This window comes from Miscanthus floridulus, chromosome 2 (genome assembly GCF_019320115.1).
Source record: "Miscanthus floridulus cultivar M001 chromosome 2, ASM1932011v1, whole genome shotgun sequence".
Taxonomy (NCBI): Eukaryota; Viridiplantae; Streptophyta; class Magnoliopsida; order Poales; family Poaceae; genus Miscanthus; species Miscanthus floridulus.
Window position 1 is genome coordinate 102,831,898 of NC_089581.1, and position 72,089 is coordinate 102,903,986.

General features: G+C 47.6%; 1 protein-coding gene across 5 annotated transcripts; it reads right to left on the reverse strand.

Moving 5' to 3' along the window:
• Nucleotides 1-16,828: 16,828 nt before the first annotated feature.
• Nucleotides 16,829-42,145, reverse strand: LOC136527414 (uncharacterized). Of its 5 annotated transcripts, none has more exons than XM_066520164.1 (20): nt 41,756-42,145; nt 41,493-41,667; nt 40,909-41,217; nt 40,728-40,817; nt 39,650-40,096; nt 39,357-39,464; nt 39,021-39,151; nt 38,803-38,935; nt 37,747-38,110; nt 37,083-37,591; nt 36,782-36,961; nt 36,541-36,699; nt 36,172-36,246; nt 34,463-34,607; nt 33,045-33,238; nt 32,283-32,495; nt 17,752-18,394; nt 17,568-17,669; nt 17,264-17,334; nt 16,829-17,139 (listed from the first exon to the last, which is right to left on the reverse strand). In XM_066520164.1, exons 1-17 carry the CDS (start codon nt 41,938-41,940, stop codon nt 17,774-17,776), a joined length of 4,038 nt encoding a protein of 1,345 aa, XP_066376261.1. In that variant the 5' UTR covers nt 41,941-42,145; the 3' UTR covers nt 16,829-17,139; nt 17,264-17,334; nt 17,568-17,669; nt 17,752-17,773. The 5 variants fall into 5 exon arrangements, with proteins under 5 accessions (XP_066376261.1, XP_066376252.1, XP_066376236.1 ...); XM_066520155.1 differs by having other exon boundaries at nt 17,417-17,669; XM_066520139.1 differs by lacking the exon at nt 17,264-17,334.
• Nucleotides 42,146-72,089: the final 29,944 nt, after the last annotated feature.

Below are 72,089 nucleotides of genomic sequence, written 5' to 3' on the forward strand. Positions count from 1 at the left end.
GTTGGTAGTTCCGAAGGATAGAGAGCTTAGAAATCAAATCATATGCGAAGCTCATTCCTCTAAACTATCTATTCATCCGGGTAGTAGTAAAATGTATCATGATTTAAAGCCTCGATTTTGGTGGACCAAAATGAAGAAAGAGATAGCCGCTTATGTGGCTAGGTGTGACACTTGTTGTCGGGTCAAGGCGGTACACATGAAAGCTGGATTACTTCAGCCACTCTCTATTCCAGGTTGGAAATGGGAAGAGATAAGTATGGATTTTATAGTTGGACTCCCTACCACTCAGAGGAATTTTAACTCAATTTGGGTAATTGTGGACCGACTGACCAAGTCGGCACACTTCATTCCGGTCCGCATAGACTTTCGTCCAACCGACTATGCGGAGTTGTACTTCAACCAGATAGTCCGACTTCATGGGATCCCTCGTACTATTGTCTCGGATAGAGGACCACAGTTCACTGCTCGCTTTTGGGAGCACTTACATGGATTATTAGGGACTAAGCTCGTAAGAAGTTCTGCCTATCATCCGCAAACCAATGGGCAAACTGAACGAGTGAATCAAATCTTAGAAGATATGTTGAGAGCTTGTGTCATCTCAGCTAAGGGCTCATGGGAAAAATGGTTACCCCTAGCTGAATTCTCGTACAATAATAGTTATCAAGAGAGCATAAAGATGGCACCGTTTGAAGCTTTGTATGGCCGGAAGTGTAGAACCCCGTTGAACTGGGTAGAAGCCGGTGAAAGGAGATATTATGGAATTGATTTTGTTCAAGAAGCCGAAGAACAAGTCCGTACTATCCAAACCCACATGGCCGCAGCTCAAGCTAGGCAGAAAAGTTATGCTGATCGACGTAGAAAACCTATTGAGTTCGAAGTTGGAGACTTCGTTTATCTGAAAGTCTCACCTATGAAGAGTGTCCAACGCTTTGGTGTGAAGCGAAAGCTTGCGCCGAGATATGTTGGTCCGTTTGAAATCATTGGACAAAGTGGTAAAGTGGCGTACAAAATTCAATTACCTCCTGAGATGAGTGCTATCTTCAATGTCTTTCATGTATCCCAATTGAAGAAATGTCTTCGCGTCCCTGAAGAGAGAGTTCCATTGGGGGATATCGAGTTAAAATCAGATTTGACCTTTGAAGAAAAGCCGGTTCGAGTGATTGACACTCGTGAGCGAGTGACTCGGAGTCGGGTAGTCAAGTTCTACAAGGTCATGTGGAGTAATCAGGGTAGTGAACGCGATGCAACGTGGGAAAGGGAAGACTATTTGAGGGATGGTTATAAGGAATTCTATCAACAATGGTACGCTTTTCAAATCTCGGGACGAGATTTTTATAAGGGGGGAGGGCTGTAACACCCCTGGTGTTTAGCTTCCACATTTGCACTGCATTTCATGAACATGAGCATCATGCATCCATTCGTGAACTTATATCACATGAAACATGATTTCGAAACATTGCAACATGTTGTATATTTCATGTGTGTTGTCTCTTTTATGAAATGTAAAGTGTGCAACACTTGAGTGCAACATGTGCCACTCACTTAGTGAAACAAGATTAGTTAATACTATGCAACAAGATCATGAAACATGTGAGACATGACTATGAAACATTTGCAACATTTCTTGTGTTTTCCATTGTTTCAATACATGTGATGCTTGACTCTTGTGTGACCAATGCATGGTGTGGCTAGAAATGCTTGTAAGTAACTTAGTTACACATAGAATGTCATTTGGGACATTATTCATGTTGATCACTTTGCCTAATTAGGTTCCCAAGTCATGGTTTGACCAAATTTGACCCCTGAACCCTTTTGTTTGACTGTTTAAAAAGTGTGGCTTAGGATGTTTGCATGTCTGAGCAACCTAAAGCAAAGATTGTAGCAAATTATATAAGGAACAAACTTTGTTTAGAAGCCAAGTCATGAAAATGTGCACAACATGTTCCAAATTGGGCCCACAAGCCAGAAATCAGGGCTGATTCTTCACTTAAGAAATTTTCTAAGTATTGATTGCAATTACTAGTTTGAAGGAGCTGACTTTGGCTCGATTTTACTCTGTATCCGTTGGGAATTAGTCCTTGGCACTTAAATAAAAATTGAAGATGGAAGTACGGGCTACAACTTTCATGTTCATTGTTTCCTCTAAAATGTCACGGTTTAGAAGTTAATCGGTGTCAAAGTTCGCCTGTCAGTCAGGACTGGATGAACTCTGAATCGCGTTTTCAGAAAACCTTCAGTGATCATGGCCGACCGGTTCAGAAAGGCGATGACGCGTGTGTGCCGCGCATCGCCGCTCGCCTGAGCACGCTGGCCACGCGCCGTGGACGCCCTGGCACGGCCAGCCGCGTCTTGAGCACCCCGCGCGCCTGCCCGACGCACTCAACCGCTCCAGTTCACCTTTCTTCGCCTCCACCGCGCGCTGCGCCAAGCAAGCAGCCGTCCGCCATTGCCAGCAGCACCTTCGCCTTCGCCTAGCTTCCACGCCGTTGCAAAAACGCGTTGCCCCGTTCACCTAGAGCTTCGCCGTGATTCCCTTTACCATCTCCACCTCACCGTCGAGTCGATCGTGCCTCGGTAAGGGCGTATTCGCCGTTTTCCCCCACCGCATGCCATGGCGGGACCTCGCCGGCGTTGTCGCTCCACGCGGACAACCGCCACCGTGACCCTCCTGTCCCCTCCTCTGCCTTACGCTAGATCCTAGGTGCACTGCTGATGCTCGTAGCGCCTTCCGTTCTGGACGTAGCGCCGTAGCCTTCGCCGGAGCCGGCCGTGCCGTGGCCGAGCGCCGCCGTGGCCATCGCCACCCCTACTAGCGGCAGTCAGTAGCTGCAATAGAAGGTTCCCCTAGGTCCGCTTAGGTGAGGCGAACATATTGGCACCCTTGCCTTCGCCGGAGAAGCCACCGGCGGCGAACTGCGCCACCGGCCGTTCCTTCTCCCCTGCCCTGTCTCGCTGACGCGCGGACCCCTCTTGTCAGCGCCGCGGCTGAGGCGGGAGCCCAGCGTGGGCCGCGCCGTTGTCTAGGCCGCGCCAGCGCGTGTTCTTGGGCCGCCGTTTCCTCGGGCCGGCCCAACATCAGTGAAATGGTTTCCTTATTTGTTTTGTTTAACTGTTTTTCACAGTTTGGTGTATAGATTCAAAAATATGTAACTCAAGTTTGGTAGATCCAAAGGATATGGTTCCAATTTTGTGAAGTTCCTAGTCATGTCTAGTATTTAACAAAAATATTATATGAGCACATGTTTTAGAAATTTTTGATGAATTAAATAGGACTTTGAAATGTGTTTTTGGATACATGCAAACTTGTTTGAATTTTATCTTGAGTTTCTGTGATCCAAAAATTGTGAAATTTTGTGGGTAAGCTAGTATTGCTTAGTAGAAGCTCTGGTTAAAATTTTGAGACATTGCATGTGTAGTTTTTGAGTTATAGATTTTCCTTTTATCATTGGTAGATACTTGTGTGAATTTTAGTAAATTATCTATGAATCCTATGGCCATGAAACTTGGTAGGTAGTATCTTGGTACCTTATAGATGCTAGGAAAAATATGAAATCTGTTGCTTGACACTTTTCACTAAGGTTTCCTAATTATGCCATTTTAAGCCATTCTGCCTTACCATTTTTGTGTAGGATGTTGTACTTACTAAAATGGTGTGAAATTTTTATGGCTAGTCTACTTAGGGTATGTAGGGTCTACTGTAATTTTTGTAGATTTAATGGTGTAGCTTTCATATATGTTTACTATTTCCTCTAATTAATTAAATAAATTAAGAAAGGTATTAAGAGAAATGTTTTGGTGATGAAACCCCTACTTTCTGGTGTTCTTGTGATATGTGTGATATATCAGTAAAGTTAGTTTTGTCCAATTAAGTGTTTATATCATAAGTTAATAATTAATTGTTTGCACCATGTCCCTCTGGACAGATCTGGGGACTTTAGAAAGCTCCCCATGATAATTTGGTTTTCTGTGATTGTGATGAATACAAAAGTTGTATATAATTTATGTGTCTAGCTCCTGTCAAAATTTGAGGGCATTTGGCCCAGTAGTTTAGAAACTACAGCTATTGAAAGTTAGGTTGCAGTTTTTGCTGATTCTCTGCCTTGTGAGGATAGACTTCTGTTGATTGATGAATTCGACCTAGTAAAGGTTTGAATCATGCTTTGAGGTCTGAAAATGTTTTGTAGACAATTTTATAAGCTTTCCAGATTGTCTTGTTGCATATCAATTGGATTTTTAAATCTCCAGTTATAGCTAGTTTACTGCACCGCTACATAGTATTCATTTTGCTGAAATACAATTGCTTGAGTGTATGTGGTTGCAATGTTCTCGTTGATTGTTTAGGGGCTTAGCCTAACTTGAGAATATGCTTAGGTGCAGGTGCTAGGTCATTAACTGAAGATGAGCAATTATACATTAGGTTGTATAAACTTGGTAAGTAAAGTGATTTGAATAGGGCTTAAGTTGGAATATGCAAACTACAGCGAACGTGTGCATTCCCCGAGCATCCCTGACATGCGTTCATGTGCATCCATGATATTTATCTTGCGCATTCATGCAATAGGTGTGCCGGAGGGAGTGACGTTGCTGGAGTTCGAGGGAGCCAACCAGGAGGAGGAACCCGAGGTGCAGGAAGCCGACGAAGCAGTCGCCGCGGAGGAACTTGCCCGAGTGCCCTGACCACCAGCCTTCCTCGTTCCTGAAAGGCAAGCCCCGGAGCATATTAAGCCTCCCATGTTTTTACAAATACATTGAGTATCTTTTATTGTTGATGATGCATTAAGTATAGGAATTGGTTGGCACCAATTGCTGCATTATATATCCTTCCTTGTCCAGATATCGCACTGGAATCCTAATTAAGTTCAGGAACGGGTTAAATGCTTAGCCATGCTTAGTGCGGTAGAAGTCAGGTGATTTCCTATCACCTGCGAGCTTTAGGATGAGGTGGATCACGGTTGGCTATATTTGCTATCGTGGAAAAGAACCATGTGAATAATGAATTAAGACCGGGCGGGGTCTTGTGTAGGTTTGAACATAGTGACTCCGTCTGAGTCGTTTAAGGACCGATACGCTGTACGTCCTCATGTCATGTTGAACGCAGCCTAACACTTAGCTGGCCGGATAAGTCGTTCCGACCGCGAAGCCTAGTAGCTCGACTCAGGCCGGGGACGCGAGCGGTGGCGACATTCTGGAGGTAGTAAGGATGTGCGGAGAGCCATTGGCATAAGTCCAAGGCGGGTTAAAGTCCCGAACGACCTTGGCAGAGTGGTTCTCTGAGAATGTCGATCTGTTCGGACTCGCGACTCCTGAATCGTACCAAAGGTGACTTGTTTGCGACCCTGACGGGGGAAGCAGGGTTTGTGTTTAGGAATACCCCTCCAGCTGGATAGGAATCGATTCGAATCGCCGTCTCTCCCGGATAGTGAGAACTTGACTGAGCAGCGGCAACGTAGATTCAATTAATTTAACGATATGGTTAAATGGATGATGATAAGGTTGCCACAATGAATACCTGATATGGTTATTAATGTTTGCACCCTAATAAAATGATTGCTTAGTACAGGTGCTAATATAGATGACAGGTTAATGGCTAAAAAGTCACTGCTAGTTCAGGTTAAGAGTTGATCATTATTACTTATGCTTTTCTGCAAAGAGAAAATGTCAGCCAGCTCCACTACATTAAGCTATGCATAATCCTTGGTGTCATTTGTTTGGTTTTCGACGGGTAAGTCTAGCTGAGTACATTCCCGTACTCAGGGTTTATTCCCTCTTGTTGCAGATGACCTCCTATATCAGGGATTCTGCAAGTACTTGTCTCCACCCGGCGGGTGATGAGGACTAGATCATGGGCATGATCTCCTCTCTCTTATCTGAATGCTTTTGCGGTCTGTGATCAACCAACCAGTATGTGTATTTGAACTCGGTGTGTGAGTTAAACTATTTGCTTCCGCATGTTTTACAAGACTTGTTTTGTAATAACAATGACTCTGTGATGATGTAATCTATTTGCGAACATCTGCGAAATGTTGTAACGTACGATATGTTATGTTGGATTACTGTGATCTTGGTTGTATGCAAGTTGGTTTGAAATCCTTCGAGATTTCGGTTGACTACCGGGTTTATATGGGCTCAAGTTCGAGAATTTGATCGTTTCCGGCGATTGTTTTTGTACTTGTGCTCTTATAAATTGGTCGGTTCTGTGACACTACGGATAACAGAAAGCATGAAGTGATAGAGTAGAGCCAAGCGGACACAAGGTGATTCTCTTGGTCTCCAGCAGAGCATACTAGTGACTGCTAACGGTGATGCGAAAGAAAATTTTAGAACAAAATCACTTTATCCCAAAATTAGGGGCATGTGTTGACACCAAATTTTGGTTTGTCGCGTGGGACCCCATGATTCAAGACTTACCAAAGAAAACCATGGTAGATACAGGATTCATTGGGCAGAACGCAGATTAAGGTCGATCAGATTTCAATGACATCATCATCTCAAGGAAGCTCTAGCAATGAGAAAAGGCATTGACCAAGGACAGGAAGGCACATCGGATTTCATAGAAGGGAAAGTTTAGAGTCCAAGTTATCTTAGTTTAGGATATTTCATTTTCTTTTCCAAGTTTTGTGATCGGCCTTGTTCGACCAGGACTCATAGTCAAGCCTCGGGTATAAATATTGAACCCCAGCTATTGTAATAGACATCTCCATGGTCAATCAAAAACATGTACCTTTACTTTTCGGCTTACACCACCCCTTAGGAGTAGGAGTAGAGTAGATTTCGGCAAGTTCTTCCGCAAGCAAGGTTGCCATCGGTTTAGTTCGACCTCCGGTTTGTCTATGAGTATCCATCATGACTTATACTTTGTTTGTAAGGCTACATCGGTTAGGTCCGACCTCTCGCAAGCTTGGTATAAGTTAGTTATCATCAGTTAATTTTAAGGTTACATTGGTCTAGCTCGTATCTGTTACAATTACTGATACAAGTTACCCTTGATTCTTATCAAAATTTGTATGGTTGCATCAGTCTGTGACAAATTTTGATATAGATTAGTTATTGGTTAAATCTATTAAGATTGGTAGGGTTTCCTTGCTGTTTTAATAGATTTGCTAGTTATCGATCTTGTTATAATTAGTACCCTTACTATTTGTAACAATATCACCCTTTGTTCGATTAAGATTGAAACAAATCGGCTTTGTATCTCTCTAAATCATCGTCCAGTTGCTTTACCTTGTTTATACCTTACTGTGATGATGGTTTCTGATGGGGACGTGATTCCCGATCTTCCATCAGGTTGAAGATAATTATTGTTTTAGGCAGAGCACGACACACCGATTTGGCTTCAGATCAAAAGACCTGAACCCTGTAATCTTAGCACCACAACTCCTCTAGTTATAATCAACCATGTCACCAATCCAGTGGACCTCGCCAAGAAGGCTAATCCCAGTCTGCGAAATGAAGAACACAAGCAAGAACTCAAAAGTACATAGCTCAAAGTATGGGACAAACTGTAGATGTATGATTAAGTTCTCAAAGTGGGGTCTCACAAACCGATGAACGGCGACTGTTATTGGACAGAATGATCTAAGCAAAACCCAAAACCTAATGACGGTGGCAGCGTATGATTATAAAGGTCTTAGGGTCATCGCCTACCCTGGATGCGCCCCCTAACGGGCTCAAAGATGATACATGGCCCATTGGACCAAATATGATAATGTAGCACCCTGACAGATTCTGGATGCTAACTTGTTTCACTGATTCCCATTGATTCTGAATGGATTTTGATGTGAGACTACTTCCATTGGTTTCCTTATGAAATTATTTTTCCATCCATATGTGGATCATCAAAAACAGAGTTCAGACGCGTCCTAGGTGACCAGTTTATGACAGACTGGTCCTGGAGGAAAAGGTAGACTCGAATTCATGTTGGACCAGGCCTTCGGCTTGTGTTGGACGTCCTTGTTGGTCATATTTACCTCCATCTCTTCCTCCAAGTTCCTCATGACCCTCTCCAATGTTCCTAAGAAATATAACATCATTAGGTAGTAGTCTATTCTCAAAAGTATGAAAAGGATCGCTTAAGAACGAGCTTACCTCTAAATTTAGTTGGCGCATTTGAGCTCGGGTCATTGGACCTTGCATATTGTTTGGAGGATAAGAGGGTGCATCCGAAGGGGTGATGTCCTTGTCAGTTTCAGTTAGCTTAGCTGTTTTGATCTGATCTTGATCAAAGATAGCATGTGGTCAAGGTGTGTTTAACCCTAGGTAAGCTTGCTAGTTGACGAAATCTGGTCTAGAACTACTATTATGGCTGCCATCGATCCGGTTGACCCCCACTATTAGCACTATAGGTTGGAAATCATTAGGTAGTAAGTCTTGCTTATGGTCAAACATAGTCTCTAGCTGCATGCTATGTCCGCATCGGCTATTTAGTCGATCGCTTGTGCTTTCGCGATCGTAACATGTTTTCATGATTCTATTAGGCACGTATAGATTTGAATTCTTTGAAGATTTAATCTATTGTTTTATCATGGATGCATCGGTCTGGCTCAAACAACACTGTTAGAGATAATATGTTAGATTTGATAGGTGTATGGATTTATCCACGCTTAATAGTTGAGTGTTTGCATGTTGCGAGTCTTCGTTCACTAGAATCAGTTGTTTTAGCCGATAGTCTGCCCATTAAGAATATATATATTGGCTATTCCTATGCTTTTACTTGTTTTTATCTTGGTTAAAAGCTAATATGTTTCTCAATTAATATGAATGCTCTAACGCCTATCTTTTTACATCTTTAGCATGTTTTCATGATCATCGGCTATGTTAAATCTATGCAACTAAGTAAATAATAATTGTTGATATGCTCATTTGTGCTTATCATGCATCATGAACATGTTGGATATCGACTCTTTAGTCGATAGCCTTATTTCATCGGAAATACCGGCATGTTCCACCTTGTCTCCTTGTCAATTATAGGGTCAAATTCACTGGCACGCCCTAGGTCACGACCATCCGATCCGGTGTCCTCCTAAGTCCAAAAAGAGCTCGGGGTCTGCTCACTTGGTTTCCCTTGGCTTGGTTGCGTGTCGGCGGTGGGGATCGACCCATCACTTTTTTGCTGTTGACAAGAGGATGCTTGCTAGTGAGGTGCGCCACTTCACCTACTTCGAGCACATTCAGCAGCAGACAGGAGTGTGACCACTGTGTCGAAATAGAATTTTGTCCCATGCTGAGGACACACATAGCAAGCCAGAAGGATCCGCTCGATGGAGCAGATTCGCCTAGCTTCAGCGCAGGGGTGGTCGATCCTACGCAATCCTCCTAAGGCATGCTAGTCAATTTGACCCTACAATTGACAATGAGAGAAAGTTCATCGGTAATTAAGGGTGGAACTTGCCAATGTTGCTAGACAGTTCTGAATGTATGGCTATGAGAGCCGATATGAGAGGAAATCGGCTAAATAGCCGATTCCAGTATATTCATGAGAATAAGTCAGTTAGAGCTCATGAGGTCGTGTGAAGACAATCGATTATCATTCAGGATAAACATCATTTAAATGAATATTAATCAATGGCAATAAGATATCAATGATGATCGGTCCATACTGAGCCAATGATTACGAGTAACCGAACTCCTTCTTATAAAGAAACAATTCAACATCACTTAATCGTTTAATAAAGATAAATCTAATAAACATGTTAGATCTCATCTATCCCCATGACCAGTGGGGCATGAGATAGAATCATGCAGGTCGTAGAAACAATAATAGACTCGACGACCCTAACTCATTACTAATATCAGTGGGGCATGAGGCAGAATCATGCAGGCCGTAATACAATACAAGATCATGGGGCTAACACATCTTTCAACTTATCCCTACTTCAACGATCTCGTGATGTGAACTGTTCATGAAAGCATTCGATATCGGCTAAATAGCCGATTCAGGCATAGCGCACAGTTAAGGTCATGCCTTCTTAGGAACGGGTCTATCAACCAATGATCCCCACACCACGGTGCCAACAGTGGGGTGAGAGGTAGAATCCCACAGGCCATGATGACGGGTCATGAAATGGTTCTCGCTAACCAATAGATCTACTCAAGATCGAACATGCCTTAACCGCACACTATGCATAATTAAGATTGACGCAAAACAGCCGATAAAAACATAACTCATCGCTTAAGATGTAGATTAGATCAGTTCTAGATTAGCAAACGATGAGTTAAACAAGATATAAGGCCGATCCAGATCAATCTCAATCGGGCAGAGTGATATTGCTATAATTAGATAAACAATGAAAGCAATAAGCAATATCGATAACTTAATGAATCTATCAAAGACTGCCACTCTAAGATAGAGCCGATGACTTGACCTTGATCTAATTCAAGCAGTGGGGTGTGAGGCAGAATCACACAGGCCATACTTGAATTAGACAAGAGTCGATAACTAGCTTATACCAGAGTCGCAGTGGGGGTCGACCGGATCGATGCAGCCATACGAACAGGGGTATAAACCATGACGGAACTTACAACAAGCAGTGGAGGTCGACCGGATCGATGCAGCCGTACTTGCCAAAGAACTCGCCGAGATCTACTCTACTCCTACTCCTAAGGGGTGGCCGGAGCCAAAAAAAAAGTAATTGACTTGTATTTGATTGATTGGTTGCTTTCTACAATAGCCAGGGTTTGGTATTTATACCCGGAGCCTAAAACGAACCCTACTCGAGTACGACTTAATACAATCTTTGGCATAATGAAAACATTCCTAATTTAAGATAACTTGGACTCTAATCTTTCCCTTTTTGTAGACTCCAACACGTTTTTGTCCTGGCGTCGAGCATAGCCTCCATCGTTATCTGCTGGCGTTATCCGAAGAAAGCCGATTCCTAGATTTTGCATCTGAATCAGCTGTTTTTGATCCACCCACAACTAATCCCTTGATGATACGATCCTGGGAGCTTCTAGGTCCCAGTGACTCCTTCCAAATTTTGGTGTAAACACACTGCCACCTCCAGTTCAGATAGCAGCTCCTGCACCAGTTCAGTAGGTTTCTCTGGCCCTAGCTATATAGTATAGCATACCTCAGGGTCAGAGCATTCCTTAGGTGTCTTCGATCCACCCCACGACACTTGACTTCTCCTCTCCAGCAGTACAGGGTGTGGCTCTGAGGGTTACCAGTGTGTCGCAGTCTCTCCCGCTTACAGCTACTCAAACACAGTCGGTGATCATGGCGACTACAATAGCTCAGACTTCACTGACAGTCTCTGCCACACATAGCCAGGTCACAAGAGAGTCCTTTGAGGCAGTGTCATCTACTTTAGCTCATGTGCTCCCTACAGCTCCACCTCAGACCGGCACTGGTGACACTATCCCTTCTTTAGTGGCCCCATCTAACCCACAGCAGCAGCAGCTAGTTCTAGCGAGTCAGCCTCCTCCGCTTGTTACTTCAGAGGCTCTAGTGACAATGCCAGTGATAGTTGCAGCTATAGCGCCCATCGATCAGCCTGAGAGACAGAGTTCTGGTTTAGACTTTGACTACAACCAGTTTGAGATTACACCACGTACATCGGCACCTAGCACTACTGCTCCAACCCCGCCTTAGGACCCTTAGGTTTTGGTGCTTGACGCCAAAGGGGGAGAGGGTGAGAGTATGTGAGATAGACAGAGAGTTTGTAAGAGGGATTTGATATCTTTATGTGCTACTCCCATATTTTGTTGCATGCATGTTTACATTTCTGTTATGCATTGTATTATATGTGTGCTTGCATGTGTGATGACATTGTGAGACATGTCAGACTTCTCGTTATATTTATATATATATCATGTCTCATTTGTGTTGCTCGTTTATTATGCTTCTGCCATACTCTGATGTTAAACGAGCATTACTCTCCTATAATTGTGCTTATTTTATATACTTTGAGTACATGTTGTAGACTTGGTATGCATGAACTTGTTCTAACTCCTTTGCTCTTATTGTCACAAGTTCATGCAAACCAAGTGGTTGAAAACCTCAAATCTCTCATATACACATACTCGAGGTTGTGTTGTCATCAATCACCAAAAAGGGGGAGATTGAAAGCATATAGGCCCCTAGTTGGGTTTCGGTGATTAATGACTTCACAAGATTACTGTGACTAACATGTGTTTTGCAGAGGCAATCAAAGTTAGGTCATGGTAATGGTGATTGATTGGGCAATTATGGTTTTCATGCTCCTATTGATGGGAATCGTTTTGGTTTTTAAAGGATGGACGACAAGGTTAAGGACGAACTAGCTCTAAGTGTCGGTTGGCGTTGATAGACACTTACATTAGTTTTAGGACTTTGTTTTCCTATAAAGGGGGCATGGATGGGTAACTTGACCTAGGTGAGTCTAGTGAGAAGAATGTGGTGCACATTTGTTACATCTAGCGCTAGGTAGCTCAGATGAAGCCCAAGATCATCGAGAGTTGGAACACATTGCGAATCGGCGTTTGGAATGGAGGGCAATGCAACTTGAGGCACCAGACATGGCGGTGTACACCGCCCCTAGGGTGCGGTGCCACTGCCCTAGGGGGCAGTGCCACCACCCTATTTTTCTAGAGGCTGTCCATCTCGGTTTGTACCAAGGGTGGCACCAAACAGGGCACCGCCCTAGGGGTGGCGGTGCCACCGTCCCTTTTTATCCAGAGAAGGGGAAATCTGGTGTTGGTCAGTGCCCCTGCGGTGGCGGTGCCAGCCTAGTAACGGCTAGTTGTAAACTAGCCGTTGGGGTGGCACCGGACAGGGGGTGGCGGTGTGCCACGTTGGTGTCCGGTGACCCCGAAAATGCTAAGTTGGAGGGTAATGGCTAGTTCCATCCCTTGGGGCTATTTATACCCCTCCATCTCATGCATTTAGGCTCTCTTGCCCATTTATTCAGCTGAGGAAACCATTTGGAGTGCAAGGGAGAGCAAGAGCCTAGTGGGATGAATGAGATTTGCTAATCTAAGATTAAGAACATCATTAGTTCATAAAGAGTAGCAAGTGTGCATCCACTCTTCTGATTAGGCTTGGTTAGGTCAAGTGAGAGTTTGATGCTTGTTACTCTTGGTGATCGTCATCACCTAGATGGCTCGGTGGTGATTGGAAGCTTGGTGATCATCCAGCGAAGCATGTGGATAACTCAAGTCATGGTGTGAGCGGTTGTGGGCGATTCACCTCGTTGGAGTGACAAAGAATCAGCCCGAAGAGAGCACTTGATCCTTGTGCGGATCAAGGGGGAGCTACACCCTTGCACGGGTGCTCCAACGAGGACTAGTGGGGAGTGGCGACTCTCTGATACCTCAGAAAAACATCATCGCGTTCCTCTCCCTCTATTTACTTTGAGCACTTACATTTGAGCAATTCAATTATTGTCTTTACATTCTTAGAATTGCCAAGCTAGAGTAGGATTGGAACCTAGGAGTGCAAAACTTTTATGCGGTAGAACAATAGAGAACACTTTTAGGCACTAGGGGTGAAATAGGATAAGTGTAGGGCTTAATTATTTTAAGAATTTTTAGATTAGCCCTAATTCACTCCCCCCCTCTTGGGCATCTTGATCCTTTCATGGCGGCGACAGGTACGGCCGGTGTGCGCCTCCCACCATCGCGGGCAAGTTCCGACAGCAGCTCCGCGCGGTATGGCCACGACCGGCACCCCCTCCTGTCTAGGCGCGGACGATTGCCGGTGCACGCCTCCCACCGTTGCGGGCGATCGGCTCCACGAAGTGTGCCGGCGACCGACACCCCTCTTCGTCAAGGTGCGGGCACTTGCCGGTGCGCACCTCCCACTATTGCAGGCGAGACCGACAACAGCTCTATGCGGTGTGGCAGCGACCGGCACCCCTCCGTCCAGGCGCGGACGATTGCCAGTGCGCGCCTCCCACCGTTGTGGGTGATCAGCTCCGTGAAGTGTGACGGCGACCGGCACCCCTCTTCGTCATGGTGCGGGCGCCTACCGGTGCGTGCCTCCCACTGTTGCAGGCGAGGCCAACAATAGCTCTATGCGGTGTGGCAGCAGGCCGACACCCCCTCCGTCCAAGCGCGGACGATTGTCGGTGCGCACCTCCCCCCGCCACGGGCGAGTCCGACAATGGACTCTGTGTGGTGTGGCGGCGACAGACATCCCCCCTCCATCCAGGCGACAATTTGCCAGTGCACACCTCCCACCATTGCGGGCGAGTTTGGGAACGACTCCGCAAGGTGTGGCGGCGACCAGCACCCCCTCCGTCCAGGCAAGGAAGCTTGCCGATGCACGCCTCCCACTGTCGTGGGCGAGTCCGACAACGGCTCTCTGCGCGTTGTGGCGGCGGCCGGCACCCCACCCTCCTCCATCCAAGCATGGACAATTGCCGGTGTGCGCCTCCCTCCATTTTGTGCGGGTCAACGGGAGCACTGACAAAGGTTTCTGGGTGAAAGCTCAGCTCATATCCGTCTGGGCCAGTGATGAGGATCTCCTTCTTGAAGGCGTCATTGAAGAACCTTTTGCTGCCGTCTCCTGGTTCGACCTGCTCAACACCTTGGCATAAGGATCTAGCGAAAGCCTTGCCAAGCCCCTGTAGAGTCTTCTCTTTCTGCTTGGTGGACGATGATTACGTTGTGGTGTCATTTACCTCTCTAGAGGTATCGTTGAAGAGTTCATGTGCCTTGGTGTTGTTCTCTCTTCTCTCTTTTGGTGTATCTATGGTTGTGCCACCGTTTGTACAAAATGTCTTTTGTAAAACTAAAACTATATAACGGACCATTTTAGGCTAATATATGAAATCAGGTGGGGAACGCCTCCCTGACCTTTAAAAAAATACTCTGGGTTCCAGGTGCAGGGTTGAGATCGATGCTGGAGCTACGGTGCAAGTAGTGACAGCGGCATGGGCATCCGATTCAGATAAGAAGAGGTCTGTGCGGACGTGGGTGGAGCAGCTGTTTGCCAGGGGCCTTGAGGAGCTGAAGGTCAGGTGTAAGAATCTGAGCAGCTGTACTGAGATTGGTTGCCTCATTGCCTCTGAGGATGAAAGGCCGGTGAATGAAGACTGTTTTGGATGCTGAAATGGAAGCGAGGGCTGAAATGGAAGCTTAATGTGTAGAATTAGCCAGTGATTGGGGCATGAAATGAAGAGAGGAGGGCCGAAATGGAAGCTCAATGATGCATATATTTTGCTTATATATGATCTGATATCTCTTTCATTAACTTGTATCATGTCATGTTTGCAAAATATTACATTTCGATATTTAAACAAAATATGTGATGTCATTTGTACAAAATATATCCACAATAAGTTAGGACATAAAAATCCTATTGATTATTGAGTCATTCATGCCAAGGAGATTTATGTCTTTTCAACCTTCACTTACCACCATTAAGTCTCCTTCATGGAATAGGGCAAGTGGAAGCTTCGTATTAAAAAAAAACAAAGGCAAATTAGCAAAGTTATAAAAAACCGAGACAAACATGCCATTAGAGTTGAAAACGAGGGCAATAATGCAATTGGCCCAATAGAAATTATCAATATGGGAAAGTTGGCCTATCTAGGTGTTGAATAACAACAAAATTTATCAATACGAGAAAGTTTGACGGGAGTGTTAGCGCCTAGACGTCTGGACGGACGCCCCACATCCGGACGCCCGCGCCTGCACTCCGCTTTGCGCGCCCCCTCTGCTTTCCCCGCCCGGACGCCTGTGCCCGCTCGGCAACATTCAGATGCAACACTTGCAACATACGTTCAAAAATAGCTGAAACACTTGCAACGTTCGTCTAAAACACGTACAAAAACACCTAAAACCACTTGAAAATCATTGCGAACATATGCAACATCCAGATAAAACATTTGCAACATATATGTGTAAAACATATGCAACATCCATATAACACTTGCAACATACGTCGAAAAAACAGATGAAACATTTAGAACAGCCTTTTGCAAGATATGTGTACAACTATTATAACATATGCAACATCTGGATCTACTTTTGCAACATCCATATGAAACACTTACAATATACCTCTAAAACATTTGAAACGCTTGAATCAGACGCTTGCAACATGTGATTTCATTGTTTTAGCGCAATATCTCCTTGCTATTTAGGAGAATGGAGGCTCATCTTCATGTGAAGTCCACCGGTGTAGAGCTCGCCGGTGACGCGGAGATCGCCGCTCCGGTGGAGAAGGCCGTGGCGGGTCTCCACACTGTGAGGGTGGAGCGCAAGTGTGCGTGGGGTGAGCTCCACTGCAAGCTATGCGTGGAAAGTTCCATCCTGACCGTCGCGAGCTGCACGTAGGCGACCTCCACCCCGGTTGCGTGCGAGCTAGGCAGGCGGAGCACGAGATGTGCGTGGCCGGCCTCCACCCTGGGCGACTGCCACGAGCTGCGCAGGTGGAGCAAGAGCTATGCGTGAGCCAAGACGCCACGGTGAGTTTTTTAATGGACGAGTGGATAGGTAGGAGGGGTTACTTGGGCCTGTGACGGAGCGTCCTGGTGGACGGACTCCGTGTTCCTAGCATTACCATTTGAACAACAAAAGCGGTAACTTCCACCCAGATAGAGTTAGGCGGTGATGGGGGCCCGATACATGCCTTTTGGTCTATTACGCCATTAAGCAAGTTTGAGAGCAAGGTACGCACGCGCGGTAAGCAAGAGTTCACGAGCACCAACGATTCCTTGGATCAGACTGGATGTGTTTGTTTCCTGTGTTTTTGCAAAGATCGATCCTTTCCTTTGGAACGGGAAGCTGCTTCCACAGTTCCAAACGGTGTGTGACATCATCAAAACAGAGGAATGGGGTTCTTTGAAATTCCTATGAGAATGCTCTATTCCAAACAGGTGCTTAGACGTCATTGACTGGTAAATTAGACAGATAGAAGCACTTATAAAGGAACTATCAATGAGGTCGTGATGAGTACACCTTCACTTTTTCTTCACATGACTAAACGTCTAAACCCCTTAAAAGATACATGATTGCTAGATGTAATTACAGAACTATCCCTATCAGAAAACCATCCGAATCATTGCCTGGTGTCGTAATTGTACGATGACACCTCCAATGCACTACTGCTCCTTGCTCAGAAAATTGCAGAGAACAATGTCCTTGGCTGAGCCTGTTGGGTTTCTGGTACAAACAGATAGCATCCTTCATCGTCATCATCAGGCCTGATGTTTGCTGGAAAGATTTCGAGGGTACTCGTTAGACAAGATTCACCAAAATATATGGTACAATGGCAGTGTACAGATATCTATTCGGTTAACAATGGGTATGCATAATGATGAAAGCACACTACTGCTACCTTAATATACTTATGATCAAAGTGGTTAAAGACTTGTCATGATCATTCTTCAGACATGACCAACCTTGACACTATTCAGACATGGGGAAATTACAAAAGAGTTAGCTACATGGTCATAAATATTGATGCTTAACTGGAAACCACAAGGCATACCAGCGGTAGTGAAGTACAAAAATCTCAACAACATAACATGTATCACAATAATTAGCTTTGGACGTTATTTGTTTCTCCTGTTTATGTATATATATTTCTTCCATTTCGATCATCTGATTTCGTTGTACAGAGAATTTCTGAAGGAGTTTACCATTCTCTGTAGCAGGTGATATTATGTTCAATGTGTGACACAGGCTGCTAGCGTGACAAAAAAAACCTCAGCAAGGTTACAGATAGACAAAGGATCAGGAACCTGAAAAAGAAATTAGAATTCTTAAGTAATGAAATGTGAAAGAGAAAACCTGTCAGTATAGTTGGAAAGCTGTGGACTCTACCTGATTTTCAAGTCACACAAGATCACACATCCTGCATCCTTCTGAACACCTCATGAACAGATGAGGGATCTACATCATACCTAACACCCTCACCTCCATACTGTACAAAGAGGTATTCTCTCGAAGACATTGGAGGGGGCAAAACATCTGATACCAGCGCTAGATCTTGGTTGGGCAGTAAAGGTTCCCTTTGGTTTAGTGAATAGTACACATCCGCCAGGAGAAGCCAGACAAGGTCAGCATCCATACAGGCAAGGCCTGCCAATGCCCTTATAGCAGCTTCCTGCAAACCTGTCAAACTACTGTAGGCAATGCCTACCACAAGGCCACATACCTTCTTTAGTACACTTTCTAGTGCAACAGCACTTCTCTTGTTAGAAGATATTGCAGCGATCATGTCCAGGACTGCAATCTGAATCTTTTGGCTGGAGATCTCAGCCATAGGTTCCTCTGAGGTAAGCGAGGTATCCCTATATGGTAAAATGATTGCTTTTTCATTCATCTTTGACATTCGTCGGAATGGAGATAAAGCCAGCAACCTCCAAACAATGAATCCATCCTTATGAAACCGGCGTACATAAAAATCGCCGCCAGATACGTTAATTGCTCTACTCAATACTTCGGTGCACTTCCTAACAACCGGCTGCAAAACAACAGTATGGTAAGTGAATAACTTACACCTCAGGAAGGTAGCATACAATCAGGTTAAAGTTAGAGCAAAAGCAGATACCCCATAAATTAAATGTAACATGAAAACTAAAGTCGAGGAGCCAAGAAAATATAAACGCATATAAATTTACTGTGTATTGACTATACTCCCTCCGCTTTTATTTAGATGTTATATCTGTTTTTTTTGAAAGAAAAAAAAGTCGCAATTGCATGTCGTATTTTGGTCTAGGCGCTTCATTAGGAGAGTCATAGTTAAGAGACCAACAATGTTTTCAAGTCGTCTGATTAATCGCGATTACTCGTCCTAATCGGTCCCTAGTGTTCGATTAGGAGGTCCGACTCGATTAGCTCGACCAGAAAGCTGGTCGTCCAATTAGTCGACGACTAACGTCCGACTAGGCCATGGACGACCAGTGTGGTTGCTCTGTTTTTTTGGGCTTGTTCAACCGGGCCTATATGTGGCCTATTGGGCTTCCAATTTGGCCAATTAGGGTTAGAATATGCACCCCAAAACACCGGAGGCACGCAGGGCGGCCGCAATTTTTCTCCGGCGCCTCCACTATCCCACGCGCGCGATTCCCTCTCTCTCGTGAGCTATTCCCCTCCCTCGCACGCTATTCTCCTCTCTGGTGAGCTGTGAAGCCAACGGCGCCCTCTGCCAGGTCAAGTGGCCGCGGTCTTCGTGATGAGCTGCTCCGACGACGGTATGTGCCTTTCCCCTCTCCATCTTTTTCCCTCCTCCCCCATCCCTCACTCTGCAGTCTCTCTGGCTCTCAGCTAGACTGCTAGGTTGCTTGTTGTGTTGTACTGCTGTCCCTCTGCTATTCTCTGGTTCCAAAGGAAAGAGAAGCAATCCACTCTGCTAGACTAATCGGCCTGGTCGACGAGTAATCGCGATTAGTCGCCTGGTCGGTCCCATGGCGACTAGGTTCGACTAGACGACTTGAAAACATTGGAGACCAATGTTTTCTGATCGTCCGATTAATCATCCTTATCGGTACCTAGCACTCGATTAGGCCCTCCGATTCGATCAGAGCGATCAGAAACCTTATCGTCCGATTAATCACAATAAATCGTTCTTATTGGTGTCTTAACCGATCAGCACGCAAATGGGCTGCTTCAGCAGTTCAGCTTACTGGGCCATATTTGTTTGGGCTAGGCCCATTAGGGTTTCTCTTTTATACCTCTCCCCCACTCTCTCTCACCTCCTCAGTCCTCACTCCCACTCTCCAGCCCTCGGCAGCTGAGCTGCATCTCTTCCCCTCCATCCTCCCTTCCGGTTTCAAACCAAGCTGCCCGTCCGTGCATCTTCCCTGCTGCGTGCTGCTTCCTCCTCCCTCCTGCAGTCCTGCTGCCTACTCCCTCCTGCTGCAGGGTCGACAATTCTCTTCCCCACTGCTGCAGATCCAAGGGAGCACGGAGATATAGTCTTGATGCTTGATGTCTACTATATAAGTATAGAGTATATGGCAATGTTTTCCTAAACGGTAAACGGTAGACAGTCGGCGAGGTCTCGTGTAACGTTTAGACCGTGTACACGGCGTGTACACGGTTTTACACGGATTACTCGTTTTTACTTTATTTGTAAAAATAACTATAATAACCTGTATATATATTCCTATAACATAGATAATATTTGTATATTCAAATAATTTTATTATGAAAGTATATTCCACAACTAATCTAATGGTACTTATTACACATCATAAACATTTGTAATATTTTGAAAATAACATAGATAAATTATTTTCAAAATATTACCCAGTGTTCGCCTACACGGCCGTGTAGACCGATTACACGGCCGTTTTTTACCGTTTACACGGCGATCCCGTGTAACCTACCGTTTATGGCCTAAACTGCACGTTCGGCTACCGAGTAGCGATTACACGCCGAGTAATCGGTCTACACGGCCGTGTAGGCGAACACTGGTATATGGTATATATACCATACATATATGATATATAGTCCTGCTATATGCTGGACGATTAGACCGATAAGAGGTTGATTAATCGTCCTTATCGTCGATTCATCGTCCTTATCGGTACCTAGTTCCTTCCGCGGATTAATTAAATCTGCATGCAGGGAGGTAGAGGGACACAAGTACTGAGTATGATGCAGCATTAATCGCACGGAGCAGAAAAACGAGAAGGATTAACTCAGCGTTAATCTCCTCCTTGGTCTGTGCATGTTATGGACGGCAACGATTACCTATGGAGGAAGCAGAGCAGTGGCTAAGGAGTAGCATGCGCGACGCACGAGACGCGCGGGATGTGCGTGGTCACCGCGCCCACGGCGGCGCCGTTCCTAGTCTTTAGGATCTTTGGTTAGTCAGTTTGTTACTCAGTTTGTTAGCTCAGTTTGTTAGACGTAGTATCAGGTTGTTAGGCTTCAGGCTATAAAGCCTACACGTTGGTTAATGAGAAAGCTAGCTGGAGCTTGATTACAATCTCTCCCGCTCCCCCTGTTCGTGGGCGACGCCGAGCTCGGCGTCGCTGCCTCACCGCCGCACTTCCTCCGGATCACCAGCCTCACTCTCTAATCTCCTACTCGATACGCCGAGCCCCAGCCCGCCACAACATCTGGTATTGGATATGCCAGGACCCGAGCCTACTTCCGTTTCCGCCACCGCAATCATCGCCCCCTCCACCCTCGTTCCGGCCTCCGCCCTCGACGCCCTTACAAACGCCGTCTACGACCTCCAGCGCCAGATGGACGACCTGGCTACTCGGCTGACCGCGGTGGAGACTTGGCCATCACTGCCGGCTGCTCCCCAACCATGCCTTCCGGACGCCCTTTCGGGCTCCGGTGGCATTCCTCCGGTACCACCGACTGCCCCAGTGTTTGTCACCATGGCGGGCAGCAGTCCGGCACCACTTGCGCCCTCTCCGTCGCCGATTCCGTCGTTCGCCTCAACCAGTCCGGTGCCGCAACTGCAGTACCACGCCAACCCGATGCCCTTCGCTGCCGGTGTTCCAGGGGTCCTCAAGCTCACCTTCTCGATGTTTGACGGCGCCAATGACCCCTTGGGCCGGCTGCACCAATGCGACCATTTTTTCCGCGCACAGTGGACCAGGGACCGCGACAAGATCTAGTTGGCCTCCTTCCATCTGACAGGGGTCGCCCAGCATTGGTACTACGAGTTGGAACGCGATGCGGGAGATGTGGGCACGTTTACCTGGGATCACGTTGTGCCATCAGCGCTTTGGGCCATTACCCAGTGACAATCAATTGGACGATTTGGTGCGTCGGCCATGTCGTGCCCCACTCGATGTGTTCCAGGAGGCCTTTCCGGTTCGCCTGGCGCCTTCTGGCCGGCCCTCACCACCACAGCACCCGCTCCTCACCGGCCAGCTCCCGGATCCCATCCAGGTCGACGTCGAGCTGCTCGACCCGCATGATCTTCAGCACGCAAGGAGCTTGGCGCGCGGCCCTGAGCGCGACGATCCGGCTGTGCTGTCGCCACCGGCACAGGATCTTCACAACACTCGGGCCGTCATCTGTCCTCCAACAACCGTCACGCCTACCGGCTCGGCACAGCCACCCATGGCGATCGCGTCGGCATCGTGACCACCACCTCGCCATTCCGCTGTCTGTCCCTGGCGGAGCTCGCGGAACGCCGCTGCCAGGGCCTCTGCTATAGCCACGACGAGCAGTATGCCCCTGACCACAAGTGCCAACACCTCTTCTACCTCGAGGTCACTGCACCCGATGACGCCAAGACGCCTGACACAGGGGAGATCAAGCTGGCCGTGGCCACCCCGGTGCTCTCCCTCCATGCCATGGCCGGGATTCGCACGGAGGAGACTATGTATCTACAATTCTCCATCGCCAACCAACAGTTTGTCACGCTGCTGGACTCCGGCTCGTCGCACAACTTCATCCATCCCATTGTCGCTCGGCAGGTCGGCCTCGCGTTCCACTCCAATGTAGGCGGTCATGTCACCATGGCCAATGGCAGCCGAGTCGACTGCCGGGGCCTCGGGCGCGACGTCGCCATCCGCCTCGGGGCGGAGCCGTTCTCCATCGACTGTTACTCCATCCCGCTCGATAGCTACGACATGGTCCTCGGCGCCACTTTCCTCCGCACGCTGGGGCCGATTCTATGGGACTTCGCCGACTCATGCCTAGCCTTCTGGCGGGAGCGCCGCCGCATCCTATGGCGGGGCTTGGGCTCGCCGCACCCCAGCATTCCAGCATCTGCCCGTCTCAACAAAGTGCGCAACGCCGCACCAGCACGACTTGATCGCCCCACCACGGTCGCGGGTGCGCGGTCTCGCAGCGCAGCAGATGGCTCGCACCGTAGCGCGCCTTTGACGCCCTCCTTCAACCTCTTCGAGGACCTCCGTCGTGGCAGTCAGGACATCGCCAACCTCCAGACCCTCCGCGACCTGCTCGTCACTGCTAGTGGTGCGCCGCCGCGCATCATGGATGGCCTCATCCTCCGTGATGCCCTTGTGTTGGTCCACGCCTCTTCAGCAACGTTGGCCATGATCCGGCAGCTCGCCCACGCGACTGGTCGCGACGGCCCACTGCAGAGCCTCTGCTCGGATTTCTTCGCCGACAACGACAAGCTGCTCATCCGTGCGTTCATCCGCTCCTGTGCTCTGAGCGAGCGGAACCAGACAAAGGCCTTCCACAGCGGCGGCCTCCTTCAGTTGATCCAGAATCCGCCTCGGCAAGCGCATTTCATCGCTCTCGGTCAACCATCCACGACGAGCACGGACGCCGAGACCTTCAGTTTCCCAAACTCCATTGTCAGCGCTCGTGACCTCAACACCATCATCAGGCTCCCCGACTCCGACTCTGGTGCAGCGGTCAAGCTCTGGAGGCCGGCCTTCAGGGGACGGCGCTTCATCGCCTACGCCCTTGAATTTAAGTCGCGTTTTGTTTTCAAGGTGAAATTCAGGGCCGACCACCTCAACACAGTGGCGGCTGGTTTGTTCCGCCACGGCAGCCACGAGGTGTTAGCGGTCGCTCTCTCCAGAACCCCCTTTCCACGGTCCGCCAAGCTACGCCAAGAGCTGGAGGGCACCGCCTACATCTGCACCATTTGCAACGCCCTCAACACCGACCGTCGGGGTGCCCCATGGCTCGTCAGCGTTGGCTTCAACCTCTATGGCGGCCGTGTCTTTGTGTCGCACTCGTCGACCCTGTTTTCCCAGGTCTGCAAACTGGCGCACATGGCAGAACACAGGGTCATCCACTAGCAGCAGCTCCATGTCGATTGCTACACCGACCATGGTCGAGACGAACCCCTCGTCGTGATGTGCGCTCGTCTTCTCCATGCCCAGGCCTACGTCTCGCACCACTACGACACGCGTCTCCGTGAGCTCTAGTTCTCTCAGGGTGCCTGGGTATGGCCTCTCCTGTTCCATCGCTCCGTCCAATATTAGGTGGCAGGCTCCCATGGCCAGCTGGGGCCAGGGTTTGCAAGGTAGGACCACACCTTGGCACGCATGGACGCAGTGGCCTCCTACCTCCGGGTCCTTGCAGGTGCCCCCATCAACGATCCCGTCCAACTGGGCCCTCAGCGGCCGTTCCAAGCACCTTCGCCGTTCCAAGTGCCGACATGTGGGGGTATAACCCCCGATACCCACAAAGACCTCAATGACCAGCGTGCAAGACGACGACGCGTGAAGAACGGCGTAAGTCAGCGTGCCTCGCAAGACTACGTGAAGATCCTTGGAGATTTAGGAAATCTGCTCGGATATGCTAGATTACCGTGATATCTGTAACTTCTATCTTGTAAACCGATCAGGATAGAAACAACCGATCTGTAACCCTACCCTCGGGCTATATAAGGCGGATAGGGACCCCCCACATTTTCATCGGATCATACGCAATACAACCCACAAAGATACAGGACGTAGGATATTACGTCAAGCCGACGGCCCGAACCTGTCTAATCGTTCTCTTACGTTCTGTGTCACCATCTGGTTCCCTCACGCGCACCTCCACCGATTCATCTACTATCATGGGCATACACCTCAGTAGCCCACCGACCAGATTTCGTCGACAGTGGCGCGTCAGGTAGGGGGTGTGCGTGCTGAATTCATGGCCAACCAAATGGTTACCTTTCCAAGCTCCATGGCCCTTCCCGAGCCGAGCCAGATCTTCACGATCGGATCCATGACTTGGGTCATTGGCCCTGACGACAACAGGAGGATCATGGAGGCGGCGCAGGATCACCCTGCACTGACTGCGCCGACAGCTGCAACGACATCTCCGACCCCGGCGCCCCACCGCTGCGTTAGATCTATCAGCAGTGACGATCTGATCGCATCCATCGATCGGGTGGCAGAATGTCAGCTCCTCATGGATTCGGTCCACCAATCCAGAGCGGGCAACGATTTTCCTGCACTCCAAGATCACCAAGCCGCTGCGACCGAGCGACCTGCTCGGCCACACCGTTTGTGGCGACCAGATTCCAATCTAGTGATCATGGCTACTCCAGAGGGGCGCACGGCGCGGCGCCGACCATTTCCCGCTACCGGCCTGTGCTTGGCCGACTACGAGGCCCTGACAAAGAACCCGCCAAGGCCCTATCCTTTTGGGCTGGAGGGTGTGGGATCTGCGTACCAGCACGCCATCCACCAAATCTTCATCGACCACGTTGAGCGCGACCACGCCACCAATCTCTACATGATCGACCCAACTGACTCCGGTCAGCCTGCGCCCGTGGTCAACATGGTGGCTATTCGCCAGCTTTCGGGTGATTCCGATCTTCCAACCGAGTCTCTCCACAACATTCTGGACGAGACCCCCGACGATTATTCCGAGGGCTCAACCCAGACCGTGCCGAGCTGCCCTGCTTTCCCTCCGAGGTTCGGGGGCATGATTTTCCACGTCAGCCACGACAGCGTCACCAAAGATGGCGAAACCGCTGATGAGCGCGAAGCTCGTCTGGCGAAGAACGTCGATCGCCAACATCGCCGAGAAGCAGAAGTAGCCCAAGCGGCCAACGAGGATGGTCGCGGCCCGCCCCGCCATCAACGTAATCTAGAAGAAGCGTTCAACATGGTGGGCGACCAGCCAGTCTACCAGACCCCGAGCGCCAGTCTAGCCGTCGCTTTCAACGAGCTCAACAAACTCCGTCACACTCCAGAGGTCGAGAAGGTCCGAGCACATATCATAGCTGCGCAAGTCCAAGTCAACGAGTTCCGAAACGACACCCCATCTTACTCCACCGCGTCAGCTCATAGTTGCCGCTCTCGCCGTGACGGAGAAGGCCAGCAACACGGTGCCAATGGCCCCCGACCTCTGGCCGGAGGTCCTTACCTCTATAAGGGATCCAGAGGCAACTATGAAGCTCGTTCACGCCACGACGACCGCCCGCCTCGCGACCAGGGAGGTCGGGGTGGCAACCGTAATCAGGAGGTCAATCAACCCCTCACACGACTTTCGCGACCACATCAATGCTGGCGTACATGTCCGCGGCCGCATCGAAAACAGCAGGTCCGCACGCTATGAAGCAAAGATGGACCGTCGCCGGCAATTCGACGCCGAACATGAGGGGTTTGCTGCCCGTCAATTACCACTTCCTACCGGCGCATCAGGACTTCGCCCCTTCACCGAAAGGCTCCGAGCCGTCCGGTGACCTGTTGGTTTCAAGGTCGTTGGTGTTAACACCTATGACGGAAGGGCCAACCCCGCTCAGTGGCTAACTCTAGACGAGATTGCTGTGAAAGTTGCGGGCGGAGACAAAGACGTCATGGTGAACTATCTTCCCGTCATGCTTAATCAGTCTGCAAACAACTGGCTCCTCAGCCTGCGGGAGAACTCCATCCGATCTTGGGACGACCTCAAGAAAATCTTCACCGACAATTACATGGCCACATGCGAGCAGCCCGGCACCAAGTGCGACCTGGAGAAGCTTCATCAGACCTCCGAGGAGTTCCTGCGCGACTTCATCAGGCGTTTCTCGGAGACAAGAAATTCTATTCTCAACATCACCGACGCCGAGGCCATTGCCGCCTTCATCAAAGGGCTCCGGCACGAGCAGCTCCGTGGAAAGCTGTACCGCAAGAGGCCCACAACCATCGACGAACTGATACAAACAGCTAACGAGTACACCGACACCGAAGAAGCTAAACGGGCTACCCACTCCGCCCACCACCAGCGCCGCAACAAATGACCGACGCTACGACGACCGCGACCGCTGTCGTGACGATCACGACCGATGCGACGACCACGACCACCGCCAAGACGATCGCGATCTCCGGCGTGATGACCGCCCGAAGAGCTCGAGGGGCAGACAAGGCTGCCGTCGCCGGCCTGATAACTCGATCAACACCGCCAATACTTGAGCCAAGCGCACCTACGACGCCGACTTTGGCAAGCTACTGGACGGCCCATGCCCTATCCACAAGGATGCCAAGCACACTATGCGAAAGTGCAGAGGCCTGAAGACAGCGCTCGGTGACGAATCCTCGAAGAAGCCACGGCGTGATGATGATGAGACCGAAGACGGTCAGGGTGGACAACGAGGCAAGAACAAGGGCCCAACCTACCAGGACCCCACCAAGACCGTCGCCACCATCTTTGGTGGGAGAGCTGTTTCGAAAGACAAGCGGGAGCAGATGCTCGGTCGCTACATATGACGGCCCTGTCGCTGATCCCAAGTACCTTGACTGGTCGGAGCATCCAATCACCTTCTCCAGGGCAGATCAGTGGTCGGACATCCCATATCCAGGGCGTTTCCCACTCGTCCTAGATCCCACAATCAAGGACGTGCGCTTCCAGAAGGTCCTCATCGATGGAGGGAGCGCCCTCAACAACCTGTTCGCCGGATCTATGGAAGAGCTAGGGCTCAAGAAGGAAGACCTCACTCCCATGGACTCATTGTTCTGGGGAATCGTTCCCGGGAAGGCGTCCTTACCCCCGGGACAGATTACACTGCCGGTTCAGTTCGGCACCGCCAAGCATTTTCGCGTCGATTACGTCAACTTCCTTGTCGCCGATTTCAACACGGCGTAACATGCCATCCTTGGCCGACCAGCTCTTGCCAAGTTCATGGCCGAGCCGCACTATACGTACCTGGTGCTGAAAATGCCGACGGAGCAGGGTGTCCTCTCCTTGCGCGCCAACCTCGACGTCGCCAACAACTGTGAGACGGAAAGCTTCGCGCTCGCCGAGGCAACTGATATCTCCATCCGCATGCAGGACTGCATCGTGACTTCACAGCTGATCTCTCCGGAGGGCCTGGAGATCCCAACCACGGAGGCCGCCCGAGCATCGACCAAGTCCAAGGAGGTGAAGGAAGTGGCCCTCGTCCCCGACGACCAGTCTAAGACTGCTCGGATCGGGGCCAGCCTCGAACCTAAATAGGACGACGCGCTCGTCAGCTTCCTAAGGGAGCATGTCAACGTGTTCTCGTGGAAACCTGAGGACATGACCGGCGTGCCTCGGGAGCTGATCGAGCACTCCTAAAACATCTCGGCGACCGCCAAGCCGATCAAATAGAAGCTTCGACGATTCATGCAGGACAAAAAGGAGACCATTAGGGTAGAGATAATCCGGCTCTTAGCCGCCGGTTTTATTAAAGAGGTGTATCATCCAGAGTGGTTAGCCAACCCGGTTCTTGTAAGAAAAAAATAAAGAATGGCGAATGTGCGTTGATTACACCGATCTCAATAAACACTACCCTAAAGACCCCTTCAGCCTACCTCGCATTGACGAGGTCGTAGACTCCACGGCCGGCTGCGAGCTCCTGTGCTTTTTAGATTGCTACTTTGGTTACCACCAGATCGCATTAAAAGAAGACCAGATCAAGACGTCGTTCATCACGCCCTTCGGTGCCTACTGCTATACGACGATGTCCTTCGGGCTCAAGAACGCGGGTGCGACCTATCAAAGAGCCATCCAGCGCTGCCTCAAGGACCAGATCTGGAAGAACGTCGAGGCTTATGTCGATGATGTGGTGGTCAAGTCTAGGACTGCCGACACCCTCATCTCTGACCTCACTGAAGTTTTCAAAGCCCTGAAAGTATACCGATGGAAGCTGAATCCCACTAAGTGCATTTTCGGCGTTCCATCCAGTACCCTGCTAGGCAACATCGTCAATCGCCACGGCATCGAAGCCAACCCAGAGAAGATAGCGGCGGTGATCAACATGAAGCCAACGACCTACGTCAAGGACGTCCAGAAGCTAACGGGGTGCATGGCGGCTTTAAGTCGTTTCATATCTCGTCTGGGCGAAAAGGGACTCCCCTTCTTCAAGCTACTCAAAGCTCAAGAGAAATTTGTCTAGTTGGAGGACGCTGACAAGGCATTCGCCGAGCTCAAGCGGTTCCTCACCACACCTCCGATCATGACCGCCCCCGAAAAGGATGAAACCTTGCTAATCTACATTGCAGCGACCAACCGTGTAGTCAACACCGCCATCGTTGTTGAACGAGGAGGCCGGACACGCATACAAAGTCCATCGCCCAGTCTACTTCATCAGTGAAGTCCTAAACGAGTCCAAGACTGCTACCCACAGGTCCAAAAACTGTTGTATGCCATCCTGACACATCCCGGAAGGTCTGCCACTACTTTAATACCTACCACATAGCAGTAGTCACTGAGTACCCGCTCGGCGACATCCTCCGCAACAAGGAAGCCAGCGACCGCATTATTAAATGGGTGGTCGAGCTTAGCACCTATACCATCGACATCAAGCCCGCCACACAATCAAGTCACAGGCGCTCGCCGATTTCATCGTCGAGTGGACGGATATGCAGACTCCTGTCCCGGTCGACCACCCCGAGCACTGGACCATGTACTTCGACGGGTCTCTCAACCTCGACGGCGCTAGGGCAGGCGTATATTTCATCTCGCCATCGGAGGATAAGCTTCGCTATGTCCTCCGCCTACACTTCCGAGCATCCAATAATACCGCTGAATACGAGGCGGCACTTCATGGTCTCCGTATAGCTGTCGAGCTCGACATTAAACGCCTCCAGGTGTACGGCGGCTTCGCACTCATAATCAATCAACTCAACAAGGATTGAAATTGCATCAACGAGAAGATGGACGCTTACTGCGCCGTGATAAGAAAGTTAGAAGAGAAATTCTATGGCATCGAATACCACCACGTGGTCCGGCCCAATAATCAAGCAGTGATTGAAGGGAACCCTTCATCAAATACCTCACCACTGCAGACGTCCCAGCTGACAACACAGAGAGAGAACGCCTTACCCGCCGCAGTAAGCATTACGTCCTAGTTGAAGGGAAGTTGTACCGCAAAAACGCCAAAGGGGAGCTACTCCAGAAGTGCGTCTCCGTGCAAGAAGGCGAGAAGATACTCAAGGAGATCCACGCAGGCACCTGCGGCAACCATGCAGCCTCTAGAACACTGATCGGAAAGGCTTTCCGAGCTAGTTTCTATTGGCACTCAGCCGTAGCCGATGCTGAAGCACTCGTCCGCCGATGCGAGAACTGCCAATTTTTCGCCAAGCAAATCCACATCCCAGCTCAGGACTTGCAAACGATCCCTGCATCGTGGCCCTTCGCATGCTGGGGACTGGACATGATCGGGCCGTTCAAGCCCACGCCGAGAGGTTTCTGCTGGGTCTACGTCTGTATCGACAAATTCTCCAAGTGGATCGAATACAAACCCTAGTCCAAGCAACAACGAAGAAAGCAGCCAAGCTGCTTAACGACATAATTCACCGGTTCGGCCTGCCGAACAGCATCATCACCAACCTAGGGTCCACGTTCACTAGTAGCGACTTCTGGGATTTCTGCGACGAAAGATGCATCTCAGTCAAGTATGTCTCTGTGGCACACCCAAGGGCCAACGGCCAAGTCGAGCGTGCCAACGGTATGACCCTGGATGCATTGAAAAAACGGCTCTTCGAGAAGGAACAGAAACACCCGGGCAAATAGCTTAAGGAACTACCAGTTGTGGTCTGGGGAATAAGGACCCAGCCCAATTATAACACCGGCGTCTCCCCGTACTTCATGGTTTTCGGCTCTGAAGCCGTATTGTCTGCTGACGTCGCCTTCCGAGCACCCACGGTGGAGAATTACAACGAGAATTCCGACCTAGCTCGGCTCGTTGAAGTAGACAGCTTAGAAGAGGAACGTCTGGTCACCTGTGTTCGGACGGCAAAATACCTCGATGGCTTGCGAAGATACAACCGTAATGTTAACGATCGATTCTTTGTGGTAGGAGACTTAGTACTCCATAGAAAACAGAAGACAGACGGGATGCATAAGCTCTCCTCACCTTGGGAGGGCCCCTTCATCGTCAAGGCGGTCACCCAACCAGGCTCCTATAGACTATGCGATATGGATGAAAGAGACGTCCACACCCTTGGCACATCGACCTGCTTAGACGTTTCTACCCCTGAAGCATTCATTTCAAAGATATGTACCTTTCATATTTAAGTATTCAATAAAGTGTTTTACACTGATATTTCTCCATATTGTTTTCTCCACACTTTTCCGCTAAGTGATTCTGATTCTCCGTACATCTTAAAGATGACACAGCAAATACCCGATCAAACACGTTGACGCTCGGGCGCCTCCTGAAACGACCCCGTCTCTGACTTCTCCCTGCACGTGCATGAGCGTCCGCCCTCTGCGTCATGGGTGGTCGACAGCAGTTCCTTAGTGACGCCCTGTTCTTCCCACACGCACACGGCCCCAGCACCTCACGTTACGGTTAACAGGCTAGCTAGGGCGGGTCTGTCCGAGGCCGACGCACCATGGGAGCCCGTTGAGACGTTCCGCACGGCGCACCCTTGCTCCCAGCTCGAGGACGAGCTGATCGTCAAGGGGGGGAGAAGTGTTATGGATGGCAACGATTACCTATGGAGGAAGCTGAACAGTGGCTAAGGAGTAGCATGCGCGACGCGCGAGACGCGCGGGATGTGCGTGGTCACCGCGCCCACGGAGGCGTCGTTCCTAGTCTTTAGGATCTTTGGTTAGTCTCTGGTTGTTAGTCTTCAGGCTATAAAGCCTAAATGTTCGTTAATGAGAAAGCTAGCTGGAGATTGATTACAATCTCTCCCGCTCCCCCTGTTCATGGGCGGCGCCGAGCTCGGCGTCGCTGCCTCGCCACCGCACTTCCTCCGGATCAACAGTCTCCCTCTCTCTAATCTCCTACTCGATACGCCTAGCCCCAGCACGCCACAACAGTGCACCAAAGGCAGATACGACATCTAAATAAAAAGGGAGGGAGTATGTCAAAAATCCATAGATATCCAAACTGACCACTATAGTTCCTGACCCAAGCTCAAACATATAAATTAGGTTTCCTTCCATTGCAAACTACCTGTTCCGTGACTACTCCCTCCGTCCCTAAATAACTGTCGCCGTAGTGTGTGTGCTGTAAGTTTGACTCAATTTGTAGAAAATGCGTCCAACATTTGTATCTCCAAATAAATTTATTAAAAAACTAGATTCAAAGATCTTTCCAGTGATACTAATTATGTACCATAAATATTAATATTTTTTAATATATATTTAGTCAAAGTTGTTTCTCGGGAAGCGAAAACGACAGAGGGAGTAGATTACAACTAAACCTTAAAGAAATATTATGGATGACATGAAGAATCAAGAAGTTGAACTAAAAGCTAAAGTAGGCAACATCATGCAATGTATCAAATTCAAATGTTCCACCTGAATAATGTTCAAAACCATATTGGGTGCCCCATAATAAAAACTAATAAAAGAAAATAAGAGGGGGACTAGACCCTGGTCCTAGTCAAACAGCTGTATGACGTACTCTTGTAGATCAAAACCCAAGAACCGTGACTTCATGCAAGGGAGACATGAAAAAAAAACTAACATTGATGAATCAAACGATGTAGGATGGTAATAAACAACCAACAGAACTTACACAATGGAAAACAACCAGATGTGAAAAAACCTACCACTGAGATCTTGTTCCTTAGACAGATAACCAAGTAAGGCCATAGTTTGTTCATTGCTGGGAGTAGCCTATTTTCATCGACATCTTCAGAGGCATCTGTACCATCAAGAAGCTCGTCAAATGAAAGAAACTGGATGGCCTCCTCAATAACTCCTTTGCTTTGACATTCACACTTATAAGCCTCCTCAACCTTGGCAATAGATATAGTGGCATTCTGCAGACAGTAGATAACATTGATGTTATGTCTACAACTGTCAGAAATAACTTCTGCACTGGGACGAAACAAGAATTTTGAGGTATATGTTACTAATGCAACATTGCAGGATTTTTTTTTCACCAATACTTTTTTTTTTTAAATGACAGTATAGATTATGGCATGAGAACTATGTCTCCAAGTAATATAAGGTAGCAACACTGCAAAATCAGTTGGAATGATAAAAATACAGTGTTATCCCATTAACACAAAAATTGGAAAACAAATAACTGTACATAGCTATCCCACGGTATTGTATAGGCATACACTAGTAATTCATTGATATAAAGAACAAACAGTATATCGACCAAGTTAATAAAAATCAATATTTGGAATATCATTGAAAATGATGGCTGAAAGAATAGCAAAGAAAACAGTGCAAGCACATGAAAAAGACAAGGCCATATAAATTATTAAGAAGGTGATGTTTTCCTTCCAAGTAAAAGAGTGAAATAAAAATCACAACTTCAATTTATTAAAACACATTGTCCTTACAGAAAAAGAAAATACCTCCACAATGTCAAGGGCCACAAGACATGCTGTTTCCTTCATCGAAGAGAGAAGTGGGATGGCAGCTGACAAACAAGAGCCTGCAAGAGACCCAACTATTCTCCTATATCTTCTCATCTCATTTAGCTTACAAAGTAAATCCTCCCAGTATTCCAAGGTCATAAAATAAGGTCGAGCATCAACATTCATTCTTTCTGATGCAATAACGAAGACACGATATTAGTGATGCTACAATGTGAGGTCCCCATGAATAAAGTAAATCAAAAAATTTCATACGAAGTGCCGAAAAAATAACAAAAAGACTAATAGTTTGGATGTAGGTATTCAGCCTCAGAATTTGGAATTGGTATTGAGTAGCTCTGAATGCCACTGTGTCGCTGTTTGGATGGCTAAGAATTCGGAATTGGAAATTTGACCCTAATACGAAGCAATATTCACTATACTTGCATCCCCTCATCTTCAATACCGAGCCCTTGCCCTCCGTATTGCTCTGCATTCACCCGCCCGGGCCCTCCCTGACGCGCCGCCACCCAACAAGCCACCCCCAAAACTCTCACCGCCCGACATGCCTCCGGACCCGACGTGCCGCTGCCCAATGCGCCACCCGACAAGCCTCCACCTCCGATGTGCCGCCTCCAATGCACCTCCGCCCTCTTCCCCATGGCCGGCAGCCAGTGGGCCATTCTCTTCTTCTCCATGGTCAAAGGTCGGCGAGCCCTTCTCTTCTTCCCAATGGTTAGCGGGCCTTCTCCTTTTCCTCACAACCGGCGCCTCTTTCTAGGATTTCATCAGAAGCTAATTGAATAGTCATCCAGACAACATAATTTGAATCATGGCCAATTTTAATACCAAGGCTGATTTGGTATTGAACCCAATTCAATTACACGTCCCTGAATATCTACATCCAAACAGACCCTAAACCACATTTTGCAGGATACAACAGTTGGACCATGTTGCATCGCAGAGTGTTCCAGAATACCATACAGCAATGACAACAGGAAATCATTTTATTCCCAAGCAAGTTGGGTAGAGCATAGATGGAAAGTGAATACAACAGGGGGAAAATGTTTTATAGTATGGTAAAAAAATGATAGTTGACTAATGTTTAAATATCTGCTAAAGAATATGAACATTTAAAATTTCAAAGGAAAGTAAATAAAGAAATAAATAAATGGGTGCACGTATTATCATAGGATATATGAATCAGATCTTCAACCAAGAATTTGAGGGGCATATTAGCATACCATGCATTATCAAATATCAGTAGATAATATAGAAAATGAGAAACAAGCTCCTATTATGATATAGTGGAGCTTATGTGCTTATTGATCATTTGTCAATGATAATAAAGCTACAACCCAGTCTAGGTGCTGAAGAACATACTGAAAAACAAGAATTGAGTTGTGTCAAGCTATTACCAGATATTGCACTCGATTCCATTCTCTTCTCAATCGTATTTTTTACTTCTTGACCCTCAGAACTGACCTTCGCATAAAATGATTGTGCCTCATCTGGCAAACAAGTAGATTCATGTCTACATGCCTTGGAAATCTCAGAAACTGCCTAGATAAACCAAATGGGCGCACAGAAATAAATTACTTATTCAAATAAAATATTTAGTATTATCAGTAATGCATGGGAACACCCTTACAAAGAAAAAGATGATGAAAACAAGTACTCCCTCCATTCTCTTTTATAAGGCGCACCGCGCGCACACATATCAAGATGGAAACTTTAAAATCTTTGACCAAAAATTTGGCTAACAATTTTTAATTATTATAATACAAACTTGATATGGTCAGATTTGTAATTAAATATACTATCCAATCATCATAAGTTTATAAGTATAAACATGTAATATAAATAATTTGGGAGACCATGTCATTGTTAAACTGCACCTTATAAAAGAGAATGGAGGGAGTACATCTGACAGGAATAATAGTGCCATGGATAATCTTGCACATACCAATGTAAATATTACCATAGATTTATCCATATCTGCATTTGACTTTGAATAGAATTTTTTAGTTTATAAAAAACTGTGGACTTACATATACTCCCTTGGTTCCAAATTGTAAGTCATTTTAGCATTGTCCTAAGTCAAACTTGACTAAATTTGACCAAGTTTATGGAAAAAGTATATTAACATCTACAACATAAAACAAATACATTATCAAGATGTATTTCATGGTGTATCTAATAGACCTTTTGATGTTATAGATGCTTGTGCCTTTTTGGCTTTTTCTATAGATCTGGTCAAAGCTAGGGAAGTTTGACTTAGGCCAGTCCAGTGGGAGTTTCATTCACATTAATGACGTGGCACAGGAATTATGAAGAGAGAGAGAGAGAGAAGATGAAACCCAGCGCGCACAGTTACCAACACATTGGAAACAGAGTGAAACTCCACTAGGACTAGGAGCGTTTTATTCCATCCCTGTGCATTGGAAACTGAGTGAAACTCCACTGGGAGCATTTCATTTCATAACATCATCCAACATTCAAATACGTAAGCCTATGAAACTGTAAAATGAAGGTATGCATTGTGGGTCTTGTTTCATTTCATTTCAAACAAGTTACTCTTGGAAATAGTGCAATGAAATCTAGCACTGAGAATGAGAATGGCCCCAGAACAAAGCTAAAACAACTTACAATATGGAACGGAGGGAGTATTCATTTAATTAAGAGATAATATAACAAGCCATTTTATTAGAAAGACTTGTCTAAAATGGTCATTGTACTACTGATTATTGTCCTAGCACACACCAACTTTGTGGAGTCAATAACGAATAATATCAAAGCCTCCATAAAAATACGATCCCAACGGTGCGAAGGTATCAAACTTGGCAAACTCATGTTAGAGCTAAATGTGTCAATATGTGCAAGTCGTAACCTCAGACAACATAAACTGACACATAAGCTCAAAAGGATCCCATTTCAGTCAAACATAACAAAGGCCCTGTTCGCTGGTCTGAAACTTGGCTGAAACTGGCTGAAAACACTGTTCCGGCTGAATTGTTGTGAGAAAAAAACACTGTTCCGGCTGAAAAAAGAAGCCGAACAAGCCGAATATGGGGTAATCCGAACGGGACCAAAGTGTAACACTGTGAAAGTATGTATAGAATAATACCTTCAGAAATGGAACAGTTAAATGTGGGTGATCATGCCTGCCAAGAACCTCTAGCTCAGAAGAAACTGCTTGCATCTGTAAGAATTTAAATGCATCATAATGAAATCACATATATGTGTCTTGCTTGCAAATTTAGGTTTCTTTTGTATTAAAGGAAATCCCCTATTCCTTACCACCCTATCTAGATTGCCATATCCCATTGTATAATAAAAATAAACAGTTCAAAAATAAAAGTGAACTAATTCAAGAATAGTTGTGGGCATCAATGTGCTGAGTTGGCAGATGCATTGCTGCTTTGTGGATTGCAAATTTTTCTTAAAAGCACAGAAGCGTCACCAATTTTAAAAGTACAGCCATCCTACATCATACCGGTTCTTCCAAGAATGGTAAGATATCACGAGAAGCACCAATGTAACACAGCATGGAAGCAAGAACATCAGGGACATGGGGGTTCAGGTCCAGGTGACGCAATTGCCTGCAAAGAGAGTCAATAATGTAGTCTGCATTCGCGACAACAAATTGGCCAACCTGTACAGGCAGGAAGACTTTTTAAATACACTATCAAATAATGATTACAAAAATCATAGCATGAACCAAGGCAACATATTACCGAATAATGACCGCCAGCAGTAGCAAGGGCTCTTAGGACAGCATCAGACGCAGTTCTTATCTGAGCACTTGAGCTGATAAGTTCACGGAGCAGAAGATAAAGGGAAGAGTGCATAAACCCACTAAGTGCAAAATCTTGACCAAGAAGAACACCCAAGACTCCAATTCCTTCAAGCACTACCTAAAACAACAAACTAAAAACTTGAGCAGACAAGATATATTCCAAATGGATATACCTAAATAGAGTAGGAAAAAAAAAGTGAAACAGATCCAATTTATGAATCAAAATTATCCACTATTACCGTGTGCAGCGCAGTTGTATCATGGTAGAAGTGCAATGGCAGGTTCAACTCTATTAGGCGTAGCTCAGTGTCCTTCTCTGTTGGAAGATCCCACACTTCTGGTGATACATACTCATGCAGAATACTGCCGATGCAATGAAGAATGTTGTCTTTAGTGCCCTTTTGCTCATTAAAGCCCCACACTTCTCTTTCATTAGTAACTCCATTATGTTTAACACAAGCAAGCAGTTGATTTTTCTGACAAACTGTCCTTGACATCTGTGCTGATCTGTTATTGAAAAGTTGTAAAAACATACCAAAGGATTGACCTGACAAACCATACATGAGCTCATTGAGCATGCAGACAGCTGAACTTGCTTGGCGTAATGTTTGTCCAGCTTCACTTTTCATGTACCACCGCTGCAGACCATCTTTGTAAATATCTTTGTCTCTCAGCTCAGTGCTCAACCTCCTAAATTGATCGAGCAGAATATCAACAAAAAGAGATAAGGATGCAGCAGTTTCTTTCCCTAGCATCAATAAACAAATAAATATGATGAGCGACGATTACAACATAAAAACGATATCCTTCATTTCCCCTCAAAAAAACGGTATCCTTCATAATGCGACAAGTGGAACAGACCATAAATCATAAATTTGACAAGCAAAGTAATTCACAAGGTACCTGAAACTGTTGATAGACCAATGAGTCTAATTATTCCAGCAAGAACCCCGTAAAGCTTTTGACTACCAGCATGAAAAAACCATGGAGGCACATGGGGCAACTCATATTCAACTGTGCCAAGTAATGCATTTGGCAAAGCGTTATCATGGATAACAGATATTTTGGAGGCTGCAGATGTTGACATGGCATGCAGAGATTTGTTAGTTGTATCTTTAGCATAGGCGCCACTCTTCAACTCAGCAACTGAATAAAGATACCCAATAGATAGTGGCTTCGATACAATTAGCTTGTCCATGGAACCAGAAAACTGTGAGCTATGACCTATGCATAAACCCAAACAATCAAAGAAACGAGAAGCAATAACCTGCAAGGGTAATAAATTTCAAAGTCAACAGAAAAATGACAGATACACACAAGGAATCAAATAAAAAGTCAGCAGGGGAATCATATATCTATGTAAGAAATGTCAAGCAATGTTTTAAAAAACGCTAGACGCTAGGCATGCGCTAGCCTAAAGTTTAGAGTTTTGGAAGTTTAAACAAGATTAAACGTGATTAAACGTTTTTGGTTTTTTTTATTTTTGTGATTCTGAGAGCAAAATCAGTACTAATAACACAACTTGAAGTAATAACAGTGATCACAGATTAGCCCCCACTCCCAGCCTATATCAGATGATTTCCTCTTTAGGTGGTTGGCAACATCGGCGGCTTCTGGAGCCGGTGCTGCAGTACCAGCAGCAGCTGCAGCTGCAGCTTCGGAAGTCGACATCCTAATCCCAATCCAAGAACAAAAGTAGCATAGTAAGGACCAACAGATCAACGCATCCTAGAGACTAAGGAGCAGTACACATTCAATATTAACCCTAAAATAAATCCCCAATCCAATTCATCAGTTCAGTGATTGACATGCGTTTAATTGAGGTCAAAGTTTAATTGAGCGTTTACCCCCGAAACGCAACGTTGGGCCAAAGTTTAGCGTTTAAACGGGATTAAACGAAGTTTAATAACGTTTTTTAAAACATTGATGTCAAGATCGTCCAGGAGAGAGTGAGCTCACAGGAGAACGGTGAAGATGATTTATCAGAAACTGAGGGCCAGCATAAAAGGTCAGAGCCAACAACATCCTAGCATGTGAAAGTGCGGTTGTCTCCTCGCTTCCAAGTACCACCTGTGGTAGCCTTTCAACCAGCCTGCTTAATATAAAAAAAAGTTAAAACATTGCTTTCACAGGCCATCATCAACTTTAGCTGTTTCAGAAATGAAAGTGACACGAACCTATTGAAGGTATCAGAAATCTCATTTTCTGTTACAAGATTGTCGCCCTGGTTGAAAAGATAATCAAGAGCATCTTGTGCAGCCTCAGACACAGCTGCAGCATCATCACATGCCAGGACACATAAGCATTCCTGCAACAATAAAATTACAAAATAAAAAAAAATATATAGCATTGGGCCAAGCACTAAGAGACTGCTACAAAAGGCTAACTTATGCATGGTAAATCAATTTCAAATGATAAAATGCATGCAACTATGATGACAAAGTTGTAAAATATGTGTACATAATTATAGCTTTCTGCTCTCAAAGGTAACAAAAATACTAAAGTTCACATACCAAAAGTAGCATCTTGGTTCTTTTTAATGTAGAACCGCAACTAGACAAAAGCCCTTTTACACCGCTAACCACTGACTTCCTCACCTTCTCAGATGAATGAATAGCAAGCTGCAAAAAATGACATAATGTTAAGCCAACTTAAAAGAATATGGGCCTGTTTGGAACGTAGGAATCGTACATGAATTCCCAGGAATCAGTTCAATTTCATAGGAAAAACGCAGGAACTGGGAAAAATTCCCACGTTCCAAACAGGGCACATTTATTTACTGTAAGATAACCAAAGGAAAACATACATGTGGGAATGTGGCACAAAACAATTTATCAACATTACTAGTTGTTTCCTCAAGCCATTTTTTGGTCCGCTTCACATGTAGTGTCTTTCTATCAGCAAAGGAATTATTGACATTGGAGATAGAGTCATCTGTAGTCTCATCATGGCCTATCTCGTCAGATAAACTTTTGGTCGGTAACTGGCGAAGCATCTGCAATACATGCTCAGTTGAACCGCTGCCACCAGGAGAATGAGAATGATTCTCATTCATGTGCTTACCAAGTGCACTAAGATTTTCCTTGTCATTTAGGACTATCATCAAAGCCTCAGTCAATCCAAGAATGGCTTGTTCAATGCTCAAAGAACTCCCAGCAGCACCACTAATCATAATCTTAGCTGTGTAGAGAACCTTCCCAAGGCGACTGACAATTCCAGGAAGGAAAAAGGCAAGTGCGTCAGCAGAGCCTACCTGACAAGAAAACGAGATAAATGAACTGCAGGCATGATGGGGAAAGAAAAGGAATAGTCTAAGCATAAGGAATTATGCTGCAATAAATAAAACTACTGAGAAACACCTTCATGCAACAAGAAATCTGTCACAAAAAGAAAGGTACTAGTGCATGCCAAGCACAAATACAAGGCTGATTGCCTGTCAAAAAAAATACAAGACTGATTCTCTTGCGCAATAAAAAGATATTATTACATCATATATGGTAGTAGGAATAAATAACATTAGCTGAACATATTTTTTCGAAGACAAGTATTGATAGTAATTATGCCAATTGGGCCACCAATCCACCGCTAACTATTCACACTCCACACTACCCAGACATAGTCAGAGTTCGAGGCATTATGTAGATTCATTAACCAAGGCTGGACAGAAGAACTCGAGAAGTTTCCGACAACTAAAGATCCAGATCACGAAACTTTCCAATAATTTGAGAAAGGATATCAAGGTTTAAAAGAACTAAGGTACTACTATCAACTGCATAGCAAGGGGAATCGTAACCTGTGGTATGCTTAGGGATCCTCAAAAAAATATGTGCTCAATAAGCATTTCTGCCTGGATGCATCACGGGAGCTTGTATGTATCTTCTTACCTTGCCAATAAGAATGCGCAGAGTGTGCAATGATTCCTTCCTAACATCTGCACTTCCACGGTGCCCTCTTGATGCCTCAAGTTCTGATGCCTTTCACATGAAAACAAAGCAAATCAGAATTAAAGCTGTGTCGCCCGAGAACAAATGGATGTACATGTATATTCAGGAATGGCCGCCTTACTTGTAGAAGAAGTGAGAGCCAATGTCCCACGGCAGCTGAAGCATTTTGAGACCGAAGAAATGCAAGCAAGCACTCCTCTGGCTGTGCAGAGTAATTTGAGCGGACTACACTTCCAACCTCCAAGCCTGTACTGGTTGGGGTCGTAGGTAACATTGTTCCTTGTTTGCAAGAACAAAAATTGTCCAAGCATGGCTGTAGCTGCAAAACCAAGGCCCTGAAGCATCTTATAATTGCACCACGGAATTCCTCTGAAGCCTCTGAAGGTGAAAGCATAGCCCCGGAAGTCAACTTTTTCAGCATTGCTACCATCTAGAAATGAAAAGGAAAGGAACAGTAAGAGTGACAAACAGAATCCACACTATGTGCCTAAGTCATTTCATACCGTCCTAAACTGATCCGGAATCAACTGTTGAAACAAGTATTAGTTCATTTCATGCCGTCCTCAACTGACCCAAAATAAACTAGTGAAGCAAGTACTAGTTAGTTACACTGCGGAGTCAGATTTTCAGTGAAGCAGCTAACTGGTAGACTGTTTTAAGGGATCCCAGGAGATGAGTAGAGTATAGCAAAATTAAGCGGGTGACCTGATTGACCGAGGTGAGGCGGCACTTGGTGAGGAGGACCTCAAGGCAGGTCAGACCAACTTCGGCGACGGCATCACTGATATCAATGCCCCCTGCACCCTGCCCCGGCGCATTGCCTTGCTTCCTGCACTGCACCGCCGCATCCAGGAGCAGGAGCAGTGGAAACACTGTATAACTGAGACGGGAGAGGACGAAACACAAATTAACAGACCCAAACCAAAACCCAAAACAGCAAAAACAAGTGCAGGAGAAGTGAGGATTACTCGAAGCAGAGCTGCAGCGCCGGGGCCGGGGCGGCACGGAGGAAGGCGGCCATTTCGCGTAGGGAGGAGGCGGAGCTGGAGGCGGGGCGGCGACTGCGGAGGAGGTCGAGGAGAGCGACGGTGTGGGGCTTGAGCTGGGCGAAGACGGCGGCTAGGGTTTCGTCGGAGGCCGCCGCCGCCTCCATCTTCCTAAATCGGTTGCGACGGCGATGAGGAGCCCAGCTGGCCTGTGGGATCGCTTCGTGAGTTGCGCTTGCCCGCGAGGTTTCAGGACGTGCCTAGTGGAGACGACACGAAGACGTCTTTTGGGGTTTTTCTGGAAGCGCCGAGCGACGACAGCGACGCAGCTACCGGGTGGGGTGGGGCGGCCGCCCCACCTACCGGCGGCGTCGCCTCTAGGGATCAAACGGGACGGACAGGGAAGGATATTTTCTGACCGTATTCGAAATCGAATCCGTTTAGAAGAGTTGAGATCTATCCGTATCCGAATCCGGATATCCAATATTCGATACCGTATCCGTATCTGAATACTCAAATCGCATATTTATGATGTCGATATCCAATCGTATCCTATCCGACATAGTTGACACTATCCGTATTCGAATCCGAATCCGGACAAAAATATGAAAACAAATATAATATCGATGATATCCGTCCGTATCCGATTCGTTTTCATCCATAGTCGCCTCAGACCCCGGACCCCTCTTCTTCCTTGGCTCTTGCTGCCGAGGGACATTATGGATGGTTTTCTTTGCCATTTTTACGGGTACATATTTGTCATCGTAAACGGTAACATTCCTAACTTTTTATCATTTTTTTTTGGCGTGGCATGCCACGCAGTTAATCAGCGTGGCAGCGCCTCTCGTTCTGCTGCTGCTTCTCTCTCCCGCCACTCGCTGACATATGGGCCCCATTAGTTAGGTTTATCTTCAACCTCTGGCCGTTGAGAAGAAACCACTGGTTTCCAGGATGGCCCGCACCGAACACGCTCGCCTCGTCATGCCCGCCCACACCGGCTCCACTCGCCACGCCGCCGCGCCCGCGCCGGCCCACGTCGGCCGCGCCACCACGCCCGCGCCGGCCCTGCTCGCCCGCGCACGAACGCACCGTCGCGCTCGCCCGCCCGCACCGGCACCGCTCTCCCGAGCCGTCCCCGCTCGCCCACAGCGGAAGCGCCGCTGCGCCCACACTCGACCACGTCGGCCTAGCTCGACCGTGCTGCCGCGCCCGCCCACGTCGGCCACGCCACCACGCCTGTGCGCGGCCCTGCTCGCTTGCACTCGGACGCACATCGCGTCCGCCCGCTTGCACCGGCACCGGTCGTCTGAGCCGGCCCCGCTTGCTCACGACGGCCGCACCACCACGCCCTGGCCCTGCCCGCATCGGCCGCGCCCACCACGCTTTGGTTCGGTTGGCAGAGAATATAGGAGAGAGCATCGGAGGGATAACAGAGAGACTGAAAAAAGATTCGCATTTATTGTATGAAGACCTACGCACTATGGAGATAGTTTCTCCGGTGGCCAGAGGTTGAAGATGAACCTGACTGGTAGGGCCCACATGTCAGCGAGTGGGGGGGGAGACAAGCAACAGCGGGAGGAGAGGCGCTGCCACACTGACTGATTGTGTGGCATGCCACATCAGCAAAAATAGCAAAAAATTAGGAGGGTTATTATTTGCGATGGCAAATGTGTAGGTGTTCGTGTAAAAATGGCAAAACAAAAGAGTGCCATCCGTAAGGATGGCAAAAAGTTAAATGTCCCGACTGCCGAGTGCGCAAGCTGCCGAGCAGAGGCCGGCGATGCCGCGACGAGCGAGCCACGAGCAACAAAAGGCCGAAGATGACCGGTTCCTCTTGTGGGCCTGTTTTTTCACTTTAGATTAGCCCAGCAAGGGCCCAATTTGGTTCCCAAAATTCCCAATCCACCAAGAGAGGCATCCGGCCATCTGCTCAGCTGCTTCCCCGTCGTATGTCCGCATTGACGCGGACGCAAGTCGGCAGCCACCGCCCGTCGCCAGGCGCTGCACGGCCACGCGCCAGCCGTGGCCCGCCGCCATGGCGTCACCCCGCTCATCGGCCGCCGCCAGGCTTCAGCGCGTCCCACTGCCCGTCTGCCCATCCGCCCACCACCAGGAGTGGCCCACTGACCACCGAGGAGCAGGAGCTAGGCAGCTAGAAAGTAGCGATGCAAGGAGGAGAGGCGTGAGGCAGTGAAGGAGCGAACTATTAATTTATTCTACAAGGTTGAGGTAACATTTTGTGTTGTTTATCCACATTTTCATCATAATTTGTGTCATTCTCCTCGGAACCGTCTGAAATAACACGATTTCGAAGGCGCTCCTCTTCCACTAGACACTAAGCACCTCAAAAGTGAGCTACCTCGGTCAGTTCCGTCGAGCACACCCCAAAGAAAAACTCGAAACAATCCATGTTTTACATCCAGAATTCAATAATGAGTACGAGCTTACAATACTTAGTTCATTTCATACAACAAGAGTTCTTAGAAATTATTTATAACAATACTAGAGTTCAGAGTGCGATAATTAAACAATGGAATGGAAATAAGCATCTAGCGGAAACGATAAAGGGATCCGTCTGTGCCCACCAGAAGAATCCTCCACACAAGAGCTACTTCTCAAACTACACCTACAAAAAGGGTAAATAAACCCTGAGTACACAATATACTCGTAAGACTTATCCGACTAGTGGGAATAGTCTCTTGGCTCTCAAGGATAAGATAGGCACTATGAGTTTGTTGTTTTCTTTTTATTTGTGAAAGAGCATTACTAATAGTACGTCCTTAGGGTCAAGTTTTATTAGCAAACATGATTACTTCATTAGCTAACCATTCTACGTAAGCGCATGTTCTAATTTCAAGGAAGGGTTAAGCAATCAGAATCATTTTACCATCTTTTATCTTCTAGTTCTTACTACAGTAATAGACCATAGCCAAGTCGTACCATCTCATGAAAACGGCGATTCGTGAACCAATGTATTCTAGCTGGGTACCCCGAAACACACGTTCCACTTGCGTCCTAGGCACAAGCAAGACTAACCAATTCCACTCCTGTCACGGGGTCCAGGTCCCATCCAAACTTGGACTCCAAGCCCTCATACTTGAGACCCGGTCTCAACATGGTACTTAGACCTCCATCTTTCCCCGCCTCCAATCAGTCGGTTCGGAAAGAGTCGGAACCCACGACAAGAGCGTAATGAGCCTTCCCGCTCCCATAATCAAGTATGTGCTCAGGATAATAAGTTTGTGACCTGACTACCATCTACAGCAACGAACGGTCCTTAATCGACACGAACAAGGAAAACAGTGTTACCAAACTAAGCCTCGTTGGCTACGGGACCCAACCTGTTACACCCACCAATATCCATACCATATCCATGTCATGTCTCCATTTTTTCTTTCGTTATTTTATTATGAGAGTAATAATAATCTACTATTATGAGCAGCGATAGGTTACTCATGCTACCGATGATCTAAGCATAGCATCTACTCAAACCTGCACTAGTAAGACTCTTAGGACAGATATATCTATGCATATGGTTTCATAAAATTCATGTACGTAAATGCACAACACACATATATATATAGTGAATTATAAAATAGAGATTATGCACTGAGGCTTGCCTTAGATAGGCGCGGTGTCAGCTGAGTCAGTCATTGGCGGCTCTAGGACCTCCTCCTACACGAGAATCTCCTCCTCGTACTCCTCGACGATCTCCTCGAACTCGTGTTCGTCGGTGGTTACGATCTCCGCCAACCCATTCTCTACATGCATGCGATGATGATATAACACTAAGCATTTAGGCAACAACAACTCTTAGACTAGGAATACGCATACTAAGCTACTAAGCTAGCTGTAATGACCAAGGTAATAAGCTAACTATCATCTTTATGAAGCAAAGTGTTGGGTTCAACTAACAAACACCTAGCTTTATAAATGAATGATATATCTTTATTTCTATTGATGATTTAATGTATATTAAAACAAAGAGCATTTAACTACCCTAATACTTAGTCTATTCTAAAGCCATAAAAATTATAGTGAGCATATAATAATATAATGAAGCTACTATAAAAATTTCAGGACTAAAGCTATCATCAATTTACCACAAAAAATCCTATAATAATTAACTTAATATTATTAAGCATCCTCAATTGATTTAATAGCCTCTAATATCAACATATATAAACATGAACTAAATACACCAACAGATAGAGCACAATTTTAGAAACCTAATAAAATTTGTTTCATAATTTTTGGACACCTACATGATTTTATATTAATTAGTAGTGTTCGCCTACACGGCCGTGTAGACCGATTACTCGGCGTGTAATCGCTACTCGGTAGCCGAACGTGCAGTTTAGGCCATAAACGGTAGGTTACACGGGATCGCCGTGTAAACGGTAAAAAATGGCCGTGTAATCGGTCTACACGGCCGTGTAGGCGAACACTGGGTAATATTTTGAAAATAATTTATCTATGTTATTTTCAAAATATTACAAATGTTTATGATGTGTAATAAGTATAATTAGATTAGTTGTGGAATATACTTTCATAATAAAATTATTTGAATATACAAATATTATCTATGTTATAGGAATATATATACAGGTTATTATAGTTATTTTTACAAATAAAGTAAAAACGAGTAATCCGTGTAAAACCGTGTACACGCCGTGTACACGGTCTAAACGCTACACGAGACCTCGCCGACTGTCTACCGTTTACCGTTTAGGAAAATATTGTTAATTACCAAAGATCAGCTCAGAAATTAAATTAGAAAACTATTTCTAATTCCTTATGAAAATGAAAAATGAATCTCTCTGCGCGGCCCACACGCACGGTGCAGCGCGCACGCACACGCGGCCCACTGACCCAGCCCATGCAACGCAGGTCGACCCGCGATAGAGAGAGAGCCCGTGCGCGAGGCACTTTTACGGCCAGCACCCCGGATTCTTCCTAAACTGCACCGGAGTCCTATCACTATTCCTATCACTCACAGCTACTCTCGCTTAACCCCCGGAATTTCGAAAATTTTCCTACGCACACCCCCCGGTGACCTCGCGCGTGGCAGCGCGGCAAGCGGCGACATGGAGAAGCTACACCGGCCACCAGAGGTCCACTACGGCACGTTAGTCAAGCCGACACTCATCTAGGGTTCCACTACCTACACCTAGCGGTGATGGGGGGCTAGCCGCGATGGTGCTTAGCCGCCCCAATGAACTAGAGCTACTATGGTCCCAACCAGCTACCGTGAGAGCATCAAGGGACTACCATAAGCCAAGCCGTAGTGAGGGTTGAAGCGGAGAGTGACGGAGGGAGGCCGGCCGTGTGCGGCCAAACCGTGTAGTGGCGTACTGCGGTGGCACGGTCGCGTCAGTGACAGAGTAGAGGTGTTGGTGTTTTTGGACCACCGATGAGTAAATTTGTATTTGTGAGTCTGGGTCAGATGGTGTGCTCGGATGACACAAGGATTTATACTAGTTCAGGCGGAACGTCCCTACGTCCAGTTCACTGCTGCTCGTATTACCGACACTTGGTTTGTAGTAGGGGTTACAAACAGGCGAGAGAGAGAGGATCCTAAGTCTTTGGTGAAAGAAGTGAACGGGTGCTGAGAGCTCGCTTGCCGCTCAGCCGTGTACTCATGTCGTGCTCTTGTGTTAAGATCTCCCATGTCTCGATCTCCTCTTTCATGGGGTGCCCTGCTTCTGTAACACCTCGATGTTAAGCATGCATTACCATTTCATCCCATGAGCATAATCATCATCACCTCATGCATAAGCATCATTCATACATTTCATTTCGAAAGAAATGAAGTATGATTTCATGTGGTGCTTAAATTGATTGAAATTCATTATGTTTAAAACAATGTGAAATGCTATGCTCATGTTTGGATGCCATGATTTCTTGTTTTGATCACTAAGATAGCTTATAAATATTTAGGATACAATTTGGAGCAAAGTTTATATTTAAATTTTTGCCAAATTTTGCTTTTAAAAATAATTCTTCAAAATTAGGGTTTTGAATTAATATTGATTTTTATTTTGTAATTCAAAATCTATTTGGAATTTGACTTTGGTCTTAAAAGCAAAGTTGTAGAGAATAAATTTTTGAGCAACTTTTATTTTGGGGCCAAAGTTTGAAACTGCTTTGAAATTGCTCAAAATTTACATTTATTGGGATAGGAATAGAAAATAATTTGAAAAGGATCATTTTACCTTGAATGGGCCTCGCGCCTCGCTTCCTGGCCCAGTTCGCAAGCTGGCCTGGCCTGCCTCTGCGCACGCCGCCTGGCCTACCTCAGCGTCGTGCCTCGCCCATTCGCCGCGCACTCGCCCGTCCGTACCAGAGCGCGCACACCACGTGGCGGCCATGCGCCGGTGAGTACGCCGCGCGGCACCACCGGCCTGCGCCGTTCCGACCGGCCCGCCCCGCCTTCAAGACCGCTGTCTGAGCCTCCCTCTCCTTTCTCGCGCATTCTCCCCATTTCCTCTCACGCGCCAACAGCAGAGCAAGCGCTTGCCTCCGCCACCACCGCGCTGCCTCGCTAGAGTAGCCGTCCCGGCCACACCAGACCACCGGAGCTCGCTACGTCTTCACCACGCCTTCGCCCCAGCCTCGCACAGTTTGTGCTCGTCTCCGTTCGAAGCGGCCGCTATTGCTCGCCAGAGCATGGCCATTCTCACCGGAGCAGCACGGCTCCGTGGACCTCCCCTTCTCGCTCCCTTTCTCCTTCCGTTTTCGCGCGCGTTAGCACCGCCTTGCCCCCGCGAACCTCGTGCGCGCCTCCCAGTGCCTTGCCGTGGCCGGAGTCGGCGTACCGCCGATGAGCCGCGCCACCGCTCCACCATGCGCGCCGTCGAGCTCCCTTCTGAGCTCCTCCAGTGCCCGATCTTGGCGCATCGGGTCTGCCTCGTTGCGGGAAGCCGCTGGTGGTGACCTCACCGCCAGCAAGCTCACCGGCGGCGAAAGCCGGCCGGTCAACGACGGCCCCTGCTTGGCTCTGGCTGACGCGTGGGCCTAGCTTGACCGCGGGTCCCGCCTAGCAGCACCTCTAGGTGCACTGCACCGGGTGCACCTAGCAGATTAGGGTACGGTGGAATTTCGATTTTAAAGAAAATGATTTCAAAATTGATTAAAAAGCTTGTAAAATGTCTAGCTCGAGTTATATTGCTCCAAAATTGATGAAACAAATTTTTTTGTGTTCCTTGTCACCAGATCTACATGATAAAAATATTGCATATCATTTTTAAGATACTTTAATGTAGAGCTTTATTTAATTCTTAATATTGCTGATATCTTGTGAAATGTTTAGTAAATCCTATATGTATCAGAAAATTATGATTCCAATTTGGTTAATCTATTCTTGAGATGTACTTTCTGTGAAAAATATATGTCATGCCTATTATGTGGAAAAATATGGCTAGGTAGGTTATGTGTATTAATTTCTGATTTCTTGTAAATTGCTAGGGCTAAAAATATGAATAATACATGTAGGTGAAACTTTTTGTATAGTGATTGTATGCTATGAAGATCATGGGAAAAATACTAAATCTATTGTTTGACACTTTTCTTAGTACAAAGTATTTTCATGCTCAATTATCCACCATAGCTTGTCATTTTTGTGTAGGTTGTTATACTTATCTAAATGCAATGAAAATTTTATGGTAGTCTACTTAGAGTAGTACTATGCTACTGTAATTTTCTCAGATTTTTATGAGCACCAAAAATATATGTTGATGTTGTAGCTCTAGTTTAAAATGAAATAAACAAATCTTCTTTAATGCATGATTAGTTAATAATGGTTGCTTTGGTGTATCTTTGAGGCATCTTAGATTGTTGTGGTGACTTGGCATGTTAGTACCATGGTTGTAGTAGTAGTATAGTAGTACATGTTCTTGGATGATGTTGGCTACCTTGTAGAAGGGCTTTACTTCTACTATGCCCAATAAAGTTAAACATGTTCATCTACATTTCATGCATCATGATCATTACATGTCATCTCTTCGATGCACCTATGCATTAGCACTCAAACATCTACATCATACAGGATCGTAGGAGGAGTTGCTAGCAGTAGTTCAGGAAGAGCAGATCGGGACAGATCCACAAGAAGTCCAGGCATAGGAGGTGCCAGAGGAAGAGGAGCCGGGAGAGGACTTGCCCGAGTGCGTGGATCATCAACCTAGTTCGTTTGAACGAGGCAAGCCCCAGAGCATTCTAAGTCTCCTACTTTATAAAAGCAATTCTTTCTATATATATGAGTTTATATATTGTTGTATTAAGTGGTAGGAGTTGATTGAAACCGTTGATACATTTATTACTATCCTTGCCTACCTTACTACCTTGTTACCCTATTAGGTCAGGATCGAATAACTGCTTAGCCTTGCTTAGACCGGTAGCGATCGGTGATAATCCGATCACCTATATTATAGGTGGTTACTAGAAGAATTTAGCTATGGAAAGAATGATATCCTGGAATTAACCATGTGTGATGGATAATTGGAGACCGGACAGAAAAAGTTGGAGGCAACCAGATAGGGTTCTGGGGTGCTGTTAATTTCCGTCTGTGTCGATTAAGGACCGATCGTTGCTCGTCCCTCTTGTCATGTTGAACACATGCCTCACATTTAGCTGGCCGAATAAAGTACCTTTCGACCGCGAAGCTAGTGACACTATTTGAGCCGGGATAAACCCGGATTGGCAGACTGGTGCTGAAGGGGGTATGACGGGGACGCGAAGAGTGAGCCCAAGGTGCGTCCTAGCAGTCGGGCGGTCCCTGGGTAGTGTGGCTATTGCATTAATTGCATGTACCCGGCGATGGGTGACAACTAGGACCAAGGGCAATGGTCACTCCGTATCTCTCCTAGCAGTCGGGCGGTCCCTGGGAGTGTGGCTATTACACTGTATTGGAACTAAAAGTGTGTGTGTGACTTGAAAACTATTTGCTTCTGCTATTTCAGATTGAACCTGGTTTGTAATAACTTTATATTCTAAACTCTGATGTATCCTACTGTCATTGCGAACTTTATGTAACATGTGACGGTACTTGCTAAACTTGTACGATCTTGGTTTGTATGTCGATTGGTTTGAAATCCTTCGTGGTTTCATGGACTACCGGGTTATACGGGCTTAAGTTTGCTAAATTATCTGCTTCGGTGGAAGATTTCCTTACTTAATCTCGTATAATTGGTCGGTTCTGTTACAGCTGATATTAGAGCCAGGTTTAGCAGGTTACTGTTCATGCGTGTATTTAAAACAAAAGGGTTTTGTGTTACAAAACTAATTGCAAACTATAGTATATAGGTGTTTCAACCTCTAATTAAAAACTTAAGAGTGTGCCAGTGGTCATATCCTTTATGCCCAGTTAAGGACTCTAGGTGGCTTATTTAAGTACTGACTTGGGGGTCTTTGCATCATATTTCTATTTCGTTGCTCATATGGCGTGCTATTGTATGAGTGCCATTCACTTGAGTGGTAATGTATGGATCCATTGCCTCTACGCCTTGGTAAGTGAGAGTTGTGAGAGCATGATCGGATACACTGCCGATCTAGGGAAGTGCTTATATGATGCTAGATTATTTACATGACAAACGCGTGTTTGTATGAAGGTATCCAATGTGTGGGGAAATTCCGTCCTGTGGTGACGATGCCGTCGATAGGACGATTGTAACAACCCAAAAATCCATACACCAAAAATACCAACTACAAAATTTTTCTTAAAAACTCCCATGTGTTGATGAGTGTCATGTATAGAAACCCAACCTAAGAGATGCATTAGGTCCAACCCCAACCCAAGTCAACACATAAGCATGGCATGCCATATGTTAATCATGTTTATTTAAATACTGACAAATGAAGCATAGCATACATTGTTAACTCACATGGTGATTTGGATTTTCATTTGTTTTATGTAATGCCTAACAACTCCCTTAAAGAAATAAACCATAAAGTAATTGTTACTCAAACCAAAGAATAAATGTATAAAGAGAAAACCATTCCCATTTTTGTATAACAAAACTACACTTATTTTTGTTATACAAGATAGCTAAATAAATTCCTAATATATATATAAAAGAATGTTATGGGCCTCATATCTAAAAACTCCAATGAATAAGGTACACCAATTGTGAATTCAAATTTCAAACCAAATTTGAATTCAAACAAAGGAGAAGAAAAATAAAACAGAAAAAGGAAAAGAAGGAAAGAAGGCCCGCAGCTGGCTCGGCCTGCTCGGCCCGCCAGCGCGCAGCAGCCGGCCAGCCCCGCTAGCGCGCGCAGCAGTAGGCCGGCCCAACTCATGTGGCTAGCCCAGTGAGCAGCCCAGCGTGCTGCTCACGCCCACGCGCCTCACCGCTCACTTGCTCCCACTGCCCGCCTGGCCCCACATGTTGGCTTTCCTATTCATCTTCCTCGCGCCCACGTCTAACTGCCTGTGCAACCGGAGGCCAACAACGTTGGCAGGAGCGGGCCAAGGGGTCATGCCGGGGGCATGGCCTTGCTCTCCCTTGCGCCGCGCTCACGCAACCTCGCGCCACCATCGGATGCAACGCACGCCTTTCCACCGCACGATGCCGATCGCCATTGGAGGCATGGAGCTCAGCTATAAAGCCACGCCCAGAGCCCTAGGGAATCCCTTAGCCACCGCCACCGCTTGGTGGCCCAGCAGCTGCACTACACCAAGAGTAGAGGGCCAAGAAGGAGTTCGGGGGAGGAGGAACGGAGCCACCCGCGTGCTGCCGAAGTTGTCGGAGTCGAAGACGACGCCGTCGTCTTCATCATGGTCGCGGGTCGACACTGCACTGCCTCCGTCTTCACAGCCACAACCCTCCACTGCACCGCCATCCTATCGCCTTTGACACCAATGGTGAGCCCTCGCTGCTGAGACTCCTCTTAGCCCCATGGACGCCGTAGCAGAGCACGCGCACGCCATGCTCCCGATGCCATCGTCATGGCATGGCCACCGCTAGCGCACCCGATCGCCTCACCAGACTAGGACGTAGCCGTAGCACCATTAGGATGCCCGAAGGGTAGCCGCGTAGCCCGAGACCCTGTTAGCCGACCACAGCACGCCGGCCATGAGCACCGGACCTCGCCCAGAGTTCCACCGTGCACCATCACCTTGTGCGGACTCCGCCACGCCCAAAGGTCGTCGTCGTCACTTGTCCCGGTTGCCCGCTAGCAGTCTGAACGGGAACAGGGCACCAAAACCCTTGGAACAGCCCCTGGCTGCCCTACTGGCGAGCACCACCACGACCAAGCCACCGACCGTCGTGGCCAACGCATTGGAAAGCCCCGGGCGCCACCTAGACCCCACCATCGTGTTCACCATGGCCTGGGGAAAGCTTTTCCCCACCTTAATTGGACGCTAGCGCCGCTGTAGGATCGCGCCGGTGAGCACACCACCAGCAGGAGCACGCCGGGGATGGAAGCAGAGAGCTCCCCTGCTAGCCACATGCGCCTGCACCTGGTGCACATGGACCATGACAAAGGGAAGGAGGGTGGACTCGGTCCACCGAAGACCAGCCAACGGTCCATGGATCGTGAACGTGAGTCCACCGTGGGCCACACAGTGCGGGCCGAACGGTAGACAAAGCCCAGTGGGAGCCCATGGCTATGATGTGGCAGCGCCATAGCTTGCCACGTGTCTGGGCCGGCCTGGCCCAAATCTAGCCCATATCCAGGCCCAACCGACCCAGTTCGAACTCGGTCCGCGTTGACCGTTGACCGGGTCAGATGGTGTGCTCGGATGACACAAGGATTTATACTAGTTCAGGCGGAACGTCCCTACGTCCAGTTCACTGCTGCTCGTATTACCGACACTTGGTTTGTAGTAGGGGTTACAAACAGGCGAGAGAGAGAGGATCCTAAGTCTTTGGTGAAAGAAGTGAACGGGTGCTGAGAGCTCGCTTGCCGCTCAGCCGTGTACTCATGTCGTGCTCTTGTGTTAAGATCTCCCATGTCTCGATCTCCTCTTTCATGGGGTGCCCTGCTTCTGTAACACCTCGATGTTAAGCATGCATTACCATTTCATCCCATGAGCATAATCATCATCACCTCATGCATAAGCATCATTCATACATTTCATTTCGAAAGAAATGAAGTATGATTTCATGTGGTGCTTAAATTGATTGAAATTCATTATGTTTAAAACAATGTGAAATGCTATGCTCATGTTTGGATGCCATGATTTCTTGTTTTGATCACTAAGATAGCTTATAAATATTTAGGATACAATTTGGAGCAAAGTTTATATTTAAATTTTTGCCAAATTTTGCTTTTAAAAATAATTCTTCAAAATTAGGGTTTTGAATTAATATTGATTTTTATTTTGTAATTCAAAATCTATTTGGAATTTGACTTTGGTCTTAAAAGCAAAGTTGTAGAGAATAAATTTTTGAGCAACTTTTATTTTGGGGCCAAAGTTTGAAACTGCTTTGAAATTGCTCAAAATTTACATTTATTGGGATAGGAATAGAAAATAATTTGAAAAGGATCATTTTACCTTGAATGGGCCTCGCGCCTCGCTTCCTGGCCCAGTTCGCAAGCTGGCCTGGCCTGCCTCTGCGCACGCCGCCTGGCCTACCTCAGCGTCGTGCCTCGCCCATTCGCCGCGCACTCGCCCGTCCGTACCAGAGCGCGCACACCACGTGGCGGCCATGCGCCGGTGAGTACGCCGCGCGGCACCACCGGCCTGCGCCGTTCCGACCGGCCCGCCCCGCCTTCAAGACCGCTGTCTGAGCCTCCCTCTCCTTTCTCGCGCATTCTCCCCCATTTCCTCTCACGCGCCAACAGCAGAGCAAGCGCTTGCCTCCGCCACCACCGCGCTGCCTCGCTAGAGTAGCCGTCCCGGCCACACCAGACCACCGGAGCTCGCTACGTCTTCACCACGCCTTCGCCCCAGCCTCGCACAGTTTGTGCTCGTCTCCGTTCGAAGCGGCCGCTATTGCTCGCCAGAGCATGGCCATTCTCACCGGAGCAGCACGGCTCCGTGGACCTCCCCTTCTCGCTCCCTTTCTCCTTCCGTTTTCGCGCGCGTTAGCACCGCCTTGCCCCCGCGAACCTCGTGCGCGCCTCCCAGTGCCTTGCCGTGGCCGGAGTCGGCGTACCGCCGATGAGCCGCGCCACCGCTCCACCATGCGCGCCGTCGAGCTCCCTTCTGAGCTCCTCCAGTGCCCGATCTTGGCGCATCGGGTCTGCCTCGTTGCGGGAAGCCGCTGGTGGTGACCTCACCGCCAGCAAGCTCACCGGCGGCGAAAGCCGGCCGGTCAACGACGGCCCCTGCTTGGCTCTGGCTGACGCGTGGGCCTAGCTTGACCGCGGGTCCCGCCTAGCAGCACCTCTAGGTGCACTGCACCGGGTGCACCTAGCAGATTAGGGTACGGTGGAATTTCGATTTTAAAGAAAATGATTTCAAAATTGATTAAAAAGCTTGTAAAATGTCTAGCTCGAGTTATATTGCTCCAAAATTGATGAAACAAATTTTTTTGTGTTCCTTGTCACCAGATCTACATGATAAAAATATTGCATATCATTTTTAAGATACTTTAATGTAGAGCTTTATTTAATTCTTAATATTGCTGATATCTTGTGAAATGTTTAGTAAATCCTATATGTATCAGAAAATTATGATTCCAATTTGGTTAATCTATTCTTGAGATGTACTTTCTGTGAAAAATATATGTCATGCCTATTATGTGGAAAAATATGGCTAGGTAGGTTATGTGTATTAATTTCTGATTTCTTGTAAATTGCTAGGGCTAAAAATATGAATAATACATGTAGGTGAAACTTTTTGTATAGTGATTGTATGCTATGAAGATCATGGGAAAAATACTAAATCTATTGTTTGACACTTTTCTTAGTACAAAGTATTTTCATGCTCAATTATCCACCATAGCTTGTCATTTTTGTGTAGGTTGTTATACTTATCTAAATGCAATGAAAATTTTATGGTAGTCTACTTAGAGTAGTACTATGCTACTGTAATTTTCTCAGATTTTTATGAGCACCAAAAATATATGTTGATGTTGTAGCTCTAGTTTAAAATGAAATAAACAAATCTTCTTTAATGCATGATTAGTTAATAATGGTTGCTTTGGTGTATCTTTGAGGCATCTTAGATTGTTGTGGTGACTTGGCATGTTAGTACCATGGTTGTAGTAGTAGTATAGTAGTACATGTTCTTGGATGATGTTGGCTACCTTGTAGAAGGGCTTTACTTCTACTATGCCCAATAAAGTTAAACATGTTCATCTACATTTCATGCATCATGATCATTACATGTCATCTCTTCGATGCACCTATGCATTAGCACTCAAACATCTACATCATACAGGATCGTAGGAGGAGTTGCTAGCAGTAGTTCAGGAAGAGCAGATCGGGACAGATCCACAAGAAGTCCAGGCATAGGAGGTGCCAGAGGAAGAGGAGCCGGGAGAGGACTTGCCCGAGTGCGTGGATCATCAACCTAGTTCGTTTGAACGAGGCAAGCCCCAGAGCATTCTAAGTCTCCTACTTTATAAAAGCAATTCTTTCTATATATATGAGTTTATATATTGTTGTATTAAGTGGTAGGAGTTGATTGAAACCGTTGATACATTTATTACTATCCTTGCCTACCTTACTACCTTGTTACCCTATTAGGTCAGGATCGAATAACTGCTTAGCCTTGCTTAGACCGGTAGCGATCGGTGATAATCCGATCACCTATATTATAGGTGGTTACTAGAAGAATTTAGCTATGGAAAGAATGATATCCTGGAATTAACCATGTGTGATGGATAATTGGAGACCGGACAGAAAAAGTTGGAGGCAACCAGATAGGGTTCTGGGGTGCTGTTAATTTCCGTCTGTGTCGATTAAGGACCGATCGTTGCTCGTCCCTCTTGTCATGTTGAACACATGCCTCACATTTAGCTGGCCGAATAAAGTACCTTTCGACCGCGAAGCTAGTGACACTATTTGAGCCGGGATAAACCCGGATTGGCAGACTGGTGCTGAAGGGGGTATGACGGGGACGCGAAGAGTGAGCCCAAGGTGCGTCCTAGCAGTCGGGCGGTCCCTGGGTAGTGTGGCTATTGCATTAATTGCATGTACCCGGCGATGGGTGACAACTAGGACCAAGGGCAATGGTCACTCCGTATCTCTCCTAGCAGTCGGGCGGTCCCTGGGAGTGTGGCTATTACACTGTATTGGAACTAAAAGTGTGTGTGTGACTTGAAAACTATTTGCTTCTGCTATTTCAGATTGAACCTGGTTTGTAATAACTTTATATTCTAAACTCTGATGTATCCTACTGTCATTGCGAACTTTATGTAACATGTGACGGTACTTGCTAAACTTGTACGATCTTGGTTTGTATGTCGATTGGTTTGAAATCCTTCGTGGTTTCATGGACTACCGGGTTATACGGGCTTAAGTTTGCTAAATTATCTGCTTCGGTGGAAGATTTCCTTACTTAATCTCGTATAATTGGTCGGTTCTGTTACAGCTGATATTAGAGCCAGGTTTAGCAGGTTACTGTTCATGCGTGTATTTAAAACAAAAGGGTTTTGTGTTACAAAACTAATTGCAAACTATAGTATATAGGTGTTTCAACCTCTAATTAAAAACTTAAGAGTGTGCCAGTGGTCATATCCTTTATGCCCAGTTAAGGACTCTAGGTGGCTTATTTAAGTACTGACTTGGGGGTCTTTGCATCATATTTCTATTTCGTTGCTCATATGGCGTGCTATTGTATGAGTGCCATTCACTTGAGTGGTAATGTATGGATCCATTGCCTCTACGCCTTGGTAAGTGAGAGTTGTGAGAGCATGATCGGATACACTGCCGATCTAGGGAAGTGCTTATATGATGCTAGATTATTTACATGACAAACGCGTGTTTGTATGAAGGTATCCAATGTGTGGGGAAATTCCGTCCTGTGGTGACGATGCCGTCGATAGGACGATTGTAACAACCCAAAAATCCATACACCAAAAATACCAACTACAAAATTTTTCTTAAAAACTCCCATGTGTTGATGAGTGTCATGTATAGAAACCCAACCTAAGAGATGCATTAGGTCCAACCCCAACCCAAGTCAACACATAAGCATGGCATGCCATATGTTAATCATGTTTATTTAAATACTGACAAATGAAGCATAGCATACATTGTTAACTCACATGGTGATTTGGATTTTCATTTGTTTTATGTAATGCCTAACAACTCCCTTAAAGAAATAAACCATAAAGTAATTATTACTCAAACCAAAGAATAAATGTATAAAGAGAAAACCATTCCATTTTTGTATAACAAAACTACACTTATTTTTGTTATACAAGATAGCTAAATAAATTCCTAATATATATATAAAAGAATGTTGTGGGCCTCATATCTAAAAACTCCAATGAATAAGGTACACCAATTGTGAATTCAAATTTCAAACCAAATTTGAATTCAAACAAAGGAGAAGAAAAATAAAACAGAAAAAGGAAAAGAAGGAAAGAAGGCCCGCAGCTGGCTCGGCCTGCTCGGCCCGCCAGCGCGCAGCAGCCGGCCAGCCCCGCTAGCGCGCGCAGCAGTAGGCCGGCCCAACTCAGCGTGGCTAGCCCAGTGAAGCAGCCAGCGTGCTGCTCACGCCCACGCGCCTCACCGCTCACTTGCTCCCACTGCCCGCCTGGCCCCACATGTTGGCTTTCCTATTCATCTTCCTCGCGCCCACGTCTAACTGCCTGTGCAACCGGAGGCCAACAACGTTGGCAGGAGCGGGCCAAGGGGTCATGCGGGGGCATGGCCTTGCTCTCCCTTGCGCCGCGCTCACGCAACCTCGCGCCACCATCGGATGCAACGCACGCCTTTCCACCGCACGATGCCGATCGCCATTGGAGGCATGGAGCTCAGCTATAAAGCCACGCCCAGAGCCTAGGGAATCCCTTAGCCACCGCCACCGCTTGGTGGCCCAGCAGCTGCACTACACCAAGAGTAGAGGGCCAAGAAGGAGTTCGGGGGAGGAGGAACGGCACCACCCGTGCTGCCGAAGTTGTCGGAGTCGAAGACGACGCCGTCGTCTTCATCATGGTCGCGGGTCGACACTGCACTGCCTCCGTCTTCACAGCCACAACCCTCCACTGCACCGCCATCCTATCGCCTTTGACACCAATGGTGAGCCCTCGCTGCTGAGACTCCTCTTAGCCCCATGGACGCCGTAGCAGAGCACGCGCACGCCATGCTCCCGACTGCCATCGTCATGGCATGGCCACCGCTAGCGCACCCGATCGCCTCACCAGACTAGGACGTAGCCGTAGCACCATTAGGATGCCCGAAGGGTAGCCGCGTAGCCCGAGACCCTGTTAGCCGACCACAGCACGCCGGCCACTGAGCACCGGACCTCGCCCAGAGTTCCACCGTGCACCATCACCTTGTGCGGACTCCGCCACGCCCAAAGGTCGTCGTCGTCACTTGTCCCGGTTGCCCGCTAGCAGTCTGAACGGGAACAGGGCACCAAAACCCTTGGAACAGCCCCTGGCTGCCCTACTGGCGAGCACCCACCACGACCAAGCCACCGACCGCGTGGCCAACGCATTGGAAAGCCCCGGGCGCCACCTAGACCCCACCATCGTGTTCACCATGGCCTGGGGAAGCTTTTCCCCACCTTAATTGGACGCCAGCGCCGCTAGGATCACGCCGTGAGCACACCACCAGCGGAGCACGCCGGGATGGAAGCAGAGAGCTCCCCCGCCGACAGCGCCTGCACCTGGTGCACATGGACCATGCAAGGGAAGGAGGGTGGACTCGGTCCACCGAAGACCAGCCAACGGTCCATGGAACCGTGAACGTGAGTCCACCGTGGGCCACACAGTGTGGGCCGAACGGTAGACGAAGCCCAGTGGGAGCCCATGGCTACGATGTGGCAGCGCCATAGCTTGCCACGTGTCTGGGCCGGCCTGGCCCAAATCCAGCCCATATCTAGGCCCAACCGACCCAGTTCGAACCCGTCCGCGTTGACCGTTGACCGGTCAACGTTGATAGTTGACCTGGCCCCACATGTCAGCGTCACAGGGACTCTGGACCCACTCGTCGTGTGAGTGACATCATGCAACGTCACGCGGGACCCACCTGTCAGTAACAACACAACCGAGGTGACGTCATGTTGACGTCATGATGACATCAGCTACTGACGTTAGCAGCCTTGGCCCCACACGTTAGTGACCCTGACTCGTTGATCGTTGACTCACCCATTGATTTGACGTTGACTTTGACCGGACCCACAGGTCAGTGACCCAAGAAACCCTGGCCCCACCTGCCAGAACGACGACGTTGATGACGTCATGCTGACGTCAAGATGACGTCAGCAGGACCCCACTTGTCAGCTCAGAGCCGAGCCGATGACGTCATGCTGACGTCAGCACGCCACATGGATCAGTCACAGCGTGACACGTGTCAGCCTAGGATTAATTCAGCCTTTTTCCATTTTCAGAGAGGAATTAAACTTCAAAAATTCATAACTAATTCATACAACCTCAGAAAAATACGAAACTAGGACCAAAATTCATCTAAAATCGAGCTTTATGCAATGAACCCATGTTTGAGTGCATTTGGCTCTTTTGAATTTTCATTGCTTCTTTGTGCTATTCTATAGATGTCGCTAACGCGACTATAATATGATCGTTGCAGAATCGGAGGAGAACCAGACGGACGAGGATCGTGAGTACCGTGAGGAGAACGGAGACTGACTACACTGAAGGTGCCACATCCCACCCAATCTCGTAGCACCTATTACGCATGGCTAATATAGAACTGCTATTGCTTTACTTTACTGCTACAATCATACTATGATAGGACTTGCATGGTAGTATGCTTACTTGATGGCCTTTACCTTGACGCAACCTTACCCCTGCATACCCTGCTATTAGGCTAGACACACGCTTACTGCTATATATTTCATTACTTATACTTCTACTACGCTTATACTACATAATGCGTGGTGGAAACTGGTGTTATCTGGACTATGGGGAGAGTGCTGCGTGTGTGACTTGGGTGTGTGGAGGGTGAGGGTTGTGTCGACCAAGTTGGAGTATACGACGAGCCTAGGGCAAGTCTTGCCATGGGGTGCTACCTGGGCACCCCTGGAAATGGATACCTATGGTGGGTAAATGGTATATGAGGTGGTCCTAGGTGTGAACCTGTGATGGGAGGAGCCCGGGTGGAGGTGCTGTGGTGGCACGATAAATGGAAACCCTGATGAAGACATTCTGGCTTGGTCATCCCTAAGGACTTACTAGTACTCAGATTCACCGGGAAGCCTTACGTACCACTCGCCCTATATGGTGCGGGACGGCCGGACTACTTGGTAGGATATTGCCACTACTGCTAGGTTGATAGCGGACAGTGTAAGGAGGTACGGGCATGGAGGATTTCCCCCACACCCTTCTGAGACTTCATGGAGACCTTGTGGACCCGGCTCATGACTCACAGTTTCAGCCACCCCAGACTAGACTTGGGGTGTACCAGGGCTGAATGGTAGAGTGGCATTATCCTAGGCTAGCAAGCGGCCAGAATCAGCCCAGTTGACGACTGGTCAGCGAGGAAGGCGGATCTTGTGGTTATGTAAAACCTCTGCAGAGTGTATGGTTGATCGATCGATACATGTGCCGACTTGTCGGCTATGGACCTTTCCTGGGTTTTGCTTAAACTAGATAATGAGATGAGTCCTTCTCTTCTTCCCCCAGTGAGAGAGTGTCGGTCGTAGCCAGGGGCTACGGGCCTTGAGATAGTGCCGAGAGGGAGTTGGCCTGTCGACTGAGCGATGGTATTGTGGTGATGACATGGAGATGGTGGTATATTGATCCTAGGATCGAAACCTGGCTCTGGAAGGGAATGGGGTGGAATGTGATGGGAATGGTGTTAAAACTTGACTATACTATTATATACTTGATATGCTAATACTATAGGAAACCCCAGCCTTATAGGTTCCTTTTGATTATATCCAACTTGCATCCAATTTCCACAAAGCAATGCTCATAGGGTGGGAGTGGCCAGTACAAATCGTACTGATAAATTTTGGCACATAGGTTCTGCTGAGGAGTATAGCTCTGAGGAGTTTGACGGTTGAGGGGTTCGTGCCTATGCTCGAGTTTGGCGATCTTATCTTCAAGCTGTTCTGAATGAATGCTACTTTTGATTCCGCCAATGCGGCGATGTAATAATTTATGTAATTCCGCACTATTTGTACTCTGATATTATCGTTGTATGGATGTGGTATTCGACTAGAATTTGGGTAATATGATCTACAACGGTCTTATTACACTTCGACTCTATGGATTTCCCTTCGCTGGAAATCAGGTCGTTTCAGTTGGTATCAGAGCCATACTTGACCATAGGACGAAACCCTCTAGAAATGGACGATAGAATAGGACGTGAACAAGCCCTTCTTTCGGTTATATACCGACCCTGCATTTACTTTTATGCAAGGCTTATCTATTATTGACCTGCTAACACCTGTTCCTTAAAACATGCAGATGGCAACGAACGTCGACTGGCCGCCTCTAGGACCGCTACCTCTGGACCACGCCAAGCTTACCTTCGACCTACGTGAGCTCGGGGGTTTTGCACAGACCCTCTGCCGAAGTTCTCATCACGTTAGGAGTCCCGACGAGCTTGTCAAGGTCACCTGCACCGGGAAGCAGCTCAGGAAGGAGGAATCGAAGGACCGATTGTCACCTCAGTCGAGTTCCCAGCTAGCACTACCTTACCTTCTGTCCCAGCTTTCACTGAGTTGACTATAGAGGACACAGTCGAGGAGGGACTGCAAGCTATCTCACACAAGGCACTTCGTAGAGTGATGAGGGACCACTACGAGCACCTGAAGATGATAGAGTTCCGTCTACTTCCCCTAGGCCCTCGACCTCAGCCTTACCCCTAGTGAGCAGAGTTTCGTAGCCGGCAGAGTTATCTTTGCCGAGGAGGACAGATGCCTTCGCGTCTTAGCTATCCACCTACTAGGAGCAGGACAGGTATGTGACCCAGCTAGAGCAGAGGAGACGTCAGGACCAGGCCCTTCTGTGGGAGTACCAGGAGCGAGACTCGCAGGGAGCACAGGAGCGAGCTAGTCTACTTGAGACAGTTGCCAAGCTACAGGACTGAGCTCAACCAGTCGTGAAGAAGTCCACAGAACCGAGGTCGCAGACTTATAGGACAAAGCCGCCGACCTAGGCAACAGGAACTGCTACCTCGACAGCAAGGTCTTGGAGTTGCAGAGAGAGTTGGACGACAAGAAGGCTGAGTTCAACCGCAGAGGAGACAGAGAAAGGTCCAAGGGGATTGATATGCTGAAAATCCAATCTCGGAACAAGACCATGACTCAAGATCTAGAGGAGTTCAGGAAGAAGGCCGTTCGCAACCAGGGTCACCTGATCGAGGCACTCAGGCAGAACGAGTACCTACAGGACAAGTGTGAGAGGACATGGCAGGCTTGGCAGAAGTCTGACAGGAAGCGCCTCAGGGAGATGAAGGGTATGTGGGATCAGCTACCCAAGGAGATTCATAGCAAGACGAAGCCTAGGATAGAGGAGTTTGAGTTAGCCCCTGACTCGCCTCAACCTAGACTGCCTGCCCTACCCTACCTGGAGCCAAGCCTACTGAGGAGCTCGCCGAGGCCTTGAAGTACGTGTCCTGACTTCACAAGTCTAGACGAGGAGATCGAGATCGAGAACTAGTCGTATCCCAGCTGCGGTGTACGAGTTAGAGTAGATGACCCTGCGTGGTCATGAGTCATGTCAGTGGCTTCCATAAGTTGTACCCCATGATGTACCCCTTATGAGATGTAATATGAGACACTATGCGTAGTACGATTCTCGCAAGTCTTCAAGTGTAGCTACTGGAGATGATGCTATGTAATAAAACCCATGTAATGAATGTTTTGGATCTTATTGCATCTTATGGATCTTATTGCTTCTTTGTAATGAGTGTTGGATAGTATAAATGTTTTTCTTTAAATCATCAAAATCATGTAATCATACTAAATTATAAGCACTTATGGCACAAACACTAAAATTCCTATGATCCGTGTTGCAGATGCCGAACCGCCGATCTAATCGCCTAATGAACCGTGGACGTGCGCCCACCCCCGAACCAGTCGAACCAAATGGGGGGCGTGGTGGCAACAACCGTGGCCGTGGCCATGGCCGTGGAATGTGGAGGGATACCCTTCAACCTAGGAGAATACCCCGCCGCCTGAGGAGAACATTCCACCACCACCACCACCGAACCTGGCAGAAGTGATGGCACAACAGACCCAACTTCTTGTAGCTCTTGTTAATGGAGCAAACCGTCGCCAGGGAGGTCAGCAGAATGACTTCCAAAGGAAGCTGGAAGGATTTCTAAAGCTAAGGCCACCTACCTATGATGGCACCGACCCTGACCCGCTTGTAGCCGATGACTGGCTCAAGGAGATGGAGAAGAAGCTTGACCTCACTACTTTCACTGACGATGAGTGTGTTGGAGCTGCCACACACCAGCTCACAGGTGCAGCACGCGCCTGGTGGGACAGTTTCAGTGATTCCCATGAGGACCCTGCAAACATCTCGTGGGATGAGTTCACCGAAGCATTCACTGAGTATCACATTCCCAAGGGTATCATGGAGGCCAAAGCTGAGGAGTTCCGCAACATCAAGATGGGAAAGGACAGGGTGACTGAGTACACTACTCGTTTCACCAATCTTCTTCGCTATGCACCTTCCTATGTTGTGAACTCTAAGAAGGAAAAGCTGTACTATTACCGCAAGGGACTTAACCCGCACATCAAGCTAAAGTTTGGCGGTATTGAGAGTAACACGTTGCGTGCTCTGGTGGATCGCTGCATCCAGATTGAGAAGGACCATGCTGAAGCTGGAGAAGAGTACAGGGAGAGGAAGCGTAAGCCTGAGGAGTCCCTCTGTGGCCGGGATCGCAAGAGGTTCCGCAGAGATGCACCACCCAGGGAACGCTCTCGCCACAATAGGGATGACAACCCTAGATCAAGTAGGGGTAGTGGAGGCTACACCACCAAATACTCCCGCCCTGCTCAGGATCATTACACCCAGGACCGTTATGCTTAGGACCGCAACACTTAGGACCGTTTCAACCATTCCTACTCTTTGAATGAACGCCCAGCACAGAACCGCTCCGCACCAAGCACTAGAAACTAGAAGGCACCCGCACCAACCCCTACAGGCGGTACGCCTTTCACCTGCTTCGCTTGTGGCCAACCAGGTCACAAAGCCGCTGAATGCCCACAGAACTCAGCTGCTCAGAAGTCTCAGTTCAAGGGATCTGCTACCCGATGGACGTCTCAACCATCTGGACGCCGAGGAAGCACAGGCTGCCCCTGACGTGTGTATACGGTATGTTTTTAGTTAATGGCAATACTGCATCAGTTCTATTTGACTCTAGAGCAACTTGTTCTTACATATCATCCAAGTTTGCACGAGAACATGACCTGCCTGTAACCCCACGTGAAAAGCCTATCATCACCAGTTCACCTTTAGGAGACCTAAAGTGCACCCACATCTGTAAGGGAGTGAGTCTTACCATTGAGGGTCTTATCTTTAAAGCCGACCTAACCCTGTTACCTTCCACAAACCTAGATGTCATCTTAGGTATGGATTGGTTAACCATTCACCGAGGTATCATATCATGTTCACCTAGATATGTCCAAGTGACCCACCCATCAGGCCAAGTTCATTAGATGTGAACCCCAGTCGGAAAGTCCACCTCTATCCTGTGTGCCCTTAAAGCCAGTTCAGAATCACAGAAAGAGGAGAAGACAGTTCATGATGTGCCTGTGGTTAGAGACTATCCCGATGTATTCCCTGAAGAATTACCGGGTATGCCACCAGACCGTGATGTAGAGTTCATCATTGATCTTTTGCCGGGAACAGGACCCATTGCCAAGAGACCCTATCGCATGTCAGTTGATGAACTGGCCGAGCTCAAGAAACAGCTTGATGAGCTCATCTCGAAGGGATATATCAGACCCAGTGCTTCACCCTGGGGATCCCCTATTCTGTTTGTTAAGAAGAAGGATGGCTCAATGAGAATGTGCATTGATTACCGGAACTTGAACGCAGTCACCATCAAGAACAAGTACCCCCTGCCAAGGATTGATGATCTGCTTGATCAGCTTCGAGGTGCCAAGTATTTCTCCAAGATTGATCTCAGATCTGGCTATCATCAGATGAAGATTCGAGAGAGTGACATCCCGAAGACAGCTTTTGTGACTAGGTATGGGCAGTTTGAGTTCACCGTGGTGTCCTTTGGACTCACGAATGCTCCCGCCTACTTCATGAACATGATGAATAAGGTTTTCATGGATGATCTGGATAAGTTCGTGGTAGTATTCATTGATGACATCCTTGTCTATTCATCCACCGCTGAAGAACACGAACATCATCTGAGAACTATACTTGAGAAAACTAGCCCAACATCAGCTCTATGCAAAGTTCAGTAAATGCGAATTTTGGCTATAGGAAGTTGCCTTCTTAGGCCATGTACTATCAGCTGAAGGTGTCGCAGTTGACCCAGCCAAGATTGAAGCTGTGAAAGAGTGGGATCAACCCCGTAATGTGACAGAAGTCAGAAGTTTCTTGGGATTGGCTGGATATTATCGCCGATTCATCGAGAACTTCTCCAAGATAGCCCGTCCAATGACCAACCTTCTGAAGAAGACTAAGGAGTTTGAATGGACTGCCCGAGTGCGAACAAAGCTTCTAGGAATTGAAACAGAAGCTTACCACAACTCCTAGTGCTAGCATTGCCTGATATCAGCAAAGATTTCGTGGTCTATTGTGATGCATCCCGTCAAGGACTTGGTTGTGTACTGATGCAAGATGGAAGAGTGATAGCATATGCGTCTCGACAGTTGAAAGAACATGAGAACCGTTACCCTACTCATGATCTTGAGTTAGCAGCAGTTGTGCATGCCTTAAAGATCTGGAGACACTACTTGATAGGCAACAAGTGTGATATCTATACCGATCACAAGAGCTTGAAGTACTTTTTCACTCAGGAAGATCTAAATATGAGGCAACGCCGATGGCTAGAGTTGATCAAGGACTATGACCTAGGAAATTCACTATCATCCGGAAAAGCTAATGTAGTCGCAGATGCTCTCAGTCGCAAGAGTTACTGTCACACTTTGATCACTGAATCCGTACCACCTGAGCTCAAGGAAGAGATTGATGATTTCCAACTTGAGATACTACCGCATGACTTGTTGAATGAGCTCCGCATACAGTATGATCTCACAGATCGCATCCGTCAAGCTCAGAAAAGTTGTGAAGAGATCGAATATCTCTGTGGTCTGATGAAACTAGGCTACAAGACCAACCACCATGAAGATGAACAAGGAACCATCTGGTTCAAGGACAGAATCTGTGTTCCTTCTGATCCAGCACTACGAGAGGAAATTCTGTCAGAAGCTCATCGATTCCAAGTACTGTATTCACCCTGGAGGTTCAAAGATGTATCAAGACTTGAAGAAACACTTTTGGTGGAAAGGCATGAAGACAGACATTGCAGGACATGTGGCACGATGTGACACCTATAATAGAGTCAAGGCTGAACATCAAAGGCCTGCAGGATTGCTAAGCCTCTTGATGTTCCCAAGTGGAAATGGGAGAGCATATCCATGGATTTCATAGTTGGATTGCCCCGATCACAGAAAGGCAATGATTCCATCTGGGTGATTGTTGATCGTTTGACCAAGATTGCTCACTTTGTACCAGTTAAGACCAAGACCGATGCTGAAAAATTAGCAGATCTATATGTTGAGCATATTCTCAGACTGCATGGAGCTCCCTCTAGTATTGTATCCTGATCGTGGTCCTCAGTTTGTGTCCTGATTCTGGGAAGCTCTACACAAGTCCATTGGAACCAAACTTGATTTCAGTACCGCTTATCACCCATAGATAGATAGATAGACAGAACGAGTAAATCAGATCTTAGAAGACATGCTTCGCGCTAGTGTACTGAATTATGGCTCTGATTGGGAGAAATGCCTACCCTATGCAGAGTTCTCTTACAACAACAGCTACCAAGCCAGCATCAAGATGTCGCCGTTTGAAGCCCTGTATGGCAGACCTTGTAAGACACCTTTGATGTGGTCTCAACCAGGTGAAAGATCATTCTTCGACTCTGCTAAGATTCAAGATGCCAAGAAGGAGTTGCCCAAGTAAAGGAGAATTTGAGAATTACCAAAGTCGATACAAGAGCTATGCTGACAAAAGAAGAAGAGAACTTGAGTTCAATATGGGAGACTTCGTCTATCTCAAGGTATCCCCGCTATGTGGAACTATCAGGTTCCATGTGAAAGGAAAACTTGCCCCTAGATTTGTCGGCCCATACAAAATTTGCAAGAGGGTTGGAAAGCTCGCCTACAAACTTGAGCTACCTGAGGAATTGGTGGGTGTACATCCCGTATTCCATGTCTCATAGCTATGCAAGTGTTTGAGAGTGCCTGATGAAGTAGTTCCAACTGATACACTTGACATTCAAGATACTCTTGAGTATAAAGAACATCCTATCAGAATTCTGGGAAGAGATACCAAAGAGACCCAAAGCAAAACTATTCCTATGTGCAAGATCCAATGGAGCAATCACACAAAGAGAGAAGCAACATGGGAGAAAGAGTCTAACCTCTAGCTATGATACCCTTACCTCTTCGAAAAGTACGTTACGCTTTAATCTCGGGGACAAGATTCTGTTAAGGGGGTAGGATTGTAACAACCCAAAAATCCATACACCAAAAATACCAACTACAAAATTTTTCTTAAAAACTCCCATGTGTTGATGAGTGTCATGTATAGAAACCCAACCTAAGAGATGCATTAGGTCCTAACCCCAACCCAAGTCAACACATAAGCATGGCATGCCATATGTTAATCATGTTTATTTAAATACCTGACAAATGAAGCATAGCATACATTGTTAACTCACATGGTGATTTGGATTTTCATTTGTTTTATGTAATGCCTAACAACTCCCTTAAAGAAATAAACCATAAAGTAATTATTACTCAAACCAAAGAATAAATGTTTAAAGAGAAAACCATTCCATTTTTGTATAACAAAACTACACTTATTTTTGTTATACAAGATAGCTAAATAAATTCCTAATATATATATAAAAGAATGTTGTGGGCCTCATATCTACAAAACTCCAATGAATAAGGTACACCAATTGTGAATTCAAATTTCAAATCAATTTGAATTCAAACAAAGGAGAAGAAAAATAAAACAGAAAAAGGAAAAGAAGGAAAGAAGGCCCGCTAGCTGGCTCGGCCTGCTCGGCCCCCAGCGCGCAGCAGCCGGCCAGCCCCGCTAGTGTGCGTAGCAGTAGGCCGGCCCAACTCGCGCGGCCGGGCCAGCGAGTAGCCCAGCGCGCTGCTCACGCCCGCGCGCCTCACCGCTCGCTTGCTCCCACTGCTCGCCTGGCCCCACCAGTCGGCTTTCCTATTCATCTTCCTCGCGCCCATGTCTCAACCGCCCACGTGACCGGAGGTCGACAGCATTGGCAGGAGCGGGCTAGGGGGTCATGCCCGGGGCATGGCCTTGCTCCCCTTGCGCCACGCTCATGCCACCGTCGGATGCAACGCACGCCTTTCCACCGCACGATGCCGATCGCCATTGGAGGCATAGAGCTCGGCTATAAAGCCATGCCTAGAGCCCTAGGGAATCCCTTAGCCACCGCCACTGCTTGGTGGCCCAACAGCCGCACCGCACCGAGAGTAGAGGGCCGAGAAGGAGTTTGGGGAGGAGGAATGGAGCCACCCGCATGCTGCTGAAGTCGTCGGAGCCAAGACGACGCCGTTGTCTTCATCACAATCGAGGGTCGGCACTACACTGCCTCCGTCTTCATGGCCACGACCCTCTGCACCGCCATCCTATTGCCTTTGACACCAACGGTGAGCCTCGCTACTGAGACTCTTCTTAGCCCCATGGATGCCGTAGCAGAGCACGCGCATGCCGCGCTCCCGACGCCGTCGTCATGGCGTGGCCACCGCTAGCGCACCTGGCCACCTCACCAGACTAGGATGCAGTCGTAGCACCACCAGACGCCTGGAGGGTAGCCGCGTAGCCCGAGACCCTATTAGCCGACCACAGCGCCTCAGCATGAGCACCGGACCTCGGCCGGAGTTTCGCCATGCACCATCACCATGTGTGGACTCCGCCGCTCCCAAAGGTCACCATCGTCACTTGTCCAGGTCGCCTGCTAGCAGTCTAAATGAGAACAGGGCACCAAAACCCTTGGAACAGCTCCTGGCTGCCCCACCGGTGAGCACCGCCACGACCAAGCCACCGACCGCCATGACCAACGCACTGGAAAGCCCCGACCGCCACCTAGACCCCCCATCGTGTTCGCCATGGCCTGGGGAAGCTTTTCCCCACCTTAATTGGACGCCAGTGCCGCCGTAGGATCGCGCCGGTGAGCACACCACCGCGGGAGCACGCTGGGGATGGAAGTAGAGAGCTCCTCGGCCGGCCGCACGTGCCTGCACCCAATGCACATGGACCGTGCCAGAGGGAAGGAGGGTGGACTCGGTCCACCGAAGCCTAGCCAATGGTCCATGGACCATGAATGTGAGTGCACCGTGGGCCACACAGTGCAGGCCGAATGGTAGACGAAGCCTAGTGGGAGCCATGGCTACGACGTGCAGCAGCGCGACAGCTTGCCACGTGTCCGGCTGGCCCAGCCCAAATCCAGCCCATATCCAGGCCCAACCGACCTAGTTCGAACCCGGTCCGTGTTGACCGTTGACCGGTCAATGTTGATAGTTGACCTAGCCCCACATGTCAGCATCATAGGGACTCTGGACCCACTCATCAGTGAGTGACGTCATGCTGACATCATGACAACATCACGCGGGACCCACCTGTCAGTAACAACACAGCCGAGGTGACGTCATGCTGATGTCATGATGACGTCAGCTACTGACGTCAACAGCCCTGGCCCCACATGTTAGTGACCCTGACCCATTGACCGTTGACTCACCCGTTGACTTGACGTTGACTCTGACCGGACCCACAGGTCAGTGACCTAAGAAACCCTGGACCCACCTATAGAACGATGACGTTGATGACGTCATGCTGACGTCAAGATGATGTCAGCAGGACCCCCACTTGTCAGCTCAGAGTCGAGCCGATGACGTCAGCACGCCACGTGGACTAGTCATAGCATGACACGTGTCAGCCTAGGATTAATTCAGCCTTTTTCCATTTTCAGAGAGGAATTAAACTTCAAAAATTCATAACTAATTCATACGACCTCAGAAAAATATGAAACTAGGACCAAAATTCATCTAAAATCGAGCTTTACGCAATGAATCCATGTTTGAGTGCATTTGGCTCTTTTGAATTTTCATTGCTTCTTTGTGCTATTCTATAGACGTCGCTAACACGACTATAATACGATCGTTGTAGAATCGGAGGAGAACCAGACGGACGAGGATTGTGAGTACCATGAGGAGAACGGAGATGACTACACTGAAGGTGCCACATCCCACCCAATCTCGTAGCACCTATTACACATGGCTAATATAGAACTGCTATTGCTTTACTTTACTGCTACAATCATACTATGATAGGACTTGCATGGTAGTATGCTTACTTGAAGGCCTTTACCTTGATGCAACCTTACCCCTACATACCCTGCTATTAGGCTAGACACACGCTTACTGCTATATTTCATTACTTATACTTCTACTACGCTTATACTACATGATGTGGTGGAAACTGGTGTTATCTGGACTATGGGGAGAGTGCTGCGTGTGTGACTTGGGTGTGTGGAGGGTGAGGGTTGTGTCGACCAAGTTGGAGTATACGACGAGCCTAGGGCAAGTCTTGCCATGGGGTGCTACCTGGGCACCCCTGGAAATGGATACCTGTGGTGGGTAAATGGTATATGAGGTGGTCCTAGGTGTGAACCTGTGATGGGAGGAGCCCTGGGTGGAGGTGCTGTGGTGGCACGATAAATGGAAACCCTGAATGAAGACATTCTGGCTTGGTCATCCCTAAGGACTTACTAGTACTCAGATTCACTAGGAAGCCTTACGTACCACTCGCCCTATATGGTGCAGGACGGCCGGACTACTTGGTAGGATATTGCCACTACTGCTAGGTTGATAGCGGACAGTGTAAGGAGGTACGGGGCGCGGAGGATTTCCCCCACACCCTTCCGAGACTTCATGGAGACCTTGTGGACCCGGCTCATGACTCACAGTTTCAGCCACCCCAGACTAGACTTGGGGTGTACCAGGGCTGAATGGTAGAGTGGCATTATCCTAGGCTAGCAAGCGGCCAGA

What these genes read in the sequence shown, in the direction of transcription:
- LOC136527414 (XM_066520139.1), bottom strand. Translation starts at nt 41,940, where the DNA reads ATGGAGGCGGCGGCGGCCTCCGACGAAACCCTAGCCGCCGTCTTCGCC. An exon ending in GGCTCTCACTTCTTCTACAA is followed by an intron (nt 40,818 to 40,908) that starts GTAAGGCGGCCA and finishes TTCATGTGAAAG; the next exon opens with GCATCAGAACTTGAGGCATC. An exon ending in CTGCTGGCGGTCATTATTCG is followed by an intron (nt 36,700 to 36,781) that starts GTAATATGTTGC and finishes CTGCCTGTACAG; the next exon opens with GTTGGCCAATTTGTTGTCGC.